This window comes from Trichosurus vulpecula, chromosome 4 (assembly GCF_011100635.1).
Source record: "Trichosurus vulpecula isolate mTriVul1 chromosome 4, mTriVul1.pri, whole genome shotgun sequence".
In the NCBI taxonomy this organism is placed as follows: domain Eukaryota; kingdom Metazoa; phylum Chordata; class Mammalia; order Diprotodontia; family Phalangeridae; genus Trichosurus; species Trichosurus vulpecula.
Window position 1 is genome coordinate 219506123 of NC_050576.1, and position 72089 is coordinate 219578211.

The window sequence follows — 72089 nt, forward strand, 5'->3', positions numbered from 1 at the left end:
TTTGGAAGAGACTACTGATTTAAGTAACAATTCATAACTGCGAAATTTGTATTATTTAAAAAAAAATTACCACAACACTATTTCTCCTACTATTATTATTTTTTTTGGTAACTTGCCCTTACCTTAGGCTGTGTGCCTGGACCCTGGCTGTTCTTGGCTGCTTTTTGCTGCAGATGCCTTCCTTCTGTTTTCCCTCTACCTCTCCCTCTCTAGAGGATCTATCTTCAAAGCAAATAGGTGTTTCTCATCCACCTTCCTTCTCCCTCTTTCCCCTCCTCCTTCTCACACCCTTGTACCTTTAGGCACTGATTCTTGACTCCTCTTAGAACAGAGTGCCCTAAAGTATGAAAAATGGTCCTTTCATTCTTGCTGCTTCTGTCTTCACCCTCCTCCCGTCTTTACCCTCCCATTCCTGATGCAACCCCCAAGATGCTATCAGTTGTTTGGTTGTTTATGGTGGAAGTCAGCCACACTGCCCTCCATCCCCTCCTAATTTCATCTAGGTGATATTTTAATAAATCATTGCAGACACAGCTAGACTCCATACATTACTTACCAACCCCCTGAAGGTTTTCGTGTTCTTTGATGGATAAGTTCACGTGCAGGCCTTGGCTGATATTGTATTGAAACAGCAAATCTCTCTTCTTCTTTCTTTTCCCTGAGGGAGCGGGGAGAGGCACAGTAGAGAAAGAGGGAAAGAAAGAAGCAAACTGACAAGAGATCCTTCTACCTGATATTTGACAATGTAGTCATCTCTGAGACAACAAGGCCTAATGAAACTAGATTACATGGTTTTACTTTGACAGATCATTTTGAAAAATGTGGTATTTTTATTCCCTTTCTCTTATTTGTCATTACTCTTCTCCTGCCTGAAGGGGTGGGAAAGAGACTTCTCTACTGAGTTACAAAAGACATTCATAGTGATATTTGAGGTATATTGGGCTGGGAGAGGTGAAATGACAAGGTTGGAAAATTGGAATGAATGAACGGGAGATAATGGACGACCAAGATTTAGAAATCTACCTTTGATTATCTTTTTTTTTTCTTGTTTCTTTTCATATTGGCCATCCTCCCTTTTTCCTCCTGCCTTCTTTCTTTCACTTCTCCAAGTTAATCCTTATACCCCTTTTCTTCTTTTTCTCTTTGTTCTCCCTTTCCTCCCTCCATCTTTCTTTAATTCTCTTTTTTCCACCTACAGAAGTGACCAAGTCAGAAATCCAGAAGATATTTCTGTTTGCTTTGAATTCTTCTTTAATAATTAGTAATAATATTTATATAGTAGTTTAAGGTTTACAGAGTGTTTTGCATGCATATTTTTCAATAACATTTTATTTTTCCCTAATTACGTGCCAAAACAATTTTTGGCAATTTTAAAAAAGTTTTGAGTTTCAAGTTCTATCCCTCTATTGTTCCCTCCACTCCCCCCTCCCTGAGATGGTAAGCATTCTAATATTGGTATACATGCACAATCACATAATAGTTTTACATACTTTACCCAATTGTGTTCCCCTCACTACCATCCTGGAAGGTAGGTAGAGGGTAATTGACTTACCCAGGATCAGATAGCTAGTAAGTGTCTGAGAGTTGACTTGAATGTAAGATTTTCCCATCTCCAAGTCTTCTTTATTGGTCTAGCTCCCTCAGAAGAGGTGTAATGACAATTTAATTTGCTTATCCTTTTTATGGCAGCGTGAAGAATGGAAGCACTAGGTGTCATCTCTGTTGAGAGACCAGGGGTAGAATTGGACTGACTGGAGTCTAAAGTCAAGGAAACACGTTAATCTCCCCTCTTTTCTAATTATCTAGAGAATTCATCGTAGCTCTGTGGTTGAAAGGGAAGTTAAGAGTCCTTCAACCCTCTCTATTTACAGACAAGGAAACTGAATACCAGGGAAATTAAAGACCGCCCCAAGGTCATATAGGGAATCTTGATTTGAACCTCGGTCTTAGACTCCAAATTTCGCTCTCTAATGTTGGAAAATGACATGTGTTCTCCATCATTACCCCATGGTTTCTGGTTATCAGTGTATGTTTTTAAAGGGACTGAGCATTTTGATTCTGATTAAAATTTACTTTAAGGCTAGGCAACTGGATTTTACAGCCACAATCCTGAATGCTACACAGTAGGGTTGGAAGATTTTGAGGCTTTCTTTGCCCTCATTTGGACAGCATGGCTCTGGAAATGTTACTGCAAAAAAAAAATGCCCCAAACAACCTGCTGGAACTACTGATGGAGCAGTGGGAGATCAGCTTTGTGTCTTCAGAGTCTTCAGATCACTGCCCTGCCTGGCATACAGACCCTGCCTAAAAAGATCAAGAAATAGCTTCCCTCCTGTGGGGGTCAGGCTTCAGGTCAATTCTTTCATTGAGAGCTCAGGTTAACTATTTCCATCATCTGAAGAAAACCCTAAAGCTGAGTGTAATCAATTGGGGAGGTATTGCCAAATAGAAATGTAGATAATTGCCAAGGGAAACAGCCAACAATAATAAATGTCCTAAGTAGTATTGGAAAGGTATTTTCATTTCATTTTAATTTTAATTTCATTTACAACTTATAGAAGTAATTTTAACAAACATTTATTAAGTGCTTACTGTGGTGCAATACATTGTGTTAACAGGGAATTTAGAAAAATGGAAAATATTAGAGTCTCTGCCTCAAGGACCTAATACTCCAATATAGGGAGTATGACATATGCATAAATAACCATGGATTTAGTGGATAGAGTACTGGGCCAGAAGTTGGAAAGACCTGAGTTCACATGCAACTTCAGTTACCTATTAGCTGTATGATCCTTGGCAAGTCACCTTTGCAACATCTGTTATATATGCTCCTTTCTCTTTTCTGACACCACTACCATTCTAATGCAAGCCCTCATCATCTCAGACTTGGAGTATTCCAAAAACTTACCATTGGGTCTGCCTTCCTCCTGTCTCTCCCTTTCAGTCCATCATCCATTTAGCCATTAAAGTGATATTCCTTAAGCACAGTTCTGATTATGTCACTTCCCTACTCCAGTGGCTTCCTATTGCCTCCTATATGAAATACAAAATGTTCTTTTTGGCTTTCAAAACTCTTCAAACCTGGCTATCTCCTATGTTTCCAGCCTTCTCGTACCTTATTCCTTGACACAAAGTATTTGATCCAGTGACACTGGATTTCTTGCTGTTCCAGGAACAGGACACTTCATCTATGCCTGCAAAGAGGCAAGAAAAGCAAGTAATCCAGGGGAATATTGGTATTAAAAAGATGACCTTTTATTTGTGGGAGAAGTTTGAGATCATTAGATGAACTTTGCAGTTTCCCAAAGGACATCCAAACTATTTTCCTCCTATTTCATTCATGTCCATTTGCACTGTTAAGCTTTCTTAATTGAGCAAAGCGCCGGCCCGGACTGACCAGACCCAGAGTCAGACAGCTGGAACAGGCCTTGGGGCCATGAATCAGTGAGCTGTGGCAGTTACCAGACTTCTCAACCCACAAATGCCAAAGAGCAGGTTAGAGGGAAACTGCAGGATCGAGTTCAGAGCAGTCTGTCCACCAGCCCTGGGGGTGGCAGGGTGGTGCACTGGTGGCAGTGGCAGCAGCAGGAAGCTACTGAGGCTACTTCCAGAGCTATAGTGTCAGCTGCTTCCCAGGTCTCTGGCTCACATGGTGGGAGGAATCTAGCAGTGGATCAGAGTGGGAATGCAAGGAGCGTTTTGTGGGCACAAAGGCAGATTCTCTTGCTGTGCCCTGCTTGGATCTGAATTGCAGTCCTGGTTGCTGGTTCTTGGGGGAGGAGGAGCACTGCTGTGATAGAGCCTGGGTTGATGGTGGAGTAGTAGTTGCTCTGAAATTAGCAGTGCTTGGACCCTAAAGCTTGGGACAAAGTACTCTCTATTCTACAAGCAGTCATATCCTGACAAAAAGCTCAACGGTCAAGTATTTGGCTGGGAATGTGAACAGGCAGTGTAAATGGTCTCAGATTCAGACTCAGACTCAAACTCAAACTCTAGATTTCTTTTTTGGTGACAAAGAAGATCTAAACATACAGCCTAAAGAAGTGAACAAAGTCAAAGAGCCTACATCAAAAGCCTCCAAGAAAAACATGAACTGGTCCCAGGCCATGGAAGAGCTCAAAAAGGATTTGGAAAAGCAAGTAAGAGAAGTAGAGGAAAAATTGGGAAGAGAAGTGAGAGTGTTGCAAGAAAACCATGAATAACAAGTCAATGACTTGCTAAAGGAGACCCAAAAATACTGAAGAAAATAACACCTTAAAAAATAGACTAACCCAAATGGCAAAAGAGCTCCAAAAAGCCAATGAGGAGAAGAATGCCTTGAAAGGCATAATTAGCCAAATGGAAAAGGAGGTCCAAAAGACCACTGAAGAAAATAATACCTTAAAAATTAGATTGGAGCGAATGGAAGCTAGTGACTTTATGAGAAATCAAGTTATAAAACAGAATCAAAGGAATGAAAAAATGGAAGACAATGTGAAATATCTCATTGGAAAAACCACTGACCAGGAGAATAGATCCAGGAGAGAGGAATTAAAAATTATTGGACTACTTGAAAGCCATGATCAAAAAATTAAGCCTTGACATCATCTTTCAAGAAATTATCAAGGAGAACTTCCCTGATATTCTAGAACCAGAGGGTAAAATAGAAATTGAAAGAATCCACTGATTGCCTCTTGAAAAAGATCCCAAATAGAAAACTCCTAGGAATATTGTTGCCAAATTCCAGAGTTTCCAGGTCAAGGAGAAGATACTGCAAGCAGCCAGAAAGAAACAATTTGAATATTGTGGAAACACAATCAGGATAACACAAGTTCTAGCAGTTTCCACATTAAGGGATTGAAGGGCTTTGAATATGATATTCCGGAGGTCAAAGGAGCTAAGATTAAAATCAAGACTCACCTACCCAGCAAAACTGAGTATAATGCTCCAAGGCAAAATGTGGATTTTCAATAAAATAGAGGACTTTCAAGCTTTCTCAATGAAAAGACCAGAGCTAAATAGAAAATGTGACTTTCAAATGCACGAATCAAGAGAATCCTGGAAAAGAAACAAGAAAGAGAATTTGTAAGGGACTTACTAAAGTTGAACTGTTGTGTTTGCATTCCTACATGGAAAGATGATATTTGTAAATATGTCACTCAAAATCTTGTGGAAATCAGTGTTGAAAACTAAAACATTAAATAAAAATGATAAAAACAAAAAAGAATATACAAAGGAACTATACAAGAAAGATCTTAACATCACCGATAATCAGTATGGTGTGGTTACTGATCTAGAGCCAGACATCCAAGAGAATGAAGTCAAAGTGGGCATTAGGAAGTATTGGTAGCGATAAGACCTGTGTAGGTGATTGAATTCCAGCTGAGGTATTTGATATGCTAGAAGATGATGCTGTTAAATTGCTGCACTCAATATGCCAGCAAATTTGGAAAACTCAACAGTGGCCACTGGATTGGAAAGGAGCAGTTTATGATCCCATCCTAAAGAAGGGCAATGCCAAGGAATATTGAAATTTCCAAAATTGTTTTCATTTAACATACCAACAAAGTTACACTTTAGATTCTGCAAACTAGCCTTCTGCAATATGTGAATCAGGAATTAACAGAAGAGTAGGCTTGTTTTTAAAGAGGCAGAGAAACTAGAGAACAAATTGCTAACATTTGCTTCTTTATGTAGAAAGCAAGGGAGTTCTAGAAAAACATCTATTTCTTCTTCATTGACTACAGTAAAGCCTTTTAGTGTGTTTATCATAACAAAATGTGGCAAGTGCTCAAAGAGATGGGAGTACCAGAACATCTTACTTGTCTCCTGAGGAACCTGTATGCAGGCCAAGAAGCAACAGTTAGAACTGAACTTGGTAGAACTGACTGTTTTATGCTTGGAAAAGGAGTATGACAAGGCTATATGTTTGTCATCTTATTTATTTGAGTCATGTGAAATGTCAGGCTGGATAAATCAAAAGCTGGAATTAAGGTTACCAGGAAAATATCAACAATCTCAGATATACAGAAGATATCACTCTGATGGCAGAAAGTGAAGAAGAATTAGAAAGCCTCTTGATGAGGGTGAAAAAGGAGAGTGTAAAAGCTGGATTGAAGCTTAAAATGATGCTCAAAGAGCTGGACATGACTGAATGACTCAACAGCAACTATTAGTGTATTCTCCATTTGTACTGTCTTTCATAAACATATGCTCAGTGTATATGCATATATAAGCTGGTGAACAGACTCAGTAGGTTGTCTGTTAACCAAATATCGTAACCCGAACAATAGGCATTCCTTATCCTCTTGAGTTTTTTTCCTGAGTTGATGTTTAGACCAAACTTTTTGAGTGGTTATGTAACTTTTGCAAGTGAGTATTCAGTATTTTGGAGCTTAAGGTTACTACTATAATATCATCTGCAAACAGAAGCACCTGGGGAAACTCACCGTAAACCAAGTTTTATTTCTTCAATTTGAATGACTGCCGGATCTCTTTGACAAAGGTAAACATAGTTAGGAAACCTATGTATCACTGTTTTTTGCTTCCTGCAATGTATATTGAGAAGATCATCTGTTATTTTATCCTTATAGACATGTTAAAAGTGTTGGCATATGGATGGGAGACATCCTATTGTTAAAAAAAAAACTGTAAGGTAGCATTTTTTCTTATGAAATCAAGTGCATTTTTATAATTAACCATCAGTAGTCACCATGAAATTTTTATTCATCAGATCATAGATTTAATCTGATTGGGTACTTTGTTGTTGTTGTTGTCCATTCATTTCAGTTGTGTCCTTCCTTCATGACCCCATTTAGGTTTTTCTTGGTGGAGATTTTGGAGTGGTTTGCCATTCCCTTCTAGAGCCTTAGAGGTCATATATTCTAAAACCTTCATTTTATAAATTAAGACTGATGTTCAGAGAGGTTTGGTTACCTGCCCAAAATCACATCAGTATTAGTGATGGAGCTGGGATTCAAACACAGGCCTCTGAGTTTGCAATCATTTCCATTTTACAGCAGTAAGTTGTGTGATGATAAAAGATCCAATTTACTTGTGAGTGTCTGTATGTTCTTTCCTAACACTTTTATTGAGAATGCTTTCTAAATATGATAAGAATTCTTTTTTTTTAATTTTTTTATTTATTTAGTTTTCAGCATTGATTTTCACAAGAATTTGAATTACAAATTTTCTCCCCATTTCTACCCTCCCCCCACTGCAAGATGGCATATATTCTGGTTGCCCTGTTCCCCAGTCAGCCCTCCCTTCTGTCACCCCACTACCCTCCCATCCCCTTTTCCCTTCCTTTCTTGTAGGGCAAGATAAATTTCTATGCCCCATTGCCTGTGTATCTTATTTTCTAGTTGCATGCAAAAACTTTTTTTTTATTTTTGAACATCTGTTTTTAAAACTTTGAGTTCCAAATTCTCTCCCCTCTTCCCTTCCCACCCACCCTCCCTAAGAAGTCAAGCAATTCAAAATAGGTCACATGTGTGTCATTATGTATAACCCTTCCACAATACTCATGTTGTGAAAGACTAACTATATTTTGCTCCTTCCTAACCTATCCCCCTTTATTGTATTTCTCCCTTGGCCCTGTCCCCTTTCGAAAGTGTTTGTTTTTGATTACCTCCACCCCCATCTGCCTTCCTTTCTATCATCCCCCCTATTTTTTATCTTCTTCCTCCTTTTTTCCTGTGGGGTAAGATACCCAAATGGGTATGTGTGGTATTCCCTCCTCAGGTCAAATCTGATGAGAGCAAGATTCACTCATTCCCCCTCACCTGCCTTCTCTTCTCTTCCTACAGAACTGCTTTTTCTTGCCACTTTTATGTGAGATCATTTACCCCATTCTATCTCTCCCTATCTCCCTCTCTCAATATATTTCACTCTCATCCCTTAATTTGATTTTATTTCTTTTAGATATCTTGCCTTTATCTTCAACTCACCCTGTGCCCGCTCTCTTTCTCTCTCTTTATACATATATATATATATATATATATATATATATGCACACACACACACACACATACATATATACATACATACACACACACACAAAAATATATGCATATTCCCTTCAGCTACCCTAATACTGAGGTCTCATGAATCATACACATCATCTTTCCATGTAGGAATGTAAACAAAACAGTTCAACTTTAGTAAGTCCCTTGCAATTTCTTTTTATTGTTCTTTTTCTTGATTACCTTTTCATGCTTCTCTTAATTCTTGTGTTTGAAAGTCAAATTTTCTATTAAGCTCTGGTCTTTTCACTGAGAAAGCTTGAAAGTCCTCTATTTTATTGAAAATCCATATTTTGCCTTGGAGCATGATACTCAGTTTTGCTGGGTAGCTGATTCTTGGTTTTAATCCTAGCTCCATTGATCTCTGCAATATCGTATTCCGATCTCTTAATGTAGAAGCTGCCAGATCTTGGGTTATTCTGATTATGTTTCCACAATACTCAAATTGTTTCTTTCTGGCTTCTTGCAGTCTTTTCTCCTTGATCTGGGAGCTCTGGAATTTGGCGACAATATTCCTAGGAGATTTCTTTTTGGGATCTATTTGAGGAGGCGATCGGTGGATTCTTTCAATTTCTATTTTGCCCTGTGGCTCTAGAATATGAGGGCAGTTCTCCTTAATAATTTCTTGAAAGATGATATCTAGGCTCCTCTTTTGATCATGGCTTTCAGGTAGCCCAATAATTTTTAAATTGTCTCTCCTGGATCTATTTTCCAGGTCAGTGGTTTTTCCAATGAGATATTTCACATTGTCTTACACTTTTTCATTCCTTTGGTTCTGTTTTATAATATCTTGATTTCTCATCAAGTCACTAGCTTCCACTTGCTCCAATCTAATTTTTAAGGTAGTATTTTCTTCAGTGGTCTTTTGGACCTCCTTTTCCATTTAGCTAATTCTGCCTTTCAAGGCATTCTTCTCCTCATTGGGTTTTTGGAGCTCTTTTGCCATTTGAGTTAGTCTATTTTTTAAGGTGTTGTTTTCTTCAGTGTATTTTTCAATATTTTTTTGGGTCTCCTTTAGCAAGTCATTGACTTGTTTTTCATGGTTTTCTTGCATCCTTCTCATTTCTCTTCCCAATTTTTCCTCTACTTCTCTAACTTGCTTTTCCAACTCCTTTTTGAGCTCTTCCATGGCCTGGGACCAGTCCATGTTTTTTTTGGAGGCTTTTGTTGTAGGCTCTTTGACTTTGTTGACTTCTTTAGGCTGTATGTTTTGGTCTTCTTTGTCACCAAAGAAAGAATCCAAAGTCTGAGACTGAATCTGGGTGCATTTTCGCTGCCTGGCCATATTCCCAGCCAACTAACTTGACCCTTGAGTTTTTCAGCGGGGTATGACTGCTTGTAGAGTTAAGAGAACTATGTTCCAAGGCTGGGGTGATGTGCCAGCTCAGCCACACCAGCACTCCTCCTTCCCCAAGAACCCCCAACGCAGACTGGACTTAGATCTTTAGCAGGCTCTTCACTCCTGCTCTGATCTGCCACTTAATTCCTCCCACCATGTAGGCCTGGGGCCGGAAACAACTTCAGTTGTAGTTCTGTAACTGCCCCACCTCCTCTGCCCCCGGGGCGGTGGCCGAACCTCGAACTCCTTTTTACGCTCTGTCCCCAGCAGCTTTTCCCACTAACCTTCTCCGCTGTCTTTGGTGTTTGTGGGTTGAGAAGTCTGGTAACTGCTGCAGCTCACTGATTTAGGGCCCTAGGGCCCGCTCCTCCCGGCTCCTGGTCTGATTGGTCTGCGCTGCCCATGCTGGGCTCTGCTCTGCTCTGCTCCAGCTCCATGCAGGATAGACCTCACCCAGAGACCATCCAGGCTGTCGTGGGCTGGAGCCCTGCTTCCCTCTGCTATTTTGTGGGTTCTGCAGTTGCAGAATTGGTTCAGAGCCATTTTTATAGGTTTTTGGAGGGGCTCGGCGGGGAGCTCACGCTAGTCCCTGATTTCCAGCCACCATCTACAATGAGAATTCTTATAAACGTTTTATGTAGATGGAAAGGCAAGCATAGTGTGGTTGATAATTATTTGGTTCTCTTTTTGTTGCCTTTGTTATTTATTATATTTATAAGATATGATTTTTTTCCTATATTTTGGCATCTTCTCCTTTGGACAACTTGTGAGTCCATCCCTCCAAATACCCTTAAAATTGCATTACCTTCAGCACAAATCTCTTTGTACAGTTAGTCTAATCCAGCTGCTTCCCTCATTTTGTTCCATTTAAAGTCAGTTATTCTTATGTTATAAGCACATCTGAAACAGTGATGTATGAGTTTTAGGTTGGTGTGCCCACTTTTTTTGATTGTGAAAAAAGTTTGCCATAAAAGTCTTTGCAGATCTTTTCCATTTTTCTTTTATTGATTATGTTGTTTACATTTTTGCTTTTAAATGTCTTTTCTTAATTGTGTTTCTTGTCAAGTTTTCATTAAAGTTTAATTAAAATAGTTTTATTTAGCAATGCTTCTCTGTTTTATGAGGTAATATTGATCACGATTTTTGTAATCCTTTTATATAAGATTTTACAAGAGAATTCATATTTTAAAATGGTGTTGCCTTTGGCTGCCATATCCCTCTGCTCCCCAAGTAAGTAAGGTATTTCTAAGATACTTTTTTATGGTATTTTCAATTCTTTGTTATAAGCATCTGATTTATATCAGTTAAACTCTTATATAAAATTCATTATAGTTTGTGTCTTTATCCTTTCACATATATCCCAGATTTGTTCATCAATAATTCGTTTAATAGTTCAGAATTGATTTTATCAAGTTGTATATTTTTCTTTTATTTATTTTTCTAGAAATCAGCATGGTAGAGTGAATAGAGAGCTGACCTTAGGTCCAGGGAGCTTTATTCCTAGCTGTTGGAAACTGCCTCTGTGACCCTGAAACAAGTCACTTAACCTCTCAGTGTCCCAGACAACTGTCTGAGGTTATAAGTTGCAGAGTACATATGGTCTTCATTGGGAACTTCAGAGGGCAGGTTTGGTCGCAAATAATTCTTCTAATTTTGTGCTAATTTTGATCTTTGTACCAGGACCATAGCACCATAGGTTTATACCTAGAAGGAATCTTAGGAATCTTAGAAATCATCTATTTTATGGTGAGGAAACTGAGCCCCAGAGAAGTTAAGTGCCTTGCCCAGGTACATACATAGGTAATAACAGGGGTGGGATTTGAATCCAGGTTTTCTGACTTCAAAGCCTGTCCTGTTTCTGTTCCTCATCCCTCCTGTCAAATAGGTGGTCTCCCATATTAATAATGAGTTATTTCCTGTCTTTCAAAAGTGTAACTAATTGACCTTAAGGGGGGCGGAGCCAAGATGGCAGCTGGAATGCAGGGACTAGCATGAGCTCCCCGCCGAGTCCCTCCAAAAACCTATAAAAATGGCTCTGAACCAATTCTAGAGCTGCAGGACCCACAAAACAGCAGAGGGAAGCAGGGCTCCAGCCCAGCACAGCCTGGATGGTCTCTGGGTGAGGTCTATTCCACCTAGAGTTGGGAGCTGGGAGCTGGGAGCGGAGTGGAGCAGAGCCCAGTGCGAGCGGCTCGGACCAACCATACCAGGAGCCGGGTGGAGCGGGCTCTAGCGCCCTGAATCAGTGAGCTGTGGCAGTTACCAGACTTCTCAACCCACAAACACCAAAGACAGCGGAGAAGGTTAGTGGGAAAAGCTGCGGGAGTGGAAGGAGTTCATGGTTCAGCCACTGCCCTGGGGGCAGCGGAGGTGGGGCAGCTACAGAACTACAGCTGCAGTTGCTTCCCGCCCCAGGCCCACCTGGTGGGTGAAATTAAGTGTCAGATCAGAGCAGGAGTGAAGAGCCTGCTGAAGATCTAAGTCCAGTCCGGGTTGGAGGTTCTTGGGGAAGGAGGAGTGCTGGTGTGAAACATAGTTCTCTGAACTCTACAAGCAGTCATACCCTGCTGAAAAACTCAAGGGTCAAGTTAGTTGGCTGGGAATATGGCCAGGCAGCAAAAACTCACCCAGACTCAGTCTCAGACTTTGGATTCTTTCTTTGGTGACAAAGAAGACCAAAACATACAGCCTAAAGAAGTCAACAAAGTCAAAGAGCCTACAACAAAAGCCTCCAAAAAAAACATGGACTGGTCCCAGGCCATGGAAGAGCTCAAAAAGGAGTTGGAAAAGCAAGTTAGAGAAGTAGAGGAAAAATTGGGAAGAGAAATGAGAAGGATGCAAGAAAACCACGAAAAACAAGTCAATGACTTGCTAAAGGAGACCCAAAAAAATACTGAAAAATACACTGAAGAAAACAACACCTTAAAAAATAGACTAACTCAAATGGCAAAAGAGCTCCAAAAACCCAATGAGGAGAAGAATGCCTTGAAAGGCAGAATTAGCTAAATGGAAAAGGAGGTCCAAAAGACCACTGAAGAAAATACTACCTTAAAAATTAGATTGGAGCAAGTGGAAGCTAGTGACTTGATGAGAAATCAAGATATTATAAAACAGAACCAAAGGAATGAAAAAATGGAAGACAATGTGAAATATCTCATTGGAAAAACCACTGACCTGGAAAATAGATCCAGGAGAGACAATTTAAAAATTATTGGGCTACCTGAAAGCCATGATCAAAAGAGGAGCCTAGATATCATCTTTCAAGAAATTATCAAGGAGAACTGCCCTCATATTCTAGAGCCACAGGGCAAAATAGAAATTGAAAGAATCCATCGATCGCCTCCTCAAATAGATCCCAAAAAGAAATCTCCTAGGAATATTGTGGCCAAATTCCAGAGCTCCCATATCAAGGAGAAAAGACTGCAAGAAGCCAGAAAGAAACAATTTGAGTATTGTGGAAACACAATCAGAATAACCCAAGATCTGGCAGCTTCTACATTAAGAGATCAAAGGGCTTGGAATACGATATTCCGGAGGTCAATGGAGCTAGAGTTAAAACCAAGAATCAGCTACCCAGCAAAACTGAGTATCATGCTCCAAGACAAAATATGGATTTTCAATAAAATAGAGGACTTTCAAGCTTTCTCAGTGAAAAGACCAGAACTGAATAGAAAATTTGACTTTCAAACACAAGAATCAAGAGAAGCATGAAAAGGTAATCAAGAAAAAGAACAATAAAAAGAAATTGCAAGGGACTTACTAAAGTTGAACTGTTTTGTTTACATTCCTACATGGAAAGATGATGTGTATGATTCATGAGACCTCAGTATTAGGGTAGCTGAAGAGAATATGCATATATATATATGTTTATGTATATATATATATATAAGTGAATGTGTATGTGTATATATATATATAAAGAGAGAGAGAGAGCGGGCACAGGGTGAGTTGAAGATGAAGGGAAGATATCTAAAAGAAATAAAATCAAATTAAGGGATGAGAGAGGAATATATTGAGAGAGGGAGATAGGGAGAGATAGAATGGAGTGGATTATCTCGCATAAAGGTGGCAAGAGGAAGCAGTTCTGTTGGAGGAGAGGAGAGGGCAGGTGAGGGGGGAATGAGTAAATCTTGCTCTCATCACATTTGGCCTGAGGAGGGAATACCATACATACTCAATTGGGTATCTTACTGCACAGGAAAGAAGAGGGAAGAAGATAAAAAAGGGGGGGATGATGGAGGGGAGGGCACATGGGGGTGGAGGTAATCAAAAACAAACACTTTCGAAAGGGGTCAGGGTTAAGGGAGAAAATTCAATAAAGGGAGATGGTTTGGGAAGGAGCAAAATATAGTTAGTCTTATACAACAGGAGTATTGTGGAAGGGTTATACATAATGATACACATGTGGCCTATGTTGAATTGCTTGCCTTCTTAGGGAGGGTGAGTGGGAAGGGAAGAGGGGAGAGAATTTGGAACTCAAAGTTTTAAAAACAGATGTTCAAAAACAAAAAAAAAGCTTTTGCATGCAAGTAGAAAACAAGATACACAGGCAATGGGGCATAGAAATTTATCTTGCCCTTCAAGAAAGGAAGGGAAAAGGGGATGGGAGGGGAGTGGGATGACAGAAGGGAGGTCTGACTGGGGAACAGGGCAACCAGAATACATGCCATCTTGCAGTGGGGGGAGGGTAGAAATGGGGAGAAAATTTGTAATTCAAACTCTTGTGAAAATCAATGCTGAAAACTAAATATGTTAAATAAATAAATTTAAAATAAAAAAAATGTAACTAATTGTGTTTTCCCCCTGATGTTATTGAGTGATTGCCATGTCCAGTTCTGAGTGTTGAAGAAAGTATTCATGAAATATAGTCTTTGACCTCTCATTACTAATTCCTGATTCATTTTTTTCAGCATATTTCTTTCCATTTTTACCTTTTCATTGAAGTCAATGGGAACATGTTGATTTAATTTGGAACATCTTATCAAGTTCTTCATAGAATTTACTCCTTCTTTATCCTCTGCAGTTATTTAAGGTAGATTCCATGTACTATAGTGGTAAACACTAATCCTAGAGCCAGAGGACCCTCATTCAAATCCTGCTTCTGACACTATTGATGACTTAAGGCAAGTCACCTAACCTCCCTGGAGTTTAATTTCCTTATCTGGAAAACGAAGAAATTGGAGTTTCTGAAGTTGGCAAACTATGACCCATATAGGCTAAATCTAGCCCATGTCCCTCTTCGTGTGGTCTCAGAGCTAAGATTGGTTTCTATGCTTTTCATTCTTTATTTACAGGCTCTACAAAATTAGGGGAAGAATTGGCTCATTGGTTGTAGTTTGTCCACCCCAGACTATATCTTCTCCAAGGCCCCTTCCAGACCTTTAATTTTTATGGAGAGTTTATGTAAATTCATATGGATATAGCAACATGAGTTGAGTAGATATCCCATGAAATGATGTTCCTTGTTGTGTTTGTGTATGCAATGAAACTGCCTCTGCGAATTCCTTTATTAGTCTCTCCAAGGAGAATCTATGTGCCATCTTTCCCCTTTGCTATAACTTTTCTTTCCTTCCTAAGGTTTAATTTATAGTGAGAAAGAATGTCAAGAGTAATTTGATTCATTGCCTCCAATATCCATTGGTTTTGGACATTTGGAGTGCCATGACCACATCAAAGTTTATTAGAAAATCTGAAACCCATGTGATTCTTAGAACTATCTGTCCCTCTTTCTGTCACTCTGTCTACACAGGACTCAGTGCCATTTTGAATATTTCTTTGTTTCCTAATTCAAATAAAGCTCCCCCTGACTTGTATCTCCAGTGTTGGGAAAGGTGGGCAATAAATGTCTCTTATAATTGTCCTGGACAGAATAGGTGCTTAATAAATATTGGTTGAGTAAATGATTACATAAATGAATTAATAGCTGTCATTCATGACCCAGGGGTCTAGAGTTTTGCTGTCCTTGTATCTTTTTCTCTTCTATCAAACTCATCTCCTGGTATTAATTCTGTCTCGGTGAATAGGCACTTTAGGTTTTTCCTGTATCCCTAATCTAACAGATTGAGTTGACGGTGAAGGCCAGAAATGACTGTCTTTGCTGTTCCCCTGTTCTTCTGTTTACTTTCCTACATCTTCTGTTTTCCTCTAAAGGGGCTGATTTTTTTCATTTTATGACTAAGCCCAATTTTCTCCATGCCTTTAAATACCCTTGTTTCTTTCCAATCCGCATTCCTGGCCTCTTCACCTTATGCTTTAAGCCAAAGGCATACAGTTAATATGTGCACACCTGTGTAAAAAAACACCCAGAGGAGGACAGCTTCTATTGTTGTTCCAAGGGAGGATTTAGGAGTGTAATTATTTTAGGGGATGTCCTCTCTGATGATAATAACATTTTAATAATAGTATTTTCACAGAATCATTGTTAGTAGAATTGGAAAAGTTTTTAGACACCATCTAGTCCACATTATTTTACAAATAATAGTCGCATATAGTTTTATGGTACTTTAAGCTTTACAAAGGGTTTTTCACAGCACTGGCATAAGTACAAGCATTTGTATCCTTAGTCTACAAGTAATGAAACTGAAGCCCAAAGTGCAAGTCAACAAGCAATTATTATTCACATACTGTGTGCCCGGTACTGTGCTAAGTACTAGAGATGCAAAGGAAGAGGAAAATAGCCCCGGCTCTCAAGGAGCTCACATCTAATAGGGGAGTCAAAATGCAAACAACTTTGTACAAACAAGCTATAAACAGGATAAATTGAGCATATGCTTAAGGGGAAGGGTTGTAAGTAATAGAGAAGGGCTTTGAATCCGGGTCTTATTATTTTTTATTATATTGTTTCTATTACCTACACCCTGATTTGGTTCTGAAAAACAAATTTTTTCTTATATCCTATTTTTTTGAATAAGAAAAATGAGGCTCAGAGAGATTACATTACTTTTCTAAGATCACATGTCTAGTAAGTGGTAGCCCTGGTATGAGAAATCAAGTCTCCTTTCTACTAATCTATGATCTTTCCATTATATCACATTACCTCATGTATATCTGAATTTATACATGCTAATATACATTTCTATTAGTACTTGAGAGTTCTACAGCTAAAATATTTCTTTTTTTCATTTAATTTGAAAATATAACTCCTGCTTCTTCGAAACACAGAGCAGATTAGGAGAACGTTAAGCTTCACAGATAGCAACAATATTGTATTAGCCTACAAATTCAGTTAAATTCTACAAAGTCTTATTAAAACCACATCTAAGGTCCTGTCTTAGCTATTGTGGATACAAAGGAAAAAACCCAGTTCCTGTTGTCAAGAAACTTCCATTTTACTGGAAGTATGTAATATGTACACAGATAAAGAAATACAACTTAACTTTTAGGAGGTAGAGACTGCACTAACCAGGAGAATGAGGTAGGGGTGATGGTACCTGAACCTAGTATTGAAGGAGGGAAGAGGACAAATCTAGGGGGTTCTGCAGTTGGAACACTGCTCCTGGAGTCAGGAAGACCTGAGATCAGATCCGACCTCAGACCTTACTAGCTGTCCCTGACCAAGTTACTTAACCTCTGTTTGCCTTAATCCTCAGGAAAAAGAAATGGCAAAGTTCTCTAGCGTCTTTGCCAAGAATACCTCATGGACAGTATTGCTGTGCTATGGTCATGAAGAGTTGGGTATGACCAAACGAATGAATATAAGGGAAGATTTAGGATTAAATATCTCCTAGACATGGGGGAAAGCCATAAAAAGGCAGTGTTGAGATTGGGGACCGGGTAGTAGGCAAGTTTTGTTTGGAATATAGTGTGTGTGTAGGGGAAGAATATGAACTAATTCTGAAAAGGTGGATGGGAGTTAGATTGTGCAAGGATTTAAGTTCTAGTATGAGTGACTTGTACTTTTTTCCCCTAGAGGTAATAGGCAGCCACAGAAAATTGCATAGCACAGGAATGACATGATCAGACTTATGTCTTAAGAATATTATTTTGGGAGTTATGTGGAAGATAGATTAGAGAGGAGAGAGAATCGAGGAGAATAGAGAAGCTAAGGACATGAGCTAAGTTAATGGCTGTGTAAGTGGAAAGAAGGGATTGGATGTGATAGATGCAGTGCAGGGAGAATTGGAAAGAGTTGGCCACTGATTAGATATGGGGGTGAAGGTGAAGTCAAATCCAAGGATAATTCTGGGGCTGTAAATTAGGGAGACTGGAAGGATGCTGGTGCCCTTACCGTAAAGAGAAATGTTTAGAAGAGGAGCCAACTTGGGAAGGAAGCTAGTGAGTTCTGTTTGTAACATCCATAAGTGCCTGTTGGATGTCTCCTGGATGTTTCTTCAACATCTCAAACTCAATATGTCCAAAACAGAATTAATTATCTTCTCTTCTAAGTCTGGAGATATGTATACATAGATTTAAATAGACAGATATACATGTATATACATACTTATATATGTATTTGTGTTTATATATGTGTATATGTACACACCCACATAGAAGTAATTTGTGTAGAGTTGACAATTAAACTTCCAAGAAGGTATCGAGGGAGAACAGGGTGCTAGACACATTTTTGGTGACTGAGCAAGGAGAATGTGAAGGAGCTTGTTAGGTATGAGGGGAGTGGTTGACAGGATCATAAGCTTCAAAAGTTGAAGTTGAACGATGACTGGTAAAAGTCCATTGAATTTAGCAAAGAAGGCAGTTTCTGTAGTGAGGTCAGAAGCCACAAAACATGGGTAGAGAATTAAGTGGGAGGTGAGGCAATAGAGGATTGGTTGTATCTTCCTAGGTGTTTGGATCCTCACTGAGAAGTCCTGGGAAAACTTTTTTCTTAGCCTACTGAATACCCAATGACTCTGGATAGCCCAGGAACCACATTTTAGTGGCAGTTGCTGAAAGGAGCAGGACAGTGTTGGCATTTTCACCTTTTGCCTTTCTAGAATGATGTGGTATGTCCACCCTCACCAGAAGCTGCTTTGGAGCGTGGGGTGGGGGAGAGAGAGAGAGAGAGAGAGAGAGAGAGAGAGAGAGAGAGAGAGAGAGAGAGAGAGAGAGAGAGAGAGAGAAAGTGTTTCCAAATTAAAAAAAAAATCTTAGTGAGCAGATGAAGTAACAGAAGAGCTATTAACAGCAGCATATGCCTGAAAACACACACACACACACACACATACACACACACAGCATAGCAGCCCACTGAAACAGAGAGTGAGGGGGAAAATGAAATCATTGGTAATTACTTTGCTGCCATTGGGATGTTTCCTGCTAATTTACAGCATTAGTAGAACTTGGGGATGCTATTCTTGCTCCTGAGCTTGGGCAGTGCAGTCCCTCGACACTGGCAGCCATAATTATCTGCATTTAACTGAGGGCTTGTAAAATCTATTTGTCTAGCAGAATGTGAGTATAATTGCTGTAAATTGAATAAGGATGCATTTTTAGCTACGTCATGACCCCATCTGACTTAGCATATAGTAGGTTATTGTAGTCTCCTTACAAACCCGTTTTTCCTCTGACCACCAAACCCAGTGCCATTTTCAAACTTAATCTACGCATTGTAAACTAGGGATGATTCTTCCTATTTTTTGTCATGTGTGTGCAGATGTGTGTGTGTATGTGTGTGTGTGTTTGTGTGTGAGGATTATTTTTTATGCATAGCATGCTTTCTCTCACAAATCTTTCATCTCTTTTTCAAGTGGCAGGTCTGATCAGAGTGGACTTGTTCTCAAGTCGCAGGTGAAACTGTGAGTACTTAAAACATTCTTTTGTTTTTTTTTATTTTTCATGGTTTAGGACTGTTTCTCTGTCTCCCGATTTCTGAGTGGCCTCACACCCCAGGTTTGGAGGAGTTTGCTGCAAATTAACTTCTGGAAGCCCATTGCAAGATACAATGTGCTTCTGTGTTTGTGCGCATCTCTCCTCTTCCTTTTTTACCACTGGCAGCTTTCCTTTGATTTGATTTTGGAGAGTCTTGCAAATAGCTTTTTGCTTGATGCAAAATGCTTGGTGCAGGATGATTAACATAAAAGGGTGGTTTTGTGGATGCTACGTGTGCCTCCTCTTGGAAGGACCAACTGGCACGTTTTGGGGATCTTCCTTCCAATATTGCTTTCGGAGGTTATCCAATTGAAACAAAAGTATGGGCCAACCTGAGGAGTGCTGGGGTAATGATTAATGAAAAGGGGTAAGAAAGTTTGACCCTGATGAAGGCAACTCCTCTGGGTGATAAACACACAGTGCAAATGGCTGTCCAGATGGAAGACTTTCCCTTTTTTTCCCTCCCACTTCCCCTCTTAAAGTATGCAAGTTGCAGGTATTGTGGGCCTGTTAGGACATTGCTTTTTTTTCCATTTAAAGACCTTGGCCATTGATGCAGAGAAGTGGTGGTTTCAGGAGGAGTTTTTGATAAGGAAGTAGCCAGTCTTCTCGTCAAGGCTCCTCCAGCAATTTATGATATTGGGACCTTTAACCCATGGAATATTCACTGAGATGTGTGAAGGTTCTAGTCAGCTCATTCACCTCCAACTGGGCCATATTTGGTGATTCTCGTTTAAAATTGTGTGGGTGGCAACAGTGGGAGGTAGGGGGGCAGTGTTGATTTTCAAAAGAAATCATAAATCCCTTTGCCTATCTTTTTCTCCCTTTCTAGCCTCTTGAGGCTGTGGAGATGAAACATAGGCGAATTCACAGTCAGGGAGAGTTTGATGACTGCTTTTCTCCCTTCACTTCTGTCTTAGCCAATTACAATGCTGCTTCCCCCACTTTGCTCATAACAATAATACTAAAGTCTGAGGGGTGTGAGGTTGGGGGAGCCTGAAGGGCAAGGAAGTGGCAGTGGGGAGGGGGAATGGTTAGGAAGCCCTTTTCCCTCCCTGATTACTGTGTTGTGGATTTCTGTAGGCATGTTGTAGCATCGTTGAAATTCCACTGTTGTCAGGTAAGGATGTGGAGAGTGGGATTTTCCAAAGCACATTTCCTGCTGTCCAGCGTTGAGCTCATGGGATTTCATGTCAAGGCCGTGTCCCCCTTTGTTCATTTTAGTTTCTAGCCAGCTCCACCTGCCAGGTGGCAGCTTTGACCTTTAAGCTCCAGATTGTTGTAATCAGGACAAACAACTGTGTTGTGACCTCTCAAATCAGATAATAGATCCCTTATGGGAGCGTGGCTCAGAAGGACTTCTGGTCAATTATCTCTTCAGAAAAACTGTCCTCCAGTCGAAGAATTATGTAATCACAGATTTGCAGAGTTGGAAGGAATCTTAAATGTCTACTTTTATACACACACACACACACCCTACCTTCACTTTTCTATATCCTGAGAATGGAGGCCTAGAGAAGGTAGGTGACTTATATAAGGTCACACAAGTAATATATGAAAGAGCTAGGATTCCAACTCAAGACTCAATCCAGTGTTCTTTCCTTTGTACTGTAGGGCCTTCTAGGACTTTTTATTCAACATCTTCACAGGTCACTGGAGGTCTTTCCTTTGATAATTATTGTTCGTTGTTGCATCTCAAGGTAGTCTGGAAAATGGCATCTGTTGATACCTGTGCTTCGCTTTAGATAATCTGTCGTGTCTCTCCCACACTGCCACTCCAGTGCCCTACCACCTATTCACCCTGCTTTAGCTTGTCACCTAGCTAGTGCTAGGGTCAATATCCTTGTTAGTCATATGGATGTGGTTGTGTCAATGTCAACAAAAATTCAGAACTCTTTACTTGCTGCCCTTGGAGAGGATTTTGAGTCAGCAAGAATGAGGGATATGGGTGAGATCCAGAGAGAATGCCGTGGATGGACATGCTTGGGGCAGCAGTGAGGGGAAGTAGGTGATGGGCAACATATAACTTGGAGGCTTATTGGCAAAATGGTATAAGGATTACAAAAAGCCTGGAGTCCAGAAAGGGGTGAGTTGGCAAGGGACCTGAGAGTAGCAAGAGAGGCCAAGAATTAAAGCCAGCATGTGTGTGAAACAGGACGATTCCAATTTTCATCTGTTTGTTCTTGGATCATGCCAGTTATAACCCGTAACTACAGATCAAGGAGTTATTTTTAAGATTGTTCCCACATAGCTAGCTATGCTGTATCAATTCTCCAGGAGCCAAGATCCTGTCATACGAGGTAGCTCAGCCATTTTTTTGCAAGGCGTTATATGATTAGTAAAGTGACAAGACTTCCTTTTGAGGCACCATGTTCCAGTGGGCGAATAGATCTAGAGATGGTGGAAAGTGTACTAAGGTTGGAATGCATCACTGAAATACAGGGCGCATCTGTATGTTGGCCAAGAGAAGGGGGAAAGAAAGTTTATTGATGGTGAAAAGTTGGCTCTTTTAAGATGTGGAGAGTTTTCTGCTTCCAGGCATCACAGAACATTTTTATTAAAGTGTCTACTATACTTGACCTACCTTTAAATCAAAAATTCCTCAGAATCACAGATTGTACAGCTTAGAAAAAGGATCTTATAGATTTTTAGTCCAATGTCTTCATTTTACAGATGAGCAAACTGAAATACAGATATGGGAAATGAGTTCTTCATGGTTAATCGTGAATCAGTGCCAGACCTGGGACTAAGACCTAGGCCAGTGTTCTTCAGACTATACCACACTGCCCTGTGGCTTGAAAGTTTCCCCTTTCCCCTCCCCAAACCCACTTTCCTCCCACTCCCAGAGGAGAGTTCTCTTTATTTCATGGATCAGCTAGGTGTCACGGTGATATTAAATTCAAATAGAAATGGGGCCACTAAACTGCCTAGGACAGGTAGATGGTACAGTGGTTAGAGTGCTAGGCCTGGAGTCAGAAAGACCTAAGTTTAAACCCTACCTCTTAAACTGGGTAGGTGTTTGACCCTGGTCTAGGTTCTTGACCTCCATCTGGCTTTCTTTAGCTCCCATAGGGGGATAATAAGAGCACCCACCTCCCGGGGTTGTTGTGAGGCTCAAATGAGATTATACTTATAAAGCCTTTTGCAAATCTTAGAGCATGATAGAAATGTTGTTATCGTTATTAATTAGTCCTGTATCTTTCTGTGATCTGCCTCATTCACTGGAACAACAAATTCCAGAGTTAACGCAATACCCCATAGATGTATCTCCATCCAATGACTGGTTGAGTAAGCCGTTGAACCGTATTATAATATATACATATTTCACTCTTTCATCATTTGGACTTGTTCCCCTTCTGATGCCATAAGCATTCAGTGCTGGGGGTGGGTGCGCGGGTGTGTGGGTGTGGGTGTGCATGTGTGTGTGTGTGTGTGTGTGTGGGTGTGGGTGTGGGTGTGTAATCTGCAGTCTAACCTTTTCCCCTCGTTAATTTGATTAGAGTTTGGCAAGAGTTCAAGAGGTGGCAGTGATGCAGAGGCAAGGAGCTGGTTAATGTCTTTTTCTACCTGGTCAGAGAACTTTGTTTCAGATCGTGGCTCTGCCATTGAGTAGTTACATGATCTTGAGCAAGTCAATTCATGTCTATTAGGCTCAGTTTACTCATCTGCCAAACGTTGGTAGTAGTAGTGCCTAGGTTACAGGGTTGTCATGAGGATCAAGTGAGAAAATATAAGTAAAGTGCTTTGCAGACTTTAAATTTCTATATGTGTTATCAATTATCATCTTCATTATTGTCATCATCAGCCTTATGACTACAGTCAGTTCAGCTACAATGTGACATATATGTTCCTAAAAATTACCAAGTGATGCAGAATCACACACTAAAAGAACAGGAAAAGTGGCATTAGGAGCACAACACTCAAAAGCCTCAATGACACATGAAAAGATAAAATCCTAATAAAAATAGTAGAGTAGTTTTACTCGTGTTAAATGATCAGGACATTTGGAAATACTACAACAAATAGTGGCATTCTCGTATTTTGAGCTGCTGCTTGGCTGGTGCCCTGGTTCCCACGGGCCTGTGCTGGCAAAGTTGAAAGCTATTGGTAAGGTGGTGGCCTTGGTGTCTTGCAACTCTGCGACAAAGGGAGCCAGGGCTAAAGCAGGTTACGAAATTGCTCAAATGTCAAGGTGAAATTATCATTGTTCTCTATCAGTTATGCAGGAACAAATCTGCATTTTCAAAACATGCATTATAGCAGAAATGATTTTACTCTTTCTCCTCCTCCTTCTCACTCTTCTTCCTTCTTCTCCTCTTCCTCCTCCTCCTCCTCCTCCTCCTCTTGTGACCTTGGACAAGTGACTTCATGCTAAAGAGTATTTGAATATTGTCAAGGAAATAGAAAATGTTGAGGGGGGGAGAGAGAGTTTGTGTTCTGTGTGTGTGTGTGTGTGTGTGTGTGTGTGTGTGGGCATACACACACCCATACATAGTTTTCAAATCTACTGCCAGTTAAAGGTAAGCATTGAGTACTTGCTGTGCAGAAAACCCCATTTTCCCCTTCTTGGGGAGTGGTTGTGGCTATGGTTCTGGATTAAACAATTTTCCTCGAAATTTGTCTGAAGTAGCAAATGAGGAGACTTTAGACTAAACACCAAGGGTTGAATCCCGGTCCCACAGTAGAGCAGACAAGTCTAACCCCAGGCAGCAGAAACACTCTGTGGAATTCATTCTGCCAGTGCCCTGACCCCTCTTGACTTTTCCATTCAAAAAAAAGACCTGTCCTCTTTCATTGGGCTCCAGCTGGAGTGCTGAAACTCTGACATGAGTCCCCGGGATCACAGTGAAGCCTGATTCTCTTGGCAATCTCAGAAATTGCTTCAGCTCTATAAATTCAGAACCCTGTAGATGAAATTGCAGACTCGGAAACCTGTGATTGTCAGTGTGTATTTTATTTATTCACACACTTCAGAGGTGGGTTGCCACTGCTTTCTTAAAACCTCCCTGGTGTTTTTGTAGGGGTGTGTGTGTGTGTGTGTGTGTGTGTGTGTGTGTGTGAATTTACAGCCCAAGGCAATCAGTGGAATCAATGGAATTTGAGGACTCTGGATTTTAAATGTTAGCAAAACTTAGAATTTGCCTCTTTGGGCTCTGGTCCTTGTCTACAGAAAATATTTTAGATTTAAAGACTGTTTAATTTGATGTTTGCCAATAGTTGACTTCTGTTCCTCCTTCTTAGCCTCAACATTAGGCTATTCTTAAAGAAATCTCTGCCACATAGTTGTGACTTCACTCATTTGAAATGTAGAGGTATTTTCAGAAAGAACAATTCTATGAGGACTCAGTATGTCCCAGGTTCTAGACCTAGGTGTTACCAAGTTTCTGTGTCCCTTTGGATCCATAACCTCTCTGTGCTGCAGGTTCCTCATTTGGTCAATAAAGGACTTAGAAGGCTTAATGCCGTCCTCCAGATCTCATTTGATAATTTGTAGGAGCAAAGTTGAGGAACCAAATTCTTGTCACATGTAAGCTGAGACTATGAAAATTTAAATTTCTTTTCAGGGATTATCAGACTACTCATGGGCTCACATTCATAGAATATTAGTACTGTGAGAAGCCTTAGAACCAATCTGATTCTATCCCCTTATTTCACAGATTAAGGGGCTAAAGCCTAGTGGCTTCTCCAAGGTCACATAGTGGCATAATCAACTTAAAATTAAGGTCTCTGGACTCCATTGACCCTCTAACTGCCCTTCAACTGTACTATTTTTCCTTTAATTCTCTATTAGCATTATAGTATGTTACCTTTTGGATTGGATGCCTTTTATTTTATTATCATGAAATTTTAGATTTAGAGTTGGAAGAAACCTTAGTACTTCTCTAGTTCAATGATCATAATTTTATAGATGAGGATACTGGGTCTAAGAGAAGGACATACCCCCAAGTCACACAAGTTGCAAATTTCAGAGCCAGGTCTTTTAAGCTTGACCTATGTCCCGAATCTAAAGCTTTTCCCACTACACTAATTTACTTCATTCAGAAGAAAAGGTTTATTAGATAAAAAACATCATTACTCTCTTATTTATCTAGAAGCCTTCTCATAGGTTGAGTGGCTACATGTTCCCAACCTGTAGCATGAACCCCAAGGGGAGGCAGATAAGGAGAATTGGGGTGGGGGTAAAAGGAGAGAACAACCTAGGTAATACAGAAAGGGTTAAAGAACTGCTTTGTATCCTGTGGCATAAACACTTCAAAATGCATGCTCACCTTCATTTGCATATTGAAATATATCCTAAAGGGGGCTTCATTTGGAAAGTTCTGTGCTTTAATCCATCTTCCTAAGGAAAGGAGGAAATTATTCATAATTAAAAAGTAATAATAATGTGGTGTGAAGGAACTCAGCTGTATATTACCCAGAAAGAAGAGGGTAGTGTGGGCAATCTATTTTTAATGGTCTCCATGGCAACAGAGATTTTGTTTACAGTTATTTTTCTTCTGTACAGCAAGGCAGTAACTGATTTGCATTTATTAGAAGATATTGCCTGGAAGGCACCATTTGTGGGCTTTTGTGGGATGTTGAGGGTCCTGCCAAGGAAGCATTCTTGGGAGGGTGATTGGGGATCATGTTAAGTGATGGCATAGAGCTTCTGGTAAGTTTTATTGGGTGCCTTGCAAGCCAAGGAAAGACAACCACCATCTAAAATGTTGCTGGTGGTATCAGGAAAGCTCAGCCAGCTCTCACTTTCCAGTCTAGCAATGCATCATTCAATGTGTTCTCGTAGAGTTCTGGGGCAAATGTGTTTTCAGTCAAAAAATACCCTCCCGAGAATTTTCCCCCACCCCCACTCCATGTAAAGAGAGCACTGGGACACAACATCAAGGCTTTCCTTTCTGTCCTCAATCCCTCTGTCACCCTATCAGGTACACTAGGTCGGCTCTGGTTCTGTCTTCTCTTCCTCCAGGCAATATAGACCTGGTGTGATGCACATGTAGAGTTCATAGGACCAGCTGTTATACAGATGGAATGACAGCTGTCTACCCTGTGAAAAAGAATCTCACCAGGCACCTTAGTCTTACAAAGAAAGGCACAAAAGATAGAAGGAAGGCCAGCTAATAGAGGATGAATTCAAGAGAGTGTCATGATCCTGTAAGAAAATAGCAGCAGTACTAAAGCTCTGGATCAGCCAAGGTTGGTGAGAAAAACAGAAGGAAAACAAAAAGATTTATTTGTTTTTTAAAAAGCTGTGTTTGGAGAAAAAAGAGAGTCAAATAAAGGCTAGAAACTTTGCTTACAATGCATGGGACAATAATAACTGAAGCACAAAAGGCAGAACTATTCAGATTTTATCTTGCTTGTTTAATCTTCCGTGGAGAATGATCTTTGAATTGGAAATTATGGAACCAAGATGATTAAGCCACATTTGGTAACTAAAATCAGTCAATAAGGGAGCATCTCATTCATTGACCTTTAATTCAGGTCCCCTACCCCAGCTGCGCTACATGGTCAGGTACTGAAGGAACAGGCACATGCATTGTCCTTGGAGTTCTTCAAACAGAGGCTGGTTGGCCTCTTCGATTACTTGCTGTATGCATTATATAATTGGGTTTTCTTTTTACATATGGTTGTCCAGATAGTTGCTGAGGCAGCTAGATGGAGCAGTGGATAGTGTTCTGGGTGTGGAGCCAGGAAGTCTTGAGTACAAATCAAGCCTCAGACACTTGTTAGCGTCGTCGTAATCCTGGGCAAGTATCTTAACTTCTGTTTTTTTTTCCATTGTAAATAGGCATAATGATAGCACCTAACTCATAGGCTTGTTGTGGGGAACAGACGACATAATATTGGTATCAAGTTCTTACCACAGTGCCTGGCACACAGCGCATACTATAAAATGCTTATTCCCTTCCCTTCCCCCTTCCAACTCTCACCTGCAGAGACTGAGACTGTGGGGCCACAGAGTGTGGGGTTGCTATTGAAATCTTTGAGGAATGTCACAGGCTGGAATTCTAGGTGGTGAAAAGTTCCTGGACTGTGGCCCAACAAATTACATACTTTTATTTCCAGGTTTTCTCAATCAGATGTCTGCTTCTATAATGATGGTAAATCAACTGAGTTCCACCTCACAATCTGTGAGGTAGTCAGTCAGTCACTGCCAGTGGACCACGTTTTTGTCTCTGTGCTCAAAGACTTGGCACAGAAGTACCTTGATCTCATATTGGAATATATGAAAAAGAAGATCGGTGACTAAGCTACAAAGGACCAGCCACTCAATAGACTTTAAATGGAAAGATAACTTTTCCTCCTGTTCTGATTTGAGGGCTGGCAGATAGAGCACTAACTTCCTCCTTTGTTCAGGGCTAGACCCGTACTTTCCAGATAATGCTTCCCTTTTCATCTGCTGTTCTTCTTGGTTTTCACTCCATGAAACGTGATCCCCAGACACACACTTCAACCCCTGGTGCTGCCTGACTCCTCCTACTTTACAGCTTACTTTTGTGTGTTGTTATCCCCAGTTGGATTGTAAACTCCACAAAGGCAGGGACTGTCTTTCTTATTCTTACTTGTAGCTGTAGCGCTTGGCATAGTGCCTGACACATAGTAAGCACTTAAAAAATGTTTATTGAATTGAATTATTCTCTTTCCTGAATCTGTGTTATGGAACCCTGTCTCTCTGGGACTTGCCCTCAAGAGTAATCATGATTGCCACCACATGTGTTATTTAGGTGATCTTGAGCCGGGATCCCCTCCTCCGCCCTCCCACACTCTTCCTCTTCTGCTTTGTTTTTCTTTCAGTGAATAGAGGTGACTGCATAGTGATCTTGAGATGCAATGTTTGTAGTCTTGGAGATAAACTCGTGAATTTGAGAAGTGAGGGACCTGTAACACTTGGGCCCCTAAGTGAGAGCTCACTGACAGCAGAGGGGAAGTTTCTGCAAATATACCCTTCTTGGAGAAGACTACTTCCTGGCTATCCCCACTTTATATTGCTTACCCTTTAAGGCTATCGTTCTGCCTGTCATCAGCATGTGGGGGAGGTAAAGGAGTTTGGGGGTTTTTTTTCCCCTCAACTTCCTCAAGATTTCTCCTTGCTAATCTGGACCTATATTAGGGTCAGATGGGCATGTGTGTGTGTATGTACAAATTTATGTGTGATGGCTCCATTTTAGTATATTCATTGAGAAATAATTTGAGCCCCAGTGGAAATCCAATATGAATTTAGGGTCCAGTTGATTCTTGGAATGCAATTTTCCCAAAAGTGGTTTTCATTCACTTTCTTCCTCTTGAGTAATTTTGAGAGTAGGCAGAAGAATTTGAGAAAACGCAGTCTTCACCAAAAAGCAGGTTTCTAATTCAGATAAGGCTATATATTGGACAGAAATAAAAAAGTACTGAAAGAGAAGGAGTAGGCAGCCTTCCATAATGAGGATGGGTCTAGATTTTCCGTCTCCATATCTTCCTCTCTTTCTCTGTCAGCTAGCAGAGTTCCATCTGCAAGTAGTTTCAGACAGATTCCTCTGATTTTTCTTTTAATCAGTAAGACCTCTAGGAAAATGGGCAATTTGCTTCTTTCCCAGGAGCGGCAGGACCACTATTAACTAGAGAGAAATTAGGGCTGACATAAACTTGTTTCTTCTCTTTCTAGTTGACTATAATATTGAAAACCAGTCAGTGAGAGAAGCCAAGCCGGAAACCAAATCATCTGCTATGACTAGGGACTAGGTATGGAAGTGGGAGTGTGAAGGCATACATATGCTGCCTACTATGCTAGCTGGAATCATACAGTATACATTTAATACTCTAAAAGAAATTGTTGGTGGTCAGTGATCAGGACAACTAAAACATTTTTTTTCTTAAAACTTTCCTGCACCTTTTTATATTTGTACGATAGTCATGTTCCATTTGTATCTCCCAATTCATCGAATCCTTCATGATGACAAAGAGATAAATTTAAACAAAGCCAATTAATATAGAGACCATGTTTGGCAGTTTATGCTAAATTCCAATTCCACAATCTCCACCACTCTACTGAAAGGAGAAAGGTATGTTTTCTCAGCTGTTTTCCAGCAGAGAAATTGTTCATTACAATTCTTTAGAATGTAGGTGCCCTTTGATCTCCTTGATGATGCTAATGATGAGTGATGATAGCCAGCCTTTATGTAGAGCTTTTAGGTTTTCAAAATACTTTACAAATATTATACCATTTGATCCTCACTGCAATCCTGGGAGGTAGGTGCTATCATTGTCTCCACTTTACAAAAGAGGAAACTGAAGCAGACAGTGGTTAAGTGACTTGGCTAGGGTCACATAGCTGGTGTTCAAGGCCAAATTTAGACTTAGGTCTTCCTAACTCTAGCTCTGGCGCTCTATCCACAATGCCATCTAAACACACATATGTCACTGCAGTTATGAATTTTCAGTCGTTTTCAGTAGTGTCCAACTCTTCCTGATCACATTTGGCAAAGATAGTGGTGTTGCTCGCCATTTCTTTTCCTGCTTATTTTACAAATGAAGAAAACCGAGGCAAACAGGCTTAAATGATTTGCCCAGGGTCACGTAGCTAGTAGCTGTCTGAGGCCATATTTGAACTCTTGTTATCTTCCTGACTCCAGGCCCAGCACCCAACACTGTGCCACCTTGCTGCCCAGTTATGAATATATAACTACTATTTATTAAACATTTGCTGTGGTTAGCAAAAGAAGTATAAGATAAGGTCCCTATTCTTAAGAATATGACAATATATGCACAATAAAGTCTTAAACTGTCTGTTCCAGCTAATTAAAGAATAGGCTGTTTATTATATGCAATACCTGAATTGTGAAGCACGGATTGTAAATGCATTAGGAGTTCAAAGAAGAAAGAGAACAACGCAGATTGGATTCTTGGAAGGATTCATTGAGGAGGTGGGGCTTGTTCTGTGTTCTAAAAGATTGACACCTATTTGACAGGTATTCAGAAGGCTGGAAATGATTCTCGATGGGAGGAACATCATGACAAAGTCATAGAGGCAAAACCGAGTACGCTGTGTATGGAGGTCACACATAGTGGATAGGAAAGTAGGCAGAAGAGTCCTAATTTCATGAAGTAGGTAATAGGGAGTCACTGAAAATTTTTTATTAGGAGAGTAACATGATAGAAGTTGGATTTCAGCGAGTTTAATATAGTATTCATATGGAATTCACTGGAGAAGTTTATGAAAACTACCTGAGAGACAAGTTGAGCACTTTTAAGTTTACAAGGCGCTTTCTATACAATCCTGTGAGATATATAGCATACAACCATTAACCAGTCTTGTAACTAAGAATGTAATCTTCTTCAACTAATCTTGAATGGTTAAATAATTTGCATAAGGTTTTTGAATTATGAAACTGGAAATAGATTCCTGACTTTCACTACAGTACTTTTAGAATCATAGGAATGAGGATGGACAGGGAAGGGCCTAATTCCAGCAACTGGGGAAAAGACTTGATGGGATTTGGCAATTTTATAGGATGAGTCAAGCCTAGGATGATTCCCTGGATGGAGTCCAATTTTCTGGTGTCAAGGAAGTTGAGATTATGACCTGAGTGTAGATTTTAAATGATTTCCAATTTCCTATTGAATGAAATCTCAACTCTTCTGCCTACCTTTCAAGGTCATTTAAGGTATAATCTCTTCTAACATAAATGACCTTTATAAATACCAGGCTCATTTTTACCTCTGTACTTTTTCTCATGTTGTTCCCCTTGGCTAAAAGGTGAATGCATAGGTTTGAGAACTAGGAGAGACCGTAGAATAATCTAGTCCAATCCCTTAATTTTTTAAAAAAGCAAAGTGAGAAAAGAGGACTAGCAACTTGTTTGGGATAAATTTATCTGATAGTTAAGGGGCAGAGCCAAGATTTTAACCCAGAGTCTCTGAATCTAAATCCAAGGCACCTTCTGTGGCAACACCCCATTTTCATGTCTTGGACAAAGCCTGGTTATAAAGGATTTGGAAATGAGTAGATGTTAAGGAATGGAGATAGCAAGAATAGGTAACATAAATAGTTTGTCAGTAAAAGGGAGAAGAAGAGATGGCCATGTGAGATGAAGGCTTTTTAAATGTGGGAGAGACTTGCATATGTTTCTAGGCCATTGGGAAGGAACTACATGAAAGCAAAAGATTAAAGATGAAACAAGTAGGGAATAATTGATGGGGCAAGTTCCTAGGAGAGAAAGGAGAGGCTGAGGTTTAGGAGACCAGAAAATAAAGGTTAACTTTTACAAAGTGAAGAAGCATCTTTTCTTGTAGAGAGGGATTGGGATTAAGAGGGTATCAAACAAAGTTGGATGAGGGAGCTTAAGATGGATGTCTCTGCTTTTCTCAGGAATGTTAAGAAGGACTGTTATTTGAAGAAAGGCAGGGGAGAGGGTGGCACTAAATAGCCACTATGTGAAACCTGATGGAATGATTGGTAACAATAAAAAAGATTGGGGTGGCCATCATCCAGGACTTATCTAAACAACAGGCTTTGGAGGGAAATATACTGGTAGAAAAGTATATGTATGGAGGCATGTATGTCTGTAATTGTGTATTTTTTGTTTATAATGTTAAGGAAGATGACATTGGCTTTCCTTTAAAAACAATGTTGACTCTTGTTACTTCTGGGTCACCTTTAGCCATGTGATCTTTGTATGTATTCCATATGTATATGTATATAATATATTCTTTACATTTAGATGTTTCTACCTAGTGGAATAGCTATATTAAAGGAGCTATGCTAATTTTATCTAACACAGTGCCTGGCCTATTTGTTATTTTTATTAATTTTATTATTATTTGAGAAATGCTGGTAAATCAGAATCCCAAGTGGGAGAGAGGGATCCATTTTACACAAATCATCTATTCCACAACAGACTGGACTATTCACTATTTCACAAGTGTAATGTATAAACTTTATAACTTCACCTTTGTACTCATATTATTTCCATAACCTTGCTCTGTGACCCAATTTAGAAGTATTCCATCCTCTCTCTACCTATTTAAATGTTGTCCATTTTTCAATTCCCAAATCACTATGGAGTCTCTCCTAACCACTCCAATCCATGGGAATCTATCCCTCAGTGGTATTCCTAATGGACTTTTGGCGTAAAACTGATCATTTGGCATTTATCAACTGATGGAAATAAGTAATACATCCTTAACATTATAAACAAAAAATATACAATTACAGATATACGTGCCTCCATACACATACTTTTCTACCTGTATATTTCCCTCCAAAACCCATTGTTTAGATAAGTCCCAGATGACGGGCACCCCAGTCTTTTTTATTACTACCAATCATTCCATCAGGTTTCACATAGTGGCTGTTTAAGTATGTGATATGTATGGGAATATATATGTGAGAGTCAAAGTTAACGTGTACAGATACATATATATATATATATATATGTATGTATATATGTGTGTGCATGTATGTTCATTTATTCTCTTATGCACACACTCCCCTATTTTATTTCTTCTTAGCTAGATCATAATCTCATCGGGAGTAGGAACTCATTGTTCTCCACCTATTACCTAGGTGTAGCATATTACCACATCTACAATAGACGCTAAGTAAATATCGTCTGATTGATCAGTTGGCATTACCATTTCTCACCTAGGGGATAGGCGAGTGAAGAAGACAGATACTTGCCTGCCCTTTCATAATCTTATTTTATCACCCACTGGAGCTCATTTTGTAGAGTTTGGTAATGGGCTTTGGAAAATACAAACCTGGAAGATAATTGCATTGATCATGTTACATTTGTAGGCATTAAAGGGAATTGAAGGTACCATTTGTTAATTATCTTCATATTTGTGTGGAACCTGGAACATATTAACCTTTTGTATAATCCCAACCCATTAGAAATGAAGTGGAGATTTAATGATGAGAGAAACAACAACAAAAAAGGCACCTAGAGACATCCTTTTTACCATCAGATTGTGAAAGTCTATGGCAGGAAAAAGCAGCTGGCTTCTCAACCCTGGAGATATATTGTGGAGAAGATTTCATGTATATATCTTTCAGGAACCACACTGGTACCCATACGAAGCTATCCCTTCAAGCGTGTAGGTAGGTTCTACAGTTGGTACAGTGCTGGGCCTGGAGTCAGGAAGACCTTAATTAAAATCCTGCCTCAGACATATACTAGCTAAGTTGCCTGGGCAAGTCATTAACAATGCCTCAGTTTTCCCAACTAAAAAATGGGCATAGTAAGACACACCTACCTCACAGGATTCTCGCGAAGATTAAATGAGGTAACATTTACAAAGAGCTTAGCACAGTGCCTGGCACATAGCAGATGCTATATAAATGCATACTCCCTTTTTTCCTCTTCCTTCGCCTTTGCTTTAGGGACTCTTGATTCCCTAAACCTAGGACTGGGCTATCTAGCTTTGTTCCTTAAGGGCCTTGACTCTGAAACTTGTTATTGCCTAGGTAGGAGGTGAAATAGCTGTGGATTAGGCTTTCTTTTCCATATTGATTCTTCTTATCCTGACTGACCCAGTATATTTATGAAATGTTTACCTGTGCGGGCTAGGTCACAAATAGGCCAATAACCATTGGCTCAGTAATTGCTGAGTACCTGTTCCTCCAATTTTTATTCTAACTCAAAATTTGTCCTATTGTTGTGTGAAAATGAATGACTGGGAAAAAGAGTAAGGACTCCAATCCTATTTAACAACTTACTATCAATTAGTTTTTACAAAGGGATAGATATATATAATTCCATATATCAGCTCCCCACCCCCTCCCAGCACCTGAGAGCGATGCTCTCACCTGCATCTCGGTTCCTCTATAGCATCAGTCTTATGGATTTTCCATTCAAAGGCAGCACTTCTTCCTAATGAATTCTTCTCAGATATCATTGGGCTGGGGTCCCAAAGATCACTCACTCCATGTTCCTCAGGGCATCAATGCTGTATTGTCTGCAAAATCCAGTCTGGATCCAGACTCTGAATTTCTGTGACTTGTTTTCTTTATTCATCTAGAATAGAAAAGAAGAAATAAAAAGGTCAAGGTCAGAGGCCTATTTGTGTGTGTGTGTGGGGGGGGGCGGTCAGTCTACATGGTCTCAGAGAAATATAGAAAGCGTTTATGTTACAGCATGGTCTCTTATGAGATACCATGAGCTTAGGAGCAACTGAATAAAGTCAAGAGTGCAAATAAGACAGAGAGCAAAAGGCTATAGCGAGATGAAAACCTTGGAGCCTCTACTTAACCACAAGATTTAAAACCTTGATTAGAACCAAGAACAGAATGTTCAGTCATTTTCCACTATTTTTCCAAGACACTTCTATTTACATCATCATGACTTTACCCGAATTTCTTATCTTCTCCTTGTGGAGAGACAATATCCCAGACATCGTTGGTGTGCACCCTATTATAAAAACATATTTTAGCCTATAAAGAGTTATTGAAAATTATAGAGAAGTCCTTGATAAACGTGACCATGGAGATAGTTCTGTTCAATGACCCTTTGATTGTTACTATAAAGCAAGGAATAAAACAGGAAGATCTGTGCTTGCCTTAAGTGCTAGTCATTGTTATGGAGGATGTCTCTCCCTGGTGCAGATAGAAGAAGAAATCTTATAGATGATGAGGTTCTCCTGTTGCTGGATATTACTGATTATATTAAGACATCAAACATTCTGAGATCCAGTCTCAAAAGGCATGGTCAAAGCAACCATATAGGAAAAATTAAATTGAAGTGCCTGGACAGCCAGTCCACTACTTTCATATACCAGTATGTGTGTATATACATATAGTATATATCGCACATACTTAATATATGCATGTATGTCTTTCATACATATATTTGTGTGTATTATACGTTTATATGCATATTATATATTAATGCAGTGTTTGTTACAGACATCCATATATCTGTATTTCTGTCTAGATGTGTCTATATAAAGCTATCAATTTACATCTGGATATCCTTAAGAGATATAGAGGTATCTATTATAGACATGGCAATTAGGCAGTGAGTTTTGGACCCAAAATTGAGTAGCAGGAAGAGAATGAATTGCATTTGGGTTGCTATCTAAAGTTTTCAATGAACCTAAGTTGCTCCCTGACACAAAAGACTATATGTTCTGCCAGTGATGCCATATGGTCATGAATCTTGCAACACTACCATCTCCAAAGAGTTGATTTTCATGTCTCCCAAAAGGAAATGAAGAAATGCATTGACTATGACCTACTTGCCAGAGGTGATGTAAGGGATGTCATCAAAAAAGGGTATGATTGGAAGAGGAGGCTGGTTAGGTAGGAAGAACCAGGGATAACAGATGAATAGCCTGAGCTCCACTGGATCCGTAACAGGGAAAAGGAACTAGAGCAAAGCATGTAGTATATTGGTTACATTTTCTTTATGGGATCAGCGAGGGAACGTGGTCAAGAATAGCACAGGATCAGCCTCAGACACTTGACACGCTTACTAGCTGTATGACCTTGGGCAAGTCACTTAACCCCAATTGCCAGTCCTTCCCCCCTGCAAAAAAACCAATAAAAATAAAACAAAGAGTAGCATGGGATGATGCAGCTTGAAATCTGCATTGGTTGACATTATTTAGATTATATCACTTTAGTGTTTTCAAAGTGCTTTATAATTACTACCATATCATTTGACCTTCAAATGAGATGATTCGATTATCTTAAATAGATACATGTATTCCCATTTTGCAGATGAGAAAACTGAGGCAGACAAAGGTTGTGATTTCTCAGAGTTGCACAAGCTGTTGCTGTTACTGTTTGTCCATTTTTGAGGAGGACCAATGACATCATGGAGTATGTCTTAATTTGCACGTGAATTGGATTTAAGTGAGGTAGACTTGCACAGAGTCACAAGCTACTAAGTATGTAAGGTCTGATTTGAAGTCAGGTCTTTGAAATCAGGTTCAGCACTCTATCTACTGCATCATCTACCTGCTTCTAAGGTAACAGGAGGAACAAGAAACAATTTTCACATCTATTGCCAGAGTAAGAAAAATGGGTTTAAATGCAGAAGGGAATATTCAGATTCACTGTTATTAATTTGAAAATATTTGGTAGTTAATAGCATCTAATATAAATCTCTCCCCTATCAGCTCCAAGGGCAAAGATTGTGTTGGTTTTTTTTTTGTTTGTTTCTCTAGATATTTGAACAGTTTTATTTACATGGAGTGGGCTATTAATAAATATTTGTGGAAACTGTCTAATTCCTTGCTTAATATATATGCCCAGCATTGTGCTAGGTGATGTGGAGAAATATACAGAAATGAGACATTGTCTTTGCCTCAGAAACGTTACAATTCAATTTAGAAGACAAAACGATTAAGGGAGAAAAAGTGTCGAACTGTAAGGTCCTCATTATACATACTTTTGGCAAAATAAAGCTGTCATTCTGAACTGGAGTAGTCAGGAAAGTCTACATGGAAGAAGTGGGACTTGAGCTGGTCCTTGAATGATGGAAGGATTTTGATGACTAGAAAAGAGGAGAAGAGGGTATTCCAGGCTGGAATTAGAAGGAACTTAGATAGAGAGAGGCAAGACAGAGTGTGCTATGTGCTGAGGTTAAAAAGAAGGAATGCCTTACTGAAACATCAGATGTGGTGGTGGCATAGAGTGGCAAATGAAATTTACTGCGTAAGGTGGAATCAAATTAGGATAGGACCTGAAAACAAGACAAAGGGGTTTAGATATGATGTCGTCGGGAACCACTGGCTCACATATGTCTGCTCTTTTCACTAAGTAACACTATCTATATGACCTTGAAGTACTAGAATTCCTTGAGTAACCTTGATTTTTCTCTGTACTCTTATCACCATTAATTTGATGGGGCAAAAAAGGACAATAAATATCTTCCCCACCCTACTTAACAGATACAGATCATTGCATCAGTAAAATGTATTCTATACTTATCCTGGGTTTGAATAAAGTGAATGGGGTAAAAAGGCCTTTATTGCTATATTCTTCTCTAATAATCTTTTTTTTTGGAGCCAATCAAGGTTAAGTGACTTGCTCAGGGTCACATGACTGGATTTGAACTCAGGTCCTCTTGACTCCAGGGCCAGTACTTTACCACCTAGTTGCTTGCCTTACCTCATTAATTATGTGAACACATTATACTCAGTAAGTATAGCTGTAGAAGAAGAAAGGATTGAGATTGGCTCCCTAAATCCTTTTCATTTGTGACATGATAGCTAGAAGTGATAAAAGGTAGGTTATTATGCTTTACTTATGGGGCAAAACAGTGAGAAACTCTGTGGTATTAAAGCGAAAATGGATTTACCTTTTCTTTAACCCTTTCCAGTAAAGGGCAATTAGTTGGCGCAGTGGATGGAGCTTTAGGCCTAGAGTCAGAAAGACTCATCTTCCCTGAGTTCAAATCTGGCCTCAGGTACTTGCTAGCTGTGTGACCCTGGGCAAGTCACTTAACCCTGTCTGCCTTAGTTTCCTCATCTGTAAAATGAGCTGGAGAAAGAAATAGTGAATCACTGCAGTATCTGCCAAGAAAACTCCCCATGGGGTCACGAAGAGTCAGAGGGAACAACAACAAACCCCCTTTAGTAAACTCTCAGAAATTTACACTTGGGCTAGTTGATGGAATTTGAAAGTTAATGTGACTTTGAGAGACTTTGAGATCTAATCAGTACAAGAGAGAGTCCTTGAGAAAGTAGTCATGTAGTAGCTATAAGACCTCAAGGGAGTTGAGGAAAAAATAGGGAAAAGCTAGAGTATTTACTGAATTGGTTACTTTTATAAGGTCATCAAATATAGTGTTGTCCTCTAGTTGGAGGGTGTAGCATGACCTAAGACAGTACTTGAGGAAAGGAAATAAAAAAGGAGTAAGATTATTTCTGCCCCCCCCCCCCCCCCCACCTTTTTTTAGCCCTCAACTATCCCTTGTCTTCCTTAGTGTCTCATTGAACTATGCAACAACCCTGTACGGTAGGTACAATTATCCCCATTTTACAGTTGAACAATCTGATGGCAGACAGAGGTTAAGTGACTTCAGTGGGTCACTTGGCTACCAAATGAGATATTATTTGTAAAATACTTAGCATAATGCCTTATGCATAGTAATTAATCCATGTTTACTTCCTTCCTTTCAGTACCTTCTCTTAAGAAGAGAAAGAGGGAGATGAAGCAGAGGTTGTTCCAGAAGAGTTTTCACCCACTTAGAAGCAGAATAAAAGAATTTATTTAAAAATTCTCTTCTGTCAACCTCCCCTTCCTCCAGCCTTTTTCTAACAGGAATCATATAGCAACCTCCAAGACGAACTGCTTCAAAATTTCCTGATTACCAATATCTTATTCATATTATGTGTGGTTAACTACCCTTTGTGTTGAAGCCCTCCAGTGAGAGAGAACTCAGTGCCACTAGAAGCAGGGTAACTGTAACAAATAATCTGGAAGCAACTGTTGTAGGGGTGTAAGACCCACCAATAACCAGCACACAGCTGCCAACACAGGTTCTTTGATCTGCTTTTTTAAGGAAAGCAACGTTAAGGGAGTAACAACCTCAGTTTAATCAAACATACAAATATCATTCACAGTTCAAGGGAAAAGATCAGCCCCCTGAACTTCAAGGCAAATACAAACAGAAATTACGAACCTGAACAGACAGACCTTGTCTGATTCAAATCACAATACAGTTACCAGAGAAGAGCCAATATCTGAGTTGCAAAGCTGGGGGTGCAGTTTGCAGGTTGCCCAGAGTCTCAACATTTCTTCCATGAGTGTGCCCCAAAGTCAAAAGCAGAGCTCTCCTCAATTATATCCTGTTCAGAGCCCTGAGGCCTCTGACCTCACCCAGGCTGGGTGTGGGAAAGTTCCCCATCCCCAGAATCACATCATATACAAATCAATGACTCCCAATTGTCTCAGTGCTGAGAAATACTCCAAGACAAAAAGATCGCACTTATCTGCCCCATTCAAACAAAGGCCAGAATCATTAAAGGTATTTAAGAGAAGAACAGCAAAAAGTCCCACCTTAATTACTGTTACTGTAAGTCCATTTGTTAATAAGTCTTTCCTGATGTCAAGCTGTAAATGTGACTCCAGACAACTTTGAACCCATTGCTTTTCTTTCCAATTCCTTCCTGTGTGATACCCTTTATATCTCCACCAAATCTTCTCTTTCTCCAAGACAAAGATCCCATGTTCCTTTAACTTATTCTTGTATGGAATGATCTCAGTTTCCTCCCCATTCTGACTGTTCTCTTTTGAAATCCTGCCTTTTCTGTAGCGCTTCCTGCCTTTTCTGTAGCGCTTCCTATGTTCCAGGCACTCTGCTAAGTGCTCCTCCAATGATTATTTCATTGCTCCTCATGTAATCCTCATAACAACCCTGGGAAACGGGTGCTATAATTATCTCCATTTTACAGATAAGGAAACTGGGGCAGAAGGATTTGGTGGCTTGCCCTAGGTTTACAGATGTCTGATTGTTGCTGCTTGTCCTTCCTTTCTGAAGTAGACCAATGATGTCAAGAGGATGAAATCTTGACTTGCAGGTGAATTGGATTGAAGTGAAGTAGGGGCTGTCCAGTGGGAAGACATAGGTCAAGATGACTGGTGATTCCTTTCCTTGACCCCATCCACTCCAACCAAGTTCACATAGCTAGTAAAAGTGCAAGGCTAGATTGGAACTTAGGTCTTTCTGATTCAATGCCTGGTGCTCTTGCCATTGTGCCACCTGCCTGCCCCTATCTTTATCCTCTGTAGCTAATGTCCTTCCTACACTTGGCATCCAGGACTGAACACAATGCTCCAGATATGATATGAGCAGGGCAGAGTGTAGTAGGATTATCATATCCTTAGTCCTGGCCATGATGCCTCTTTTTCTTTTCCTTCTTTGTTTTTTAAATAGATTTTTAATTTTTAGTTTACAACACACAGTTCCACTCATTTTTGATTTTCAAATTTTCTTCCCATCCCTCCCCTCCCCCTTTGCCCCCATGACAACATGGAATCTGATGTATGTTCTACATATACTTTTGCATTAAACTTATTTATATAATAATCAAGTTGTAAAGAAGAATTATGACCAATGGAATGAATCATGAGAAAGAAGAAACAAAACCAAAAAAAAAAAAAAAGAAAGAAAAAAGAGGCAAAAAAGTATGCCTTAATCTGCATTCAGACTCCATGGTTCTTTCTCTGGATGTAGATAGGTCTTTCCATCATGAGTCCTTTGGAGCTGTATTTGAACCTTGTATTCTTGAGGATAGGCAAGTCTGTCAAAGTTAGTCATCACTGAAGCAATATGACTGTGGTTGTGTACAATGTTCTCCAGGTTCTGTGCCCCTCACTCAGGCTCAGGTCACATAGGTCTTCCCAGGTCATTATGAAGTCTGTATCTTCCCCATTCCTCATAGCACAATAGTATTCCATTACATTCATATACCAAAACTTGTTCAGCCATTCCCCAATGGATTGGCATCCCCTTCATCTCCAGTTCTTTGCTACCACAAAAAGATCTGCTATAAATATTTTTGTACATATGGGTCCCTTTCCCACTTGTGTGATCTCTTTGGGATACAGCCCTAGAAGTGGTATTGCTGGGTCAAAGCATATGCACATTTCTATAGCCCTTTGGGCATAGTTCTAAATTGCTCTCCAGGATGGTTAGATCAGTTCACAACTCCATCAACAATGTATCAGTATTCCAATTTTCCCATATCCTCTCCAGCATTTATAATTTTCTTTTTTTGTCATGTTAGCCAGTCTGACAGGAGATACATGGTACCTAAGAGTTGTTTTGATTTGCATTTCTCTAATCAATAGTGATTTAGAGCATTTTTTCCATATGCCTATAGATATCTTAAATTTCTTTCCCTGAAAATTGCCTGTTCATATCCTTTGACCACTTCTCAACTGGGGAATAACTTGTATTCCTATAAATTTGTCTCAGTTCCCTGTATATTTTAGAGATGAGGCCTTTATCAGAGACACTGGTTGTTTTTCTGCTTTCCTCCTGATCTTTGTTGTATTGGCTTTGTTTATACAAAACTTTTTAATTTAACATAATCAAAATTATCCATTTTGCATTTTGTAATGCTCCCTATCTCTTGTCCTGTCATGAATTCTTCCCTTTCCCATAAATCCGACTTGTAAACTATTCCCTGCTCCCCCAAATTGCTTAGAGTATCAGCCTGTATTCCCAAATCATGAAGCCATTTTGACTTTATTTTGACATACTGTGTAAGATACTGGTCTATTCCCAGTTTCTGCTCTATCATTTTCAAATTTTCCCAGTAATTTCTGTGAAATAGTGAATTCTTAGGCCAGAAGCTGGAATCTTTGGGTTTATCAAAGAGTAGGTTGCTATAGTCTGTGACTACTGTGTCTTTTGTCCCTAACCTATTCCACTGATCTATCACTCTGTTTCTTAGCCAGTACCAAGTAGTTTTGATGAGTATAATACAGTTTAATATCTGGTATGGATAGGTTACCTTCCTTATTATTTCTTTTCATTAATTCCCTTGATATCCTGGACTTTTTCTTCTTCCACATGAATATGGTGGTATTTTATCCAGCTTTGTAATACAATTTTTTGGTAGTTCCATTGGTATGGCACTAAATAATAAATTAATTTAGGTAAAATTGTCACTTTTATAATATTAGCTTGGCCCAACCATGAGCAAGTGATGTTTTTCCATTTATTTCGATCTGACTTGATTTGTGTGAAAAGTGTTTCATAATTATGTTCATATAGGCTCTGGGTTTGTCTTGGCAGATAGACTCCCAAATAGTTTATAATGTCTACAGTAATTTTAAATGGATTTTCTCTTTCTATCTCTTGCTATTAGGCTTTGTTAGTAATACATAAGAATGCTGAGGATTTATGTGGTTTTATTTTATATCCTGCAACTTTGCTCAAGTTTTTCATTATTTCCGGTAGTTTTTTACTTGATTATCTGGGATTCTCTAAGTAAATCATCATATCATCTGCAAAGAGTGATGACTTAGTTTCTTCTTTGCCTATTCTAACTCCTTCAATTTCCTTTCTTTCTCTTATTGCTAAAGGTAACATTTCTTTTTTTTCCTATTTTTTAAAATTTTTATTTTTTTTAATTTTTAGTTTACAACACTCAGTTCTACATAATTTTGAGTTCCAAATTTTCTTCCCTCCCTCCCTCTCTCCCTCCCCAAGGCAGCATGGAATCCCATATAACTTCCATGTATAACTTCACATTGAATTAATTTACACACTAGTCAAGTTGTGGAGAAGAATTATGAGCAATGGAATGAATCATGAGAAAAAAGAAACAGAACCAAAAAAAAAAAACCAACAACAACCCAAAAACAAAAACAAAAGAGAGAAAAAAAAGGGGGGAAAAGGCAAGCATGAAGTGTGCCTCAATCTGCATTCATACTTCATAGTTCTTTCTCTGGATGTAGATAACATTCTCCATCGTGAGTCCTTTGGAGTTGTCTTTGCACCTTGTGTTGCTGAGATGAGCAAAGTCTGTCAGGGTTAGTCCTCACAAAATTCATATATCTGTTGTTGTGTATAATGTTCTTCTGGCTCTGCTCCGCTCACTCAGCATTATGTCGTGTAGGTTTTTCCAGGTTGTTATGGAGTCCATATCATCCCCATTTCTTATAGCACAATAGTATTCCATTACCTTCATATACCACAGCTTGTTCAGCCACTCCCCAATTGGTGGGCATCCCTTTGATTTCCAAGTCTTAGCTACTACAAAAAGAGCCGCTATAAATATTTTTGTACATATGGGTCCTTTTCCCACTTGTGTAATCTCTTTGGGATACAACCCTAGAAGTGGTATTGCTGGGTCAAAGGGTATGAACATTTTTATAGCCCTTTGGGCATAGTTCCAAATTGCTCTCCAGAATGGCTGGATCAGTTCACAACTCCACCAGCAACGTAACAATGTTCCAATTTTCCCACATCCTCTCCACCATTTATCATTTTCATGTTTTGTTATTTTACCAATCTGACAGGAGAGATGTGGTATCTAACAGTTGTTTTGATTTGCATTTCTCTAATCAGTAGTGATTTTAAGCATTTTCTCATATGCCTATAGATATCTAAAGGTAACATTTCTAATACCAAATTGAATAATAGGGGTGATAATGGAAATCCTTTTATCACCCTTGATCTTATTGGGAATGCATCTAGCTTATCCCCATTACATATAATGCTTGCTGATGCTTTTTTTGTAAATGCTATTTATAATTTTAAGGAAGGCTCCATTTATTCCTATGCTTTCTACTATTTTTCTGCATTTATTGAGATAATCATATGGTTTCTGCTAGTATTGTTGTTGATATGATCAGTTATGCTGATTGTTTTCCTAATAGTGAAACAGCCTTGCTATTTTACTCTCTGGTCATAGGACATTGGGGCAATATTCCTTGATGATTTCTTTAAAGATACTATCCAGGTTCTTTTTTTCCATCATAGCTTTCAGGTAGTCCAATAATTCTTACATTGTCTCTCCTGGATCCATTTTCCAGGTCAGTTGTTTTTTCAAACCAGATATTTCACGTTTTCTTCTATTTTTTCATTCTTTAGATTTTGTTTGACTCATTCTTGGTGTCTCATAGAGTAATTAGCTTCTACTTGCCCAATTCTAATTTTTAATGTATTGTTTTCTTCCTTTAGCTTCTCTATCTCCTTTTCCATTTAGTTGATTTTACCTTCGAATAAGACATTTTCTCCATTTGTATTCTGAATCTCTTTAACAATTTCACCAATTTTACTTTTTAAAGATTTGTTCTTATCAGAGAACTTTTTTTCCATTTTTTCTTTTACCTTTCTAATTTGGTTTTTAAATTCCTCCTTGAGTTTTCCCAGGAATGCTTTTTGGGCTGGAGACCTGTTCACATTCCCTTTTGAGGTTTCAGATGTGGATATATTGTCCATGCTGTCCTCTTCTGAATTGGTATTTTGATCTTCACTGTCTCCATAATAGGAATTAATAGCCTTTTGCTTTTTACCATGCTTTTTCATGGTGTTTCCCCCCCACCTTGCTTCTAAAGTAGATCTCTGCTTTTAGGTCTCAGGAGCCTCTGTCTCACACTTCTTGTGTTGAGAACTGTGGGCCTGTTCCCTGGCTTTGTGTGCTATGGATTCTGGTTTCATGAGGTGTGTGGGAGGGGTGGTCTGACTGCCGAAAGTCTCCTCCTCCCCAGGACTGCTTTTCAGCTTGCGTGGTCTCAGCTGTTGTCTGTGCTGGTGTCTGCCATTTCCCTTGGCTGGGCAAAGGCACGTCTGGGGTCCTGGTGTTGACATTTGCTAGCTCTACCCTGCTCAGGCTCAGTAACTCTCTCTGTTCTGTTGAGGTGGGGCCTGCTGGGACACCTCTCTTCCTGCACTAGTCTCCTGCCACCACAAGAAGGGCCCCTTTCTCAAACTTCTCTTGCTAAATGGCTACTGAAGCTGCACTTCTGGCTCCTCTATTTCAGATTTCTCCCAACGGAGTATTCTCTGGGTGAGGAATGAAGGGAGAGCCATCATGGCTCCTGGAAGTTCAAGAAGGCACATTCCAAACCTTTAGACTGTGGACTGGAGGCCTCCAGGGAGCTGCTTCCCTGGCTGCAGGCTCTGCATTGGTGTGTCCTGTAGCTCTGACAGACTCCTGCCCTGGGATGAGAGTCCTTGGGCTTGTTCACCGCGGTAGCTGGTACTTCTGCCCTGGGCCTGCTCCTGCTCCCAGGATTTGATCGCCCAGTGCTCTCCCAGACCAGCATGCTTTCTGGGTTCCTCTGCCATTCCTGGTTTGTTTGGTCTGGTGCTGTTCTGTGTGCCTGGCGCTCCTGCCCCTCCCAGTCTACTGGTGACTTCTAACTCTCTCAGATCTGCTCAGATTCACTTTTTTAGACATATCTGATAGAATTTGTGAGAGAGCTCCTGTAGTTCCCTCCTTTCACAGTGCCATCTTGGCTCCACACATCTTGGCTCCACACTCCCACCCCCTCCCCGCCCCCCCATGTTGCCTCTCTTAGTGGAATTATGTGATTTGTGTTTTTTAGCTGCCGTGTTCCACTTACGCAGTCCATTTTCTTGCAAGTATACCAGAATCCCCACATATTTTTCCAAATGAACTGATGTTTTAGCCCTATTTCTCCATTTTGCATTTTTGCATTTTTCAACTCAAGTGAAAGACTTTCTATTTATCTATATCAAATCATCTCTTTAAATTTGGCCTAATGTTCTAGCCTAACAAAATCTTGGATCCTGAATCTATTATCTGATATATTAGCTAGCCCTCCCACTTCTGTGTAACCTTCAAATTTGATAAGCATGTCAGCTCTATATATACCTCAACATTTAATAAAATACTAAACAGAGCAGGACCAAGCAGAAATCCATGAGGCATTCCATTGGAGACTTCCTTGCAAGTTGATGTCAGGTATTGTTATTGTACCCTACCATTGGCAGCTAAGTGGCCCAATGGATAGAGTGCCAGTCCTGGAATCAGGAAGAACTGAATTCAGCTCTGCTTGCCTTAGTTTCCTCATCTATAAAATGAGCTGGAGAAGGAAATGGCACATCACTTCTGTATTTCTGCCAATAAAATCACAAATGAGGACATGAAGTGTTAGACCTGACTGAAAATGGCTGAGCCATATAAATTTTTATTATACTAGTATCTGTTCATGTTCACTCAGTTACTTATGTCTGACTCTTTCTGACCCAGTAGACTACACTGTCTGTGGGGTTTTCGTTGTGAATATACTGGAGTGGTCCACCATTTCTTGCTCCGGTGACTCGTTCAAGGTCACACACCTAATAAGTATCTGAAGCTGGTTTTGAATTCAGATCTTAACTGTCTCAAGGCCCAGTGCCCTAGGTAGCTCCTACACAAACAGTGGTTAAATGATTTTCCCAAACTCACATAGCTAGTAAGTGTCTGAAGGTAGATTCAAACTCAGGTCTTCCTGGCTTTAGGTCCAATGTTCTATCCACTGAGCTATCTAGCTGCCTCTATTCTGTATCTATTTTATGTTATCTATTCTATATTTTATATTAAATTCTATATCTATTTCATATAAAAATAGATATGTTCTGTATCTATTTTAGCAACCAAGCCTCTTAGGTTACTCTTCTGGGTAAAATAGAGAGATGTGGGATCTACTCTATATCTTTCTATTTTACCCAAATGAATAGCCTAAGCGGCTTTGTCGTTAAAATTAAGGCAAGCAATATCTAAAGTACTCAGCACTCCTCTCATCTACCAGAAATCCTGTTAAAGGAAATTAGGTTATTCTATCATGACTTATTCTCATGGAAGCCATTTTAGCCTTCCGTTCCATTTCTAGAGATTAAGTAGTTGGGAATAAGGATAGGGATGTATCCAGTTTTCCCAGAAATTGAAGATGAGCTCATCAGCCTATAGTTTGCGTGACTATATTCTTTGTTCATGAGGACAACATTTGTCCTCCAGTTTTGCAGCATCTATCTTGGTCCCTATAGTCATCTAAATATCATCGATTCAGCAATCATATTTGTCATTTATTGAAGTATTTTGGGATGGAATTTGCAGAATCTGCACTCATAAGAGACAACCAGCTGCCCTAATATCATATCCCTATTATTTTCCTGGGTATCATATCCCTATTAGTCATTTCCACTCTGTCTTTTGTTCCCCAAAGACCCTTCCCTTTTGGTAGAGTAAAGAGAAGTCAAATGATAACTGAGTTGTATCTGCACCATGAAGTAGTCAAATTCCTGCTTTTTTTCCTCATCATACATAAAAGGAACACAAAAACCCCGGTTGTTTTCTATTTTTCATGTCCATTGTAGGAACTCTAAAAGTACAGGAAGAATTTTAGAATTTCAGAGTTAGAAAAAACCTAAGAGCCCTAATTCATATCTGAGTAGGAATATCTTCCATAACATCCCTGACAAGAAGTCATTCGATCTCTCCCATAATGGAAACAACTCCATTAATTGAAAACTTACTGTCTTCTGAGAGAGCCTTTTCTACCATAAGAGTCCAAATTTAGGGGGCGCTAATGCCTTGTCTTGTCCTAGAAATCATTTAATATAGGCACGTTTGCTTTACTGACAAAAGAGGTCCAGAAATATGAAATGTGATTTTCCCAAGATCTTAAAACCAGTTGGTGATATGAGTAGTATTCGAACTGAGATCTACTTACTCTTAATAGTATTCTTTACACATTTGGGCTCTGATGTTCTCATGTAGAATCTCTGTTATTAGTAAGCCCCATGCTGGTGCCTACCACACCCTCCATCAGGAACTAAGGCAGTGGAGTTTCACAAGAAATCGTTAATACCCGACAGCAGCATGCAAACAAACTCCCTGCTCCATTTATTTCACAAGACTCCAGATTTAATTAGGTTTTCCAGTTTTCCGCTTGTCCTGGGCCAATCACTCCTTAAAACAGTGGAGAATTCATTTGCACCTGCTGTCAGAAAGGGCTCTCCCCAGTTAGAAAAATAATTAAGCCATCATCACACATCAGGAGTAATGAATCACCATTTTTCATTCAGTTCGCAGGTCGTTTGTTTTCTTCTGCACTGGCAAAGAAGGTGCAAACTAAATTTGAGCAGCTGCCAAGTGGATCCTTCTTCCTTTTCCTCTCCTTTCTCCCTCCCCTTTCATCTCCCTTCATATACCACCTCTTTTTGTCCTTGACTGGTGGTGCTAGATATAATAGTCCTAGCCATCATGTAAATATCATGAAGTAGATTTCTAGATTCCTTCGAAATAAATCTCTGTTTGTCCTTCTATATCCTCCTGAGGTCCTGGGTATGAAGGCCATTGGAATTCTCCAAGGTCCTGATTATTCAGTCTTTCATATGAATTTGGAATACTGACCAGATGTGCATATTGATGGGGGTTCATTGTATCTCTCTTCCACAAGCTTCTTAGCTCAGAGGTGGGGATTTATAAGTAGTATTTGTGTAGCAATGAGCGCAGGTAGAATGATATGATGCATAGAGCATTAGATTCAAAGTCTGATGACTTAAGTTCAAATGCTACCAGTACCCCTAAATAATTGTCGATTACTTGGGCAAGTTATCTTCTCTCAGCCATAGTTTCCTCATCTGTAAAATGAAGGATAGGGGAAGGAATGGGCCTGACTACATGACCTCAAAGCCCATTCTAGCTCTAAATCTGAGAGTTATATTTCCAGTTTGGCTGAAGTAGAGGATTTGTGAAAAATAGATCTTTCTTCCCCCCTCAGGATTCTTACTCTCCATGATTCATGATCCTTTAGAGCTCACCAACTGCTCCCACAATTGCCTGAGGTCCCCAGTAAGCACGTAACACAGGGAAACTAAATAAAAGTTGTCTGCTGGAGGATCCCTCCCTCTGTAACTCATGCCCTCTCCTCCCAATGCCCGTGCACACATTTCAGAACTGGCAAGCTACTGATATCAGACCACAAAAGCAGCCTACAGTTATCACATCCAGGGTAGTCATTACCTTGTGCCTCCTCTAAATGTCATCCTTTGTTATTAATGCCCTATGTTTAAGAAAAAAGAAAGGAAAATATCCTATATTTTTACTCCTCTCTCCCCCCTCCCATCTGGTGAAAAACAAGGGCCTTAGATAACAGAGATTAGACCTGCCTTTTTCTTTGTCCAGCAGCAAAGAGCAGTGCCACCATCTAGAGGTAATACCTAAAAATCTGAAAACTAGGTTTCTCAGATGAAGGGGAAATGGTTGCCGTAAGGACGTTTCTCTCAGTACTGATAGTCTTTTTTCAGTTTCCTGACAGAGATTATTGTTTGCTCCATGATTTTTCAGGTCATATCTCATCTCTGCAGATAATCCGCAGGAAATGTTGCCTCATGGGAATACTGACCAGACACTACCTATGTGACCCTGGGCAAGTCACTTGCTCAGACATGTAAAATAGCAAAAATAATAGTACCTACCTCACAGTGTTTTTTTGAAGATGGAATGAGGTAATATTTGTAAAGTGTTTGGCATAGTGCTGGGCACAGTGTAGTTGTATAAATGTGAGTTATCATTGTTTGCAGTACTATTATTATTATTAGCCAACATTAGGAAATTATCAATAGTAACAGAATTGGAGCAGCTAGGTGGTACAGTGAGTAGAGTACCGGCCCTGGAGTCAGGAGGACCTGAGTTAAAATACGGCCTCAGACACTTGACACATGTACTAGCTGTGTGACCTTGGGCAAGTCACTTAACCCCAATTACCCTGCCTTCCCCCCCCTGGAAAAACAAACAAAAAAAACCCCACAAAAAACACAAAAAAATAGTAACAGATTTATGTCATTGTTTATTTTTTCTTTTGCATTGGTCTCACCTTTTATTTTTTGTTGCCTTATTGTTAGAAAGAGATCGCAAACAAAGTTTGCTTTATATCTTGGAGCATATAAACAACAGAATGTAGGTATATTTCATTAAAAAAATTTAACAATTTAAGTCTCTTTTAATTTCTGTAAAAGTAAAATACTTTTGATTAAAAAAGCCATTTGTGTGAGCAGTTTTGCAGTGACAATTGAGAGATGTCTGACTGAAGCATTTTTCCGTAAGTAGTTGGGAAAAGGTATATGTTTTATCTGTGATCTATGAGGATCCATGATAAATATGCAGACAAGTTAGAGAGGGAGAAGGTGATGTGAATCTTATGACTCATCGGCTCTGTCGTGGTAGGTTATGAAGAAATCTTTGAAAGAGGAATCTCGGAAGAGTCTGAAGAATTTATAAAAGTAATGTATTTTGAAAAGACTGTATCCTGTGATTACTAACAAGAGAACAGCAACAACCAAAAACGACTAACTTAGCATATATTCTAGGAGATTAAACTTAATTCTTATCTAGAGGAGAGGTAGAATGGTATAGTGGACAGAAAGCTGATCTACCTGCCAGAAAGACTTGCGTTCAGATTTTACCCCCGGAGCTTTCATACTATGGAACTTCAACATAAATATTGATACTCACTCATGCACCCTAACTTTCCAGTTCCTTAACTTACCCTTTTCCTGTCACCAACTTCTGTACCTGGTCAGCTAGGTTGCACAGTGGATAGTGTGCCAGGCCTGGAGTCAGAAAGACTCACCTTCCTGAGTTCACATCTGACCTCAGACACATACTGGGTGTGCGACCTTGGGCAAGGTACTTAACATTGTTTTCCTCAGTTTTCTCATCTCTAAAATGAGCTGGAGAAGAATATGTCAAACTACTCCTGTGTCTCACAAAGACTTGGACATGAGTGAAACGACTGAACAACAAACTTCTTTACCCTACCTCAGCTTCACATAGAGACGGTACTGCCTTTAATCTTGTTATCATTCACAAATGTACTACTTCATTCTAGAGGAGATACAAAGATAATTAAAACTTGATCCCTACTCCAATTCAGCTTCAAATCTATCGGGGACAAAATGAATCCCCTGTTATTCGGCAGAGACCCTAGTCCAAAATTTATATCTGTGTCATTGGTGAGTCTCTTATGGAATAACCTTAGAAACCCACACAACTTGGGTAGGCATCCAAGGTAATTAGATAATTTTCTGCCGAAGGAAAATAGCACAAACTGTATCCTGAGCAAAAATGGTATGTGTGTTTTGAGGGCATCAGAGATTGGTGGGCTCATTCCAGCCAGTATCTGGTAGCGTCTTATTTTTAACAACTACTGTTTTTTAGATTCCTGTTTTAACTAATTATTCATCTTAACTATGTGCTCAGTTTTATTTTGTTTTTTTCTGCTGAAGGATAGTAACTTCTAAGAATTCTGTTTTCTGGGGTGAGACTTTGGTTACTACATTCTGGTTTCTGGTTTGAGATGCAGGCAAGTTGCTTTGAGTTTGGACGTTTGTTTCATTCTCTTTTGACTTTATCACTACCCTACAATGTACCCAATACTATAGAAACCTTGTATCAATACTAACACTATTTACAAGAACAAAGATGTCGTCAGTGCATTTGTTAAATTTGAATCGATAGATAATTATTTAATTTTCACTTCATCCTAAAACGTACCCATTCCCCTAGGGTTTAGGATGAATGGGTGAGTAGACAGGGATATTGCAGAGATTGTAGGATCATAGTTAGGCAATAATAGCCGCTATCGTATGGGATTGTGGTGATGATGAAATGAGATAATACATGTAAAGTGCTTTGCAGATTTAAAGTACAATAATATTGATTAGCTATTGTTGCTACTACAGTACCACTATTTCCCTTTGTGCTGGAATTTTGATGGACATGATTTTCCTATTATTGGGGTGTGAAAAAAGTTATACTTTTCACAAATTTTAAATTTCCAACTCGAATGTACATATTGTTCTCTGAGGACCAAATCACGATGCTGTGATTGCTTTAAAGACCAAAGTTAAAATGTGAGAACTGACATTGTTTTTCATTATGTACGATAATCTCTTTAGTTTATTCATTTTGAGGAGGGGTTTCTTGTAAAATTAGAGTATCTTTTCTCCTTTTCCACCATGCAAGCTGCAAAAGAATTTCTTCCCAGGCCCATCTTCTGAGATCGGGCCCAATTTCATGCCCTGTTACAGCCAAGACTTTTCACTGAACCACCGGAAATTTAGAGGGAAAAAAAACCAAGGTTATCTCCATGACTGACTGTCCCCAAACTCTCAATGACATTAAAATGCAAAACACCTGCTTTGTGGATGGTAAGTCGAAAAGTTCAAGATCTGGAAAGGCAAAAGTTAATAGTTTAGTAAGAACCATTCGATGGATCTGCGCGATAACATCTTCTGGATTACTCCCAGTCACAAAATGCCTTAGGATACTTGTTAAGGAATTCGGAGCTCATAAACTGTATTTGGTCAAATCCAAAATCACAAAATCTCAGAGCTAGAAGGACTTTAGCAATCATCAGTTCCAACCCTATCATTGCACGGATAGAAAAACTGCCTTTCCCATTTTACCGAGAGGTGAAGTAATTTGCCCAAACCTGCCTTCCAACTTCTTGTCAGTTAATGGCATTTCTAGAGCTAAAACTTAGTTGTCCTGGCGTATAGTGTCGTATCTTTATTTTTTTTTAAATGGGAAGTAACAAAGCACTGTATATGAGAACTGTGAATATCTGTGTTACATTGTTTTTATGTGTATATAAAATCTAGTATGGTAATAATAAAATTTCTGCGTTCTCTTCTATTTCTTTGTCTTATTCTGTGTATATTTATAGTTTTACTGATTATAATTTCTTTTCAGTTCTTATATGGTACACTAGTTCATCTCCCTGCCCAGATAGAAATCCTCCCTTATGACAAATAAAAGTAACATTCAAAAATAACTAGGCAACTTTGTGAGTTAGTGGATTGGAATTAGGAAGACCTGAGTTCTAATGTGATCTAAACTTAGTAGTTGTGTGACCCTGGGAAAGTCACTTTACCTTTGTTTTCCTCAATTTCCTCAGTTGTAAAGTTTGTTTAAAAATTGCACATACCTCTCAACGTTGTTGGAGCATCCAGTAAGAAAATGTGTAAAATGCTTAGCACAATACCTGGCACATAGTAGCTAGTTTGTAAAACAAACCAACGCATTGGCCGTTTCTGAACATGTATGTCTCAGTCTATACCTCTAGTCCATCAGTTCCTAGCCGCATAAAATTGGAGCCAGCATGAGAGAGTCAGGAAGACCAGGGTTAAAGTTCCACAGGTTGTGCTATCCTTAGGAAATTACCTAACCTCTTAGTACCCCATGAAATTCTCTAAGACTATGAGTTGCAACACATTTGTTGATCTGGTTTGGGAGGGAGACTGTCCTCAACAGTCCTCCAAAACAATGAAATCATATAGGTACAGACCAAAAAACCCAAAATAATAAAACCCATAGAAAGCTAAAAAAAAACCTATATAAATATAAGATTAATACATTATTATTTCATGAGTTACTTAGGACTAAAAATTCAACCTTTCCTTCTATTCCTTCCCCTCCCCATCCCAGTTTTCACAATGGGAAACTACCTCACTGCTATTTCTTGTATCCAGTTCCTTGAATTTTCATGGTTTCCATCCAGTAGATTTTGGAGTCTTTGCATTTTTAAAAAATTACTAATGTTTTAAAATTCTGAATTTATATATCAAATAAAATGAGCATTTCCATATGTGGAGGATAATAGAAGATGATTATATATGAAACTGCACATCTATGTTATGCACATGTGTTTTTCTTCTGAATATATAATAAATTCATTCTGTAACTTTTAAAGCCTTATTTGTCTGTTTGTTTGTTCAAAAAAGGTGCTTTGGTGATTTCTTTCTTTTCTTTTTTTTCCTACTCTAACACTGTTCTTTCTGTTCATCTCACCTGATCACTCTTCCAGTTGGGAAAAAGAGAAAAAGAAACAGAAAGTTCTTTCAATAATTATACATATTCAAAGAAAATGAATTCTTATGATTGTTAACAAACTGATACCTCATTGTGAATCTTGGGTCTATCACTTCTCTGTCATAAGGTAGTTAGTATATTTCATCAACAGTCCTCTGTAATCGTGATTGGTCACTGCTTTGATCAAAGTTATTAAGGCTTTCAAAGTTTTTTATATAATAATTTTCCTTATAACAATTTCATAATTTTCTTTGTTGTATTGGGTGTCTAATGAAAAGATATCCTACTAGATTTTAAAGAAGCTTTTGTTTTTCAGGGATGTTAGAGTCAATACTTTAAAAGAAATCATAATAATAATTTAATACAATAAGCATTTATTAAGCCTCTACTGTGTGTGTAACATTATTGCCAAATGCTGGGTGTAAATAATTTTTTTTCTTAAATTAGTTACTTTACTATAATTACTTCTTAACTTCTTTTATCTTAGCCAAGTTACCTGACTATAATGGACTGAAGGACACCTCATATAATGCATAAACTGGGGATGGCCAGTGTGGAAGAAATGGAGTTGATGTCTTAGCACAGTGTTTGGAACCTTTTTCGTTGACTCCAAGGAAAAATAAAAAGGAAAGATTCTCATTTCCTTTATGAAGATTGATTCTGATTCCCCTCTGCACCCCATTATCCACCTTCCCCAACCCCCTCCCACCACCCTATTTTTTGAGCAGGGAATTATCATGTCCTAGCAGATGCTAGAAACAGATGCCTAATGGAGACCCATCTGCCACTTTTCACAGGGAAAAAATACATACTCAAACTCAGTAGGTCTTTAATTTGATTAATTGGCATTGGGACTAAGTTTAACATTTTTATGGACAGGAGTGAGTTGGAAGGGGGTAAGGATAAGACTGAAGTCTTATCTCTCCTGAAGATTGGGACTTCATTCATTTTGCCAAGGAACTGGGTTCACCCAAATAGTAGGGTGAGATCTGATTCGCATCACTTCTCCTCAAGGTATGCTGCAAATTTTATTTACAGTATAGGAAGAGACAATGTGGTGTAATGTTTGGAGAAAGCTCACATGTTAAAGTCAGGAAGAGCTAGGATCATAGCTTGCATTTAACATATAACTGCTGTATGACTTTTCAGTGCTCTCTAGGTAATAGTCCAAGACTGCCAATGTGCATTAATGGAAGGAGCTTCTAGGAGTTTCCTGATAATGGTGACATTTTAGGTTGGACTAAAAACTTTAAAATTAATTATATTATGAAATGACAGAAGAACTGCCAGTTAATAGAAGGCCAAGCTAAACTTCATAGGAATCTTAGTTATGAACAATCTAAAATAACACATTTTTACTTTGTTCAAGTCTTGAACCAACTCTTCACAAAGTATTTCTAAGTAGAACTCCGGCAGACCTATGAATAGATTAGGCTTACTTGTAATTAGCAGCCTCCTTTATACTTAGTTAATATGCTGAAGTCATTAAAATCATTCCACTTCAAAAAGGTTAAACAAATTCACTGATCTCGTGTTAACACTATCAATTTCCTCCGTACTGCTTTTTTCTTTTCACAATATAAAGACAAACCAGTTCGTAGCAAATGATTATAAATTCTGAATTAGTAAATTATGAAATTCTACTACATCTTTTTCTCATCGTTATGTAGATTAATTTTTAGAATGAGTTAATGTGTGTAATGCACTCTGTAAACTTTAAAACACCCTATAAATGTTGTTCTTATTATTCAGTAAAATGAAAGGTCCTTGGGTGCTGGGACTTTACAGCTGGAGCACAGACAGGAAGGGAATTTTATCTGGGCCATCATCAGTGGGAAGTTATCAAGGTCATCAGGGGAAGGATAGTTAGAAGCCCCAACATACTTACATCTTTGCCCAGGTTCTCTGCCAGTACAGAAATGGAAGTGATGTTGAAGCAAATAATATTGATGACTGGTATACATTGGAAGAAAAGAAATATATTTCTCTCCCAACTACCCTCTAGACTATGGAATCTTAACTAAGATTGCCCCTTGGCTAAAGGGATGAATTCTAGAATTATATCCCTAGGTTTGACTAACTTTGTGTCCCTTTTGTTCTGTAGGCAGTCAGTGCTCAGAAGGAAGTATCATGTGTTCTAAAATACAAAAGCCAATGTATCAATGACTTCTGTTAAATTGAGATTTTTGTTTTACAAAATAAAATTTAATTAACAGTCATTAAGAGCCTGCTCTCTGCTAAGTTCTGTGCTGATCTCTATGCTGTATTCAAGCTTTAATATTCTACGATTCCATGATATTGCTGAGGCTTACTAAGGAACAGTAAATGAAGATGATAAGAGTCACTTTGGTTTTGTGGATAGAAAACTGGCATTAAAGTCAGGAAAACTGGGGTCCAAGTTCCATCTCTGCCATATACTGGCCATGCAACCTGGGACAAGTCATTTAAATTCTCTTCCTGATATCAGAGTTAAAGCTAAAATTGATTTAATCAAAAGAGAAAAATGAAAACTACATTATATATCAGCCATATTAATCATATTAAATAACTAGACAGAATTTTAAAACTGAGAGTATTCCTGCAAATCAGACACAGGTACTATACAAATATAAAGACAAAACACCTTTTATACAATGTTAGATCTAAATAATTGAAGTAATATTTCTCACGCATGGGTATGTAAAGCTAATATGATAAAAAAAAACCCTGATAATTTTACCTAATTATGTAATGCCATCCCAATAAAATTGCTAAAAAATAATCTTACTGAGTCAGAAAAAATAATAACAGAGTTCATTTGGAAAAGCGGAGGATCAGGCACTTCACAGAAACCAGAGAGAAAGGAAGTGAAGGAACTAGAAAATCTATGTAGCCAAGGATAGAGGGAATGCAGAAAATTGGGGGAAAATACTCTTATAGAAAATATCTCAGATAGAATGTGATTGCATCAGAATATTGTTGTGGTGTAGGAAATGATGAGCTGGTGGTGTTAGGAAAAATATGGAAAGACTTTGACTTATGAAGGAAGATGCTATCTACCTTCACAAAAAAAAGATGACAAGTGGAAATAAGCATAATATGATCTTGCATATACGTGTTTGAGTGTATATGTATTTATAATTGTAAGTTTATGGAAATGTATCTGTAGTATGTACAGGTGTATATGTATGTGTATATATACATACATACATATGCACAGATATATGTGTGTGTACATGTTTATATATGTGTGTGATGTATACACACACATACACACAGATATACACATATACACACATTTATCAGTGTGTAATTGTAGCCTTCTGGTCGGGGAGGAAAGGGGGAAAAACAAAGTAAAAAGTTTACAGCAGAGACCAAAAGAAAACATATTATGAAGGAAAGATGGACAAATTTGAAAATAATGTGTAGTATCCATTAAATAGGTTTTCTTGAAATGGAAATTTGTTGTTTTATAGTGAATCTTATGTTATATTCTGCTGTGTATATATTGTTTTTTTCTTATTTTGTATTTAAGTTCAAAATAAATTTAGAAACTTAAAAAAAATAAAGTATTTCTACTCCAGTCAAGTGTCTAAGATCACAAGTTTCAAAGGTGCTTACCTGCATCTGGTAGACTTATAAAATCACTGTTGAGATGATGATGAATGAAATTCCTTTAAAATAGGGAATGGTATTTTATATGCAAGAGCATATGAAGGTGAATACTGGGGATTACTATGCTCCCTGAAAACCAGTGCACATCAGCAGCAATGATGTAGCCATCAAACAACTGCCTGTTGTTAATTATGTCACTAGATGGCGTTGCCTGTGCACTGAGCTCAGTAGGTCTCCCGTTGATAGCTGTCTCAGAACCTTGGGGGCAGATCAGAACTTGCATCTTTCCTGCCTTCCCTTTCTTAGATCCTGAATCCCCATGTTCAGTGGGAGCTGAAGAATTATGCCTTCCTTTGTAATTTTGGGAGGGGCAGGACTACTACAAAGGCAGTGATGCCTGTAGGACTGTGTTATACCACTGAATTGATAACAGTCATCTGCATGGGACATATTTCATTGTTTGCCCTAAACCAGAGTTTTTGGTCCCATTGCTTGGCTATGGCTAGGATTATATTTAGTTCTAGTCAATAAAGTTTACAATCTGTTATATGAGAGGTAGCATGAGTGGCTTAGTCCGCTTATGCCTGACATGGGAGGTAAGAATGTCTGAATTCAACTTTTGTCTCTTGACAATAGTGGTCATTGAGGCAGGGACTGTTTTTTCCTTTTTCTTTGCATTTTCCACCCCTAGCACAGTGCCTGACACATAGTAAACACTTAATAAATGCTGTTTGTTGATTGATCAATTCATCATGGGGAAGTGACTTATCCTTTCAGTAACCTAGTCAACTCTCTAACAATACTATGTTTACAGGGAAGTTAATAATGTATCAGTAAAGTAAACTTCTATATTGGTAATTTGCCACATGTATAAAATCATAGGTCTTTGTACCGTCTCTTTGATGTCTTTTTAAAAAATTCATCCTATTTCCATTGCTTAGAACATAATACTGATGAGGACCAGATCATAAGTTTTTTTTAAAATAAATGTTTTATTGATATGTTTTTATAGAAAGCTAGATAGTCCAGTGGGTAGAGTGCTGGATCTAAAGTCCGTAGGACTCATTTTATTTATTTTGGCGGGGGGGGCAGGGCAATTGGGGTTAAGTGACTTGCCCAAGGTCACGCAACTTTTACATGTGTCAAGTGTCTGAGGCCGGATTTGAACTCAGGTCTTCCTGACTCCAGGGCCGGTGCTCTACTCACTGTGCCACCTAGGTGCCCCCAAGGCTTATTTTCTTGAGTCTCATTTTCTTGACCCTGATTGATTCACTTAACCTTGTTTGTCTCAGTTTCCTTATTTGTAAAATGACTTGCAGAAGGAGATGGGAAACCACTCCAGTATCTTTGCCAGGAAAATACCAAAACGGATTATGAAGAGTCAGACAGCCCTGAATCAACTAAACAACATTTCCCTTCTCCAGTAGAACCCACCCTCATGATAAAGAAGAAGTGTTAAATAAAACAAATAAGCACGGTGGCCAAATATTAATAATATGGCTTATTCTGTGTCTATAGTCTACACTAAAGTCTGATACTTTCAGTATTGTATTCTTTTACATTACTGTATTAATTATATCAATTTTCTCCCTTTTCTGCTTGCTTCCTTCTGCACCACTTTCTTCCGTAGGTTTGATTTTCATCATTTAATACATCTTCAGGCATCAGTGATTTTAAAAGTATGGGTAGGCCTTGGATTGATGTAGATGACAGTCTCTTGGTGATTTACTAGGTGGCCTTTGAAAGTTGCTGGGACCAAAAAAATTCATCACTCTGTGCCTAATATGGTGATAAGTTTTCCTGAACTTAGCTAGGCCATTCTTCAGACAACTGAAGACATCACCAGGCCTATACTTCAGTGCCTTTAATGCTTGGTAATGGGATCTGCCAAAGCTTGTGACCTGCTGCTATGGCCTGTAAAAATCTGGGGTCATTTCTATCCAATAATGAGGTCATTGGAGGAGGACTTCAGTAGAGGTTGTTTTTCCTAAATGTTCCATGGCTTTAAACAGCCCCTCTGACCTCAGTCAGCTATCTCTGAAATGTGTATGACAAGGAAACTATGAAAATGTGGACAGCTTAGCATAAATTCATTATCAGTAATAATAGCAAGTCATATTTATATAGTGTTCAGATGGCCTTTAAGAAGATCATGGTTTAGGTCCTGCTTCTGACATGTATGGGACATGTGACTAAAAGAAAATCACTTAACCTTTCAGTGCTTTTGGCAAACCTCTAAGACTCAATTAGATTATTATCTTTATCATTGAAGGGCTTTTATATACCCACTGTTCCCCAAAATAATGCAATCACAAGTCTGAGTACAAAAAAATCAACAATTACTCTGAATTTTAATATGTACAGAACAATTTTCTCTCAAAAACTTTGTGAAGTTGGGGGATACAAAACCACATTTTTTTTCTAAACATATTTTATAGACAAGACAATTAAGTTAACACAAATGAAAAGAGAAAATAGGACTGGTATAGGGCAGAGTTGGGAGATTCAAGTTGAAACCACTCATTGCATGTACCTCCTCAAGGACTGAGGAAAGTTCCAAGAAAAACTTGTTGCCTGTCAATGAAGAGATATTCTAATATACTGGGCTACTTCTTTTCTCGAACATTTCTGGTAACTGGAATTTATCCTCAACCAGAAAAAGGGCAGGGGTTTGTTGTTGTTCAGTCATTTTCAGTTGTGTCCGGCTCTTTGTGACTACATGTTGGATTTTCCTGGAGCGGTTTGCCATTTCCTTGTCCAGCTCATTTTACAAATGAGGAAACTGAGGCAAAGAGGATTAAATGACATGCTCAGGGTTACACAGCTAATAAGTGTTTAAAGCCAGATTTGAACTTAGGAAGATGAGTCTTCCTGACCCCAGGCCCTACATTCTATCCACTGCTCCACCTAGCTGCCCCAAAATATAAATATAAATTAAGGCAAAGAGTGGAACCTCTGCCTAAACATCAGGAATTTTCCTAACTGGGTCTCAGAGTGGTTGTGATGGCATTTCCCTAAAATAATGGAAGAGGGAACAATGTGGCTCTGAGGGAGCATTACTAGGGTGTCCCAAAAGTTTTATTGCATATTGTACTCGAGGAAAACCATAGTAAAATTTTTGCTATAACCCTGTATATTATTTCCAGGATTAAAACAGACTATTTAGTGTAATGAGGTATTACAATAACATCACATCTTAAGAATTAAAAGAGATATTAGGGGCACAGTGAGTACAGCACTGGCCCTGGAGTCAGGAAGACCTGAGTTCAAATTCAGCTTCAGATACTTGACACACTTACTAGCTGTTGTGACCTTGGGCAAGTCATTTAACCCCAATTGCCCTACTTTCCACCTTCCAAAAAATGTATAAAAGAATTAAAAGAGAGATTAGAGATCATTTAGTTCAATTCCTTTATTTTACAGATGAAGATACAGAATCCCAGAGAGGTTAGGTTACTCACCCAATATCATATATTCAGTGAATGTCAGACCAAAGATTTGAACCTAGTTCCTCTGACTCCAAAATCCAGCATTTTCCCCACTATGCCATGGAGGATAAATGCAGGATAAATGAAGAAGCTAAGGCCCAGAGAGTGAGTCCACCGAGGAATGAATCCAGGGCTCAAACCCAGGGCTTCTTTGGTCTGTTTAAAGCTCCTTGTATCATAATATAGATTTTATGCTAGTATAATATAAACTATCCTGTTCTCTGTCTCTAATGTGACAGATATATATGTGCGTGCGCGCGCACACATATACATACACACATTTATCACATACATTATATAAGATATAGAAGAACATATACATGTTCATGTATGTACATGTTCATACACATACACCCATCTAGATAGATCGATAGATAGATGGACGGATGGATGGATGGATCCATGTTCTGGCAGGGAGACTTAAGTCGAGGCCTGTATATTCTCAAATGATTCAGTGTCATTGATACCCTAAGAAGACATATAAAAATTAAAGCAAAATCATTATGGGCTTCTTTTATCAAAGAGGACTTCATGGAGGAGAATCATCCAAAGGTCTGAATGTCCTCTTTGTGTTAGTCTGCCTCAGTGTATCTAGTTTGAATTGTAAGGTAATCAAAAGCAATTCCAGGGCAATTATAATCATAAAACCTGGGTATTGTAATCAATTAAAGCCTTTTGCTGGTGATAATGAAGGTAGTAGTGGTCCTGGATTGGGGCTTTCTATATCCTTCTGTGGACAGGCAGAGACTGGATTTTGGCTATACCTTCACCCAGTATTAAATTAGATCCCTCTCCTAATATATATGGGTCAGGGCTAGGCGTTCCCTGGCTAAGCTGACAGCAACTTGCTGAATTATGCTTAAGTCTCAGGGTCTTCTCTGCATTGCAGAGGCTGTCTGGCTTGCCACTGCAGTGGTCCTGATGTGAACAAACTTCGGTGTTCAGAGTGTGATTTGTTGCAGGAAGAGGTGGATTGTATGAATTTGCCACTAACCCTGGAAATATGGTAGGCTTCTGGCTGCCTTTGTTTATTTCCAGATTTTGTTTTCAGTTATTTCCACCCAGTTACCTGGAGGCCTCTGGACCTGGGAGCTGATCTGTTCATATTTATAATGACTAATCAGTGCCCAATGGGCATTTTTGCTCAGTAGAAGTGTTGGCCAGCAGATGAGATTTACAAGATGTCTCAGAATAATATATACGCAGATCTCTTGCTGGGAGCAAGAGCCATGAAATGAATTAAGAATTAATATTCTAGGGTAATGTTCACCTGCTTTAATAATTCAGTTCGAGTCAACAAACTTTCTTAAGTGCCTAGTACCTACAAAAGACTGTCAGGTGCCCAGGGTGCAAAGATACCAGTATCTGTCCTTGAGGAACTTAAAATCTTTCTTCTTTTGTTCTTTCCTTTCACTTATCTTCTTAATAATTATGTCACTCTTTTTTTCCTCCTAAAAAAGGCTATAGGCCAATGTGGACTGAAGCCAGCCAAGGCTGTACTTATCTCCTTAGCTTTTGTTGGTGCGGGGTTGGGGTAGGAGTATATGTAAGAGGGAAGTTGTCCCTTAGGTTTAAGACATTTTCATTTTCTGCAACTTCCTTTGTATGGTCATGTGGTGGTGATGGAAGACTACTTGATAATATTGCTGTGGGAGCTGTTTATCCTTCTTGTTCTTTACAGCCACCAAGACTGGTTCAGGGATGTGAAGGGGGAGGGCCCATCATATTTATTGAAATTATAGTACCATATAGAGGCAGAGTGATAGAGTATAGATGGAGAGCTGGCCTTGGAGCCAGAAAGATCTGGGATCAAGTCTTGCCTCTGACATATACTGGCTGTGTGATTTTGGGCAAGTCGGTTATCCTCCCAGTATTCTAGTGGGCTGCCTAAGATTGTACATTTTCGAGCAGATTCAGATATGCTTTGGTTCCTTCAAGGAGATCCCAACACTGAAGAAATTGAAGGTCTAGACCCTGCTGGAAAAACCTTAGATATTTCCCAGGGCATTAGAGGGTAGTTTGGAATTAATGCTTTCTGTTCAGTAATGCCCTGGAACAGCAAGGAGATTTAGGTTTGCAAATAGGTGTTGAGGGTTGGGGGGAGAAACGAGAAAGTATAAAGCTGTTCCTTTCATTACCTTGCTTTCCATTCTCAGAAATAATACAACTGTCCTCTGAACCTTGAAGCTGGTCCCTTACACCCTTTAGCTCTTTGTTTCCAGAATAGAGAAAGCTAGAATATGGAAACATCTGCATTGGGAAAACTTCAATTGCTAATTTGTTCGCTAGCAGGAAGATAAAAGCTATGAATGGGGAAAGGATAATCGACTTTTGAAATGTCTTCCCACTAGGTGGCAGTCGCTCACTGTCTATGAAAATAGGCTCCCCGCCCCCCCCCCCCCGCCCCCCATGAAAGCCATCTAATCTAACCCACCTGTTTTTACAGATAAGGAAACTGAGTCCTCTTAAAATGACTTACTAAAGATTACATAGACAGAGGCATAGCCAAAAATAAGAGTCCAGATTCCCTGTTTACTTGAATCTGCTACACTTCTCTCACTTATTGGCTTGTCACTAAGGTTAAGTTATTGATTCAGTAGATATAGACTGATGTACATAAGCATCCCACTGAATGAAAAATAATGGATAGCTGGTGATATAATGGATAGACTGTGGGACTTGGAGTCCCGCAGATCAGAGTTCAAATCCTGCCCAATGAACTTCGAGTGCAAATTGAAGTATACCTTTTATAAAGGTTTGTGACCTTGTACAATTCACCCACCTCTTTCATCCTCAGTAAAATCAGTATAATAATGACACCTACTTTAGAGAGTTGCAGCAGGGATCAAATAAGATTACATATTTAAAGTGCTTTGAGAATCCTTAAGCAATATATAAATGCCAGCTACTACTATCTGCACTAGTGGCAGGAGTAAGAATTTAATGGACTTACCCTTGATAACTTGATGGATCTCTGATCTTATGGACTTGAGTATTTCCTCCAGGAGTGCAAATCACAATCCTTCTGTGACTTCTCGTCTCTCTTCTTAGAAAATTCTCCATGTCAGTTATTTTATAAGCAATTATTAAGCACCTGTTGTGTGTCAGGCACTGTGCCAGGTGTTGAGACTGTAATGACAAAAGTGAAAATCTCTGATGGAGGAGACAACATATAAATATATTAATGTATACAAAACACGCACCCATGCATAGGTGTATGCAAAATACATACTAAGCAGATATAAGGTATCCATGGAGGGTAAGGGAATAACCATTTATGAAAAGCCTTCTAGATGTGAGGCACTGTGCTTTACAAATATTGTCACTGATCTTCACCATAGCTCCGGAAGGCAGGTTCTATTGACCTGATTTTATAATTGAGGCAGACAGAGGATAAGTGTCTTGCCCAGGATCACACAGCTAGTAAGTGTCTGAAGCCAGATTTGTGCTCAGATCTTCCTGACTCCAAAGCCCACGCTATCCATTGGACCACCTAGCTACCACGTACCAGTGCTGACAGGAAGAAGAGCCTCATGCAGAAAACAGAACTTGAATTGTAAGGAAAGTGAAGGGTCTCCTAAGGCTCTGTCTGTTTCAATAATCTGGCTAGCAGCTGTTGTGGGGGTGTAAGACCAACACAACCCCAACAACAAGCATGCTGCAAAAGCACAGGTTCTTTTGTTCTGCTTAACTAAGGAAAGCTACGTTTAAGGGGTTGACAAGCTTACTTTAATTTAGCGTACAAATATCATTCACTTAGTTCAGGGGAAAAAGCCAGCACCCTGAACTTCAGAACAAAATACAAATTACAAACATCAACAGACTGACCTTGTCTGATTCAAATCCCAATACATAGTTACCAGAGTTTAACAAAGTCTCAGCATCCAGGTTACAAGCTGGAGGGCTCCTAGCTACAGCTGCCTGGAGTCTCTGCCTCAGCACCACCACAAGTGAGAGCCCTAAACAAATTACAAACAGACAGACCCTATATAATTCATAGTTACCAACATCTAGGTTCAGCCCGGGAATTCAGAACAAGGGCTGGCCTAGAGTCACATGCGCCACTACTGCTGTGGGTAAGAGCTCCAAAGAAGAGAAAGCCAACCCCTGGTTTTATATCTTTTTCAGCATCAGGGTGAGTCACACATGCGACTCACCCACATGACCTAGAATCGTCACAAAGAAGCGACTTAATCCCAATTGGTCTAAGAGCCCCTGATGTCCCAAACCTGTCACTCAAACTCATTTGTAAACTAGGCCCTCCCCTGAGTTAGCCCCACCTTGGGCCCCACCTTAGTTACCAATCCACACCCACATAGGTTTTACACCTAATAGGGGTTTGGGCCTGGGGCTTAGCACCTAGTAAGGCTCAATGAAACACACTGAGTTACTCAAAGGAAACAAACCAAACTTTTCAGGGGCACTTGTTGAACTAAGTGCTAAGAGCCCATTTTGCTTACCAACACACTGTCCTGCTCCCTTTTGCTTCATTTCTTGATCTCATCAGCTCCAATAAGTTTAGCTATCATCTCCATACAGTTGACTCTCTGATGTATTTGTCCAGTTCTAACTTTCAGTCTCACATCACCAACTGTCTCTTGGACATCTCTCACTATATATCTTGTAGATATCTTATAAGCATAGCAAGCACTTACATAGCACTAACCACGTGCCAGGCATGGTACTAAGTGCTTTACAAATATTTCCTCATTTGTTCCTTACAAAAATCTTGGTAATTAAATGCTATGATTATCCTCATTTTATAGTTGAGAAAACTGAGGTAAACAGCTTGAGTGACTTTCCCAGGACACACAACTAGGAGGTGTCTGAGGCTGGATTTGAACTCATCTTTTCCCGGACTCCAGGTCCAGTGCTCTTTCCACTGCACCCTCTTTGGACATCTTAGACTCAACATGTCCAAAATTGAACTCATTAACTTCCTCCCCAAATGATCCTCTCTAACTTCCCAATTTTTTGTTTTTTGTCTTTTTAGTGCTCAGAAAAATAACTTAATTTATTGTGCATTTTTGGCATTTTTTTTTAACATTTTGAGTTCTAGATTCTCTCCCGCCCTCCTACCACCTTCCACTGAGAAGACAAACAATATGGTATCAGTGATATATGTGAAACCATGTAAAACTTATTTTCTTATTAGCTATGTTTCCACAAAAGGAAGAAAAATAAATAAAATGAGAAAATTTGCACTCAGAGTTCATCAGTTCTTTTTCTGGAGGTGGATTGCATTTTTTCATCCTGAATCCTTTGGGAATTGTCTTGGATCACATATTGATCGGAGTAGCCAAGTCTTTCACAGTTGATCATCATTACAACAATTGCTATTAATGTGCACAATTTTCTCCAGATTCTTCTCACTTCACTTTACATCAATTCATGTAGGTCTTGCCATGTTCTTCTGCAAACCACCCGCCTTGTCATTTCTTATAGGATAGTAGTACTGGATCACAATTTTACACCACAACTTGTTTAGCTATTCCTCAAGGGATGCATCCTCTCAATTTCCAGTTCTTTGCTATTGCAAAAAAAAAGACTGCTTTAAATATGTGTGTGTGTGAATACATATATATGTATGTATGTATATATTTTTTTTTCTTTGATCTTTTTGGTATAGAGACCTAGAAGTGGTATTGCTAAGTCAAAGTCTATACACAGTTTTATAGCCCTTTGGCTGTAGTTACAGATTGTTCTCCAGAATGGTTGGACCAGTTCACTACTCCACCAATAGTTCCTTAATGTACCTGTTTTCCAGCATCCTTTCCAGCATTTGGCATAGAGTTGTTTAAATTTGCATTCCCCTAATCCATGATGATTTAGAGCAATTTTTTTAATTTGAGTATGAATAGTTTTGATTTCTTTTTCTGAAAATTGCCTGTTTATATCCTTTGACCATTTATCAGTTGTAGCATGGTTCTTATTTTTATAAATTTGACTCAGTTCTGTACTTGGTACATATTTGTGAAATGAGGCCATTACAGAGAAACTTGCTTAAAAGTTTTTGAAATAACTTCAGTGTCTATGATACCTTTTAGGAAAATATAGTTTCCCCGTTATCTCTTTTAATTAGTTCTGGTTTCACTTTTACTTTGTCTGATATCATGATTGCTACTTGTGCCTTTTTTGCTTCAGCTGAACCATATTAGATTTTGCTCCAGCCCTTTATTTTAACTGTTTCTGTGTCTTTCTGTCCCAAGTATATCTCTTATAAACAACATATTGTTGGATTCTGCATTCTAATTCATTCTTGCTATCTGCTTCCATTTTTTGTGTGAGCTCTTCCCATTCCCATTCAGCATTTTAATTACTATTTCCCTCTACCCCATTTTCCTCTACTTCACCATCACCATCTCTTTTTATCATGTCCCTCCTCAAAGGTATGTTTTTTTCTGACCACTGCCTCCCTTAATCCTCCATCTTTTTGACATGCCTCTCTTCTTTTACTCTTTCCCCTCCTATTTCCCTACTAAGTTACATTTGTGTACACAACTGAATGTGTATATATGTATTCTTCCTTCTTTGAACAAATTCTGATGAGAACAAGGTTCAAGCATTTACCACCCCCCCCCATTTTCCCTGCAATTGTTAAAACTCTGACTTGCACGTCTTTTATGCGAGAAAATTTGTCCCATTCTGTCTCCTTTCCCTCATTTTGGGGGGAGATCATTTTAACCTAATCAGCTTACACCCATGTCATATGTCTACGTAAACACCTTTTAACTGTCCTAATAATGATAAAGTTCTTGGGAGTCATATGTATCCCCTTCCTGTATAGGGATGTAAATGGTTTATGTTTATTGATCCCCGTATGATTAGTCTTTCATTTTTGTCCTTTTATGTTTCTCTTGCTTCATCTGTTCGAATGTCATATTTTTGACTCACCTCTGGTCCTTTCATCAAGAATGTTTGGAAGACCTCCATTTCATTAAATAAATATTATTTTCCCTGAAGGATTACACTCAGTTTTGCCGGGTAGATTATTCTTGGTTGTAATCCTAACTCCTTTGCCTTCAAGAATATCATATTCCATGTCCTCTGCTCCTTTCACATGGAAGCTGCTAAATCTTGTGTGATCCTGACTGTGGCTCCATATTTTTTCCTTCTGGCTGCTTTCAATATTGTCTCCTTGACTTGGGAGCTCGGGAGTTTGGCTATAATATTCCTGTGAGTTTTCACTTTGGCATCAAGAAATCATCAGTAGATTCTTTCAATTTTTATTTTATTCTCTGGACCTCAGATATCAGGGCAGATTCCCTTCATATTTTCTTGAAATATGGCATCTAGGCTCTTTCTTTGATTGTAGTCCAGCAATTCTTAAATTATCTCTTCTTGATCCGTTTCCCAGGTCAGTTGTTTTTCTAATGAGATATTTCATAAGTTCTTCTATTTTTTTTTCATTCTTTTGGGTTTGTTTTATTGTTTCTTGATTCCCTGTGGAATCATCACTTTTCACTTGCCCAATTCCAATGTTTAATTAAATATTTTGTTCAGTGAATTTCTGTACCTACTTTTCCATTTGGCCAACTCTGCTTCTTAAAGAGTTTTTCTCTTCAGTGGATTTTCATGCCTCTTTTAACATTATTAGGTCAATCAGTTTTTTTAAGGTGCCATTTTCTTCAGTATTGTTTTGTGATTGTTTTGCCAAGTTGTTAATTCTCTTTTCTTGTTTTACTCTTGTTTCTTTTCCCAATATTTCCTCTATCACACCTATTTTTTCCTTTAATTCTTCTAGAAATTCTTGTTGATTTTGGATCCAATTAGCATTTTGTTTTTGTTTTTTGGATGGAAGAAGTGAAGTAATTGGGGTCAAGTGACTTGCCCATGGTAACAACAGCTAGTAAGTATGTCAAGTGTCTGAGGCCAGATTTGAACTCTGGTCCTCCTGACTCTAGGGCCAGTGCTTTACTCACTGTGCCACTTTGCTGCCGCTCCAATTAGCATTTTGCTTTGAGGCTCTTTTGTAATTACTTGCTCCTTGTCTTCTTCTCAGTTTATGTCTTGGTCTCCCTGTCACCATAGTAGTTTTTTATGTTGAAGTTCTTTTTTGTTGTTGTTGTTCGCACATTTTTCTAGTCTTTTTTTAAAAATTTGAACTTTATGTTAAAGTTTGACTCTGCTCATCTGAGAGTAGGGAGGCAGTGCCCTAAGCTTCAGGCTTTTTCATGCTGTTGTTTTGAGAGCTAATTCTAGGGCTCTACAAGTTTTTTGTTTTTCCAAGGTGGTTATCCTTGGAAATGTGTGGTCATTGCTTTCCTGGTCTGCCCTCTGGTCTTTACCTAGGATGAGCCCTGGTCCCCTGCAGCCACAAGTACTAAAATTTCTCTTTGCTTTGGAACTGTGACCAGGATCCCTGCTTTCTTGTGACCTATCACTGGAGCTCCTCTCCACCCTAGAACTGCCACCTGGACCTGAATATGGGCAATAGAGCTGCCAATCAGCACCACGTATACTTAGTGCCAGGTAATCGCTTTCTGGCCATTTTACCACCCCCTTATTGTCTTCTCTTCCAAATGTGTGGGCCTCAAACATACTTCCACCCTGGTGTCATAGACTTTTCCTGATGGTTTTTAAAGTGTTCTTAGGCTGACAAAACACTTACTCTGACCTGTTGTTGGCTCACCCTCAAATCAACCCTGATTTGAGGCATTTTTTAAAAGTTGTTTGGAAGGGATTTTTGTGAGCTCAACTGTGTGGCTGCATCTGATTCCTCATCTTGGTTTTGCCTTCCACCTCTCTAACATTGTTGAGGATACCCCCATCTCTTCAGTCACCTTGTCTGAGAACCTCCTTGTTATCCTTTGTATGCAACTCTTTCTCTCATCACCCACCTCCAGTCTATTGGTAAGTGCTCTCATTTCTAATTTACAATATATATTTCCAAATTTCTTCTGACACTGTTACATCCTGGTTCAGCTATTCACTGACGTATCCCAGGGCTGTTTGTATAGCCTTCTGTTTGGCCTCATTGCCTCAAGTCTCTACCCATTCCAGTCTTTTCTCCACTCAGTTGTTAAATTGATCTTAAAATGCTAACACAACCATTTCACTCCTTTATTCAGCTCAGTTCCACTGATTTCCTATTGCCTCCAGTTTTCTTCTCTTTTTTTATAGCCCTCCATAACCTGTCCCCTTCTTATCCTTTCTAGTCCCCTTGTGCTTAATACCCCCTTCCCTCTTAGTCTCAAATCAACTGACTGAAGACACTCAATCTTCAGATGCCAGGTATTTTCAGTGGCTCTTCGTCCTCTCTAGAAGTCTTTCCCTCTTCATCTCCCCCTCCTAGCCTTCCCTGGCTTTCTTCACACTCAGCTAAAGTTCCATATTCCGCAAAAACCCTTTTTCTGATTGTCCACCCTAACTCTTGTGCCTTCCAGCATTAATTAAATTAATTATTAAATTGACTGTTTCCAATTTTCCCTCATATATCTTACTTGTACATAGTTATTTGCATGTTGTCTCTCCCACTAGATTGTTAGCTCCTTTTGATTAGAGAATGTCTTTTACCTTTCTTTTTTCCCCCAGTGCTTAGCTCAGTGCCCACCATATCAGAGACATCTTCTTAAATGCTAGTTGAGTCAGTGACTGATGGAATTTTGTTATTTTTTTGTCTAGATCTGTAAAATATCCCTGTGATAATATAATTGGTATAGCATGAAGTCTATAAATTAGCTTTAAGGAGTACTGTCATTTTTATTGTATTTCTCTAGCTATTTAAATTGTTCTTTATTTCTTTAAGGAATCTTTTGTAGTTTTCATTTAACAGTTTTTGAGTGTTCATTGGTAGTTTTGACTCCAAGATATTTTTAGCATTTTGTTTTTAATTTTAATGGAACTTCTTCTATCTGTTATTAATATAATCTGTTGGCCTTAGAAATGTGTTTCTGTTAGTTTGTATGCCAAGTCACTAGGATATTCTAAGTAAATCATTAGCAAAAAGAGATAGCTTTACTCCTCTTGGCCTATCTCTGTGCCTTAAATTTCTCTCTCGTCTTACTGCTTTTCCTAACATTTTTATAAATATGTCATATAATAACTAGGAAAAAGTCATCTATCCTTTATTTCTGCTAAGCTTCTCATATTTCAAGTAATGAATACTGGATTTTGTCTTTAGATACTTAATTTTTAAAAAATGTTTTTATGCCCATACTCTGTAGGGTTTTTGCATATATTAGCATTGTGCTCTGTAAGAAGCTTTACATTTTGTTTTAAGTATAAATATTTATGTTTATTTTTAATCTTATTGTTAAATTATCCTTGGATCTTTGGTATGGACCTGAACTTGATTGTAGTAAATGATTTTTTAAGATAAAGTGATATAATCTTTTCATCAGTATTTTATTCAAATTTTTAAAAAAAATTTCATTAGTGATAATGGTAGCTAGTTCTTCATTGTTTTAGTCTTTCTTGGTTTTGGTATTAGGACTTTATTTTATGTATAAAAAGAATTTGATATAATGCTTCCTTAATTTTTGAGAATAATTTGGATAATATTGGTATTAATTCTTCTTTTAAAGTCTAATAGAATTCTTCTGCTGAGTTTTTAACTTTTTTGGAGGAGTGCAAGATCATGGGGAGAATGTTCTGGAAAGATTCTTTGTGCCCCTGGTGGTCCCTAATCTAGGGATGGCTGGAGGCAGAAGGCAGCCTGTTTCTATTCTTCCTCACCCAACAACAGAAAAAAGGGGGTTAAGTAGATCAATGTCTGTTAATTTACACAGAGTAGAACTACCAAGAATGATGATATGTTGCCAAAGTCTGTGCAGCAAGAGAATATTCTGAGTCCCAGGCACACCCCTTAGGGGTGATTTGTGAGTCTCTTTCAGGAACACAGAGGCTGATAGTTGAAGGGGGTTAATTCATAAGGATTTTACTTTGGAGTTCTCTCTTATACATCCCACAGGTTCAGTTATAATTGCTTGGCATTTGACACATACTTCCTCTTTGGGGACATTTTTGAGAGTTAGTGGGGACTGGGGAAGGTCCTATTCTTTATTCTAGATCTAATTGTCTGAAAGTTATTACTTGTATTGAGCCAAAATTTTATCTTCTTTTAACTTTATGAGATCATAGGTTTAGATCTGGAAGAGATCTTAATGGTCATAAGATCATAAGATCGGACCATCTGATATAATCCCCTTATTTGACAGATAACAGTAACAAGCTCTGAGAAGTTTAAGTGACATGCCCAAAGTTACTCAGATAGGAACCGAGATCCTGGCTCCAAAGCCACCATTCCTTCCATTTCACCACAATCCTTCCCCATTAGCCCAAATTCTGTACTCTGAAGCTAGACAGGAAATTTATTCATTCATTAAGTAAACATTTATTAAGTGCCTACATGTGCCAAGCGTTCGGGGATACAAAAAGAGGCAAAAGACAATCTTTGCCCTGAAAGAACTTACAGTCTCAAGGATGTATATTCCTTTTCTCCACAGCAAACATTTTAACTATTGAAGCCAAGTCTCCTCTCCAATGAGAAGCAGCTCACCAAGTGATAACATCTAGGGAGAATTTATCTGAAATTCATTTGGCTTTAGCTATGTTCCTAAAAGTATGGTCCAGGGACCCCAAGGATCC